At 42.0% G+C, this 72,089-nt stretch overlaps 1 protein-coding gene across 4 annotated transcripts; it reads right to left on the reverse strand.

The window, feature by feature from the left end:
• Positions 1 to 1,106: 1,106 nt before the first annotated feature.
• Positions 1,107 to 52,018, reverse strand: ptch1 (patched 1). Of its 4 annotated transcripts, none has more exons than XM_025897046.1 (24): positions 51,876 to 52,018; positions 48,582 to 48,774; positions 33,342 to 33,531; positions 32,314 to 32,383; positions 32,112 to 32,203; positions 30,629 to 30,827; positions 30,374 to 30,495; positions 28,196 to 28,343; positions 26,583 to 26,714; positions 26,310 to 26,465; positions 25,858 to 25,956; positions 24,661 to 24,786; positions 21,593 to 21,711; positions 20,393 to 21,050; positions 19,574 to 19,883; positions 17,945 to 18,087; positions 12,821 to 13,004; positions 10,883 to 11,163; positions 8,670 to 8,807; positions 8,371 to 8,513; positions 5,012 to 5,111; positions 4,547 to 4,900; positions 3,886 to 4,414; positions 1,107 to 3,771 (listed from the first exon to the last, which is right to left on the reverse strand). In XM_025897046.1, exons 1-23 carry the CDS (start codon positions 51,900 to 51,902, stop codon positions 3,887 to 3,889), a joined length of 4,512 nt encoding a protein of 1,503 aa, XP_025752831.1. In that variant the 5' UTR covers positions 51,903 to 52,018; the 3' UTR covers positions 1,107 to 3,771; position 3,886. The 4 variants fall into 4 exon arrangements, 3 of the variants coding, with proteins under 3 accessions (XP_025752831.1, XP_013127348.1, XP_025752832.1); XM_013271894.3 differs by lacking the exon at positions 51,876 to 52,018 and adding an exon at positions 50,201 to 50,782; XM_025897047.1 differs by lacking the exons at positions 48,582 to 48,774; positions 51,876 to 52,018 and adding an exon at positions 38,651 to 38,770.
• Between the last annotated feature and the right edge of the window lie 20,071 nt (positions 52,019 to 72,089).

The raw sequence follows: 72,089 nt of genomic DNA on the forward strand, positions 1-72,089 counted from the left end.
AGCTTTGGTGAAGTACTCTTCAGAATATGTGCAATTCCACCTCTGAGGGCAACTCTTAGTGTGTGCGCATACATGTGTTTGTGAAGGGGCTTAGAGGTGAGGGGGGCTAAAGGGTAAGGCAGGGCCAGAGGAGGTGGGTGTGCAGGTTTGGTGACCTGGGGTCCTCCAGCAGATGAGGGAAATGCTGGTGCGAGCGACTTTAACAACATTAGAACTCAGTGAACCATGTCACCTACAAACAACCACGATGATTTACCTTTCAGCAATTTGTTTTTCATTAATGGTTTGAATTGTGATTTTTGTGAGACTATAAGAGCTTGAAACCTATTTGACAGTTTTAAGTGCCACATCACAATCTGCATGTGCCACATTACCTCGGCTCTGAATTCTCATCAAGCAGCAAAGTAAAAAAGTCAAGTCTAGTTAGAAAAGTGCAGAACACGATACACAACAGGCTACCACCCAGTTTTCCAAGTGCACCCTGTCATTTGTAAGATGTCAGCCTGCCCCTTTGCACTGGCTGGACAGGATGCAGGAGAGTTGTGTGCCTTTATTGGCTTTAAAAGATAATGACATGCCTACTGCCCACCGTTTACTGCTGATCCAGGGTCAGCGAGTTCCTCCGCCTCCTTGAGGTCCAGGTTCAGACTGTGGCTTAGGAAAATAGCTCTTGTATTTGTGGTTAAGAACACCAGAAAGGACACTTGTATTTTGATTGAAGCACTTTCCTCCAGGGTGGCTAAAACTTTCTCTAACAACCTTCGAATATGAGAATAAATAGCTGCCACCCATGCAGTTGTCAAGGCGCTCGCACTCTTTCACCATCACTGCAGCAAGCTTAAGGCCACATGCCCTTTTTCATTACTCTGAACAGGCCAGCTGTATTGTAACTACAACCAATTTCCTTGCAGTCTATAAAGCTGTCAATCAAAATCATGCAGAATAAGGAGCGGAGTGGAGGTGGTTGGGGCTACTGGGGAAGGGCTGCAGGCCTCCAGACCAGATGTCAGAGTTTAAAACTGCAGGACGTGTCAGAGGGAGGAGAAAGGGATGGAAGAAGATCATGTTTATCTGGAGAAGAATCAACTCGCACTCAGACCAAAGCAATCGTTTTAAGTTTCCATTTATTAAAGTTATGAACAAAAAGACAAATAAGTTATATTTTTATTTGTTAGAAATCTATCAGTGTTTGAACATTAATATTTAGAGAGCTAGTACAATTTCTACTTTCATGACTAGCTTTCGACAAACCCATAGAAACAGCTGATCGGAACATAATACTGAAGGGGAGGTGTCAATGTTGTCTAACAAGACAGTTAGCAATGAAAGTGTGCACCTTAAGGCTTTTTTTCTGTTATGGTATATCATTACATATAAACTCTTTAAAAATATACTTCTGTCAAATAACTTGACAACTACTATGTACACTACAAAAATAAATTTTCATATAAATAAATTATATGGCATACATTTATCTTTGTAACTGAAAACAGCATACATCCACGCCAACCGAGACCAGAAAGACAGTCTGGAAGAACCAAATTTTTTTTCCTTTTAAAATCCTCTAAGAGCTATGATGAGACCTGTAGTGTAAAATGTTATATACTCTTTTTTTCCTATTTAACATTAGTAAGCACTTTATACAGATCAAAATCCATTAATGTAAAAACATTAAACTGTAATAGTGTTTTTTTCAATAGACATAAAAATCCCTGCATTTGTTATCCACATCACAACAATAATGAAAGAAAAAAAACACATTTTTTATATTACAAAAATATAAATATCGCAATTGACTGAAAAACAAACAAAAAACATTTAAAATGAATAAAATAGTTGCCAGCTATGATTCTCTCCGCTACTGCCAATGTGACACTGGGAGAAAACAGAACAAAAAACATAAAAAACAAAACAAAGAGAACAACCACCTATTTCATGCAAGCAGCTGATGTAACAGGACGAGAAAAACTGCAAAGATTTCTGGGAGAAGCTACAAGTGTGTAACAGGATATGAGTGTAAAGGTTTTGAGGAGGGTACTCACGGGGTGCCAAAGGGGAATGGGGAGTCGATGGGTACGCATGCAGGTATAAAATGGCCATTGGTGGTGGAGTGAGGGGCTGGCGGTGTAAACTCTGACCCCTGAGGCTCTGTGCTGTGTAATGCAGCATTTTGAGGGGAGACGTCCAATTAGTGTTGTGGCATTTAGCTGTGGATGTTTTGTGAGATGAGGACAGTGGAGACAGCTGTTGCCAAACTGGAGCCAGCTCTCTTTACTGTTACTACATTGAGCATAAGATGATGGACCCTCACACATACACGAACGATTATACACACATGCACATTGTAACACACATGGAGCGCATTGTCAGGCCATATAGGGCTTAGCCCTTAGCAGGCTGCATGGGCTTAGCTTACTGGATGGACAGAAAGAGCTACTTTCGGCAAGATATTCCTGTGAGTAAAGTTTAAATGCAGTCAAGTGCCTTGTTTAATCGGGTCATACAGTATACAGTCTGATTTTTTAGCTTATCCACTAGACACAACCACTTAGGGCGCAGAGTTAGCACCCTGTGTTAACCCTGTTCCAGAATCAGTAACATGAATGTCCCTGTAAAGGTAGAGTGAGTTTTTGAGGTGGGTTTACTGCTCATAAGTCAGTATATAAGACGGAACCTGTTTTGAGCCTGCTAGGGTTAAACAATACATAACCTCATACAGTAAAATACAACCAGCTTAACAGACAGTGATACAAAGCTGAGAGCAGAAACAGGTTCCAATGCCGAGGTGATAAAAATAAACAAAATTAAAGAAAATTTAAAAAACAGCTTTTAAAATTCTTCATATCAGCTCATATTAAATAGCACGCATAGCGTGTCAAGTTAAACAGTAAATGTTTCATAACTACCACAGGTTTGTGATAAAATTAATAGTTTTACAAACGTACCTTTATACAATACTCACACACACGCACACACACGCACATATATATATATATATATATATACCATAGCTTTGTTTGATAATTCTAACACTTTCCCTCATGTTTTAAATGAGTTTAAATGTTAGTCAGTTCTGAGGATGTATCTGATGTGTAAGCCAGAAAATGATGACGCTGTTTCACATTATACAGCCCTACACACTCCTATTACACACACACACACACACCTACACACACACACACACACACACAGACAGATAGATCACTTCTTTTGTTTAAAGAGAGATTTGCATAGAGTTATAAATGTATATCACTTAAAAAATATTCTCAGCAGCAACAGTGAATGCTGACAGATGATTTTTGCCAAAATGAAGCTTTCTAATGGCACAGATCCACAGATAGGTCGACAGTAATCAGAGATCTATCTCTCTCGTGCACACACACACACACACACACACACACACACACACACACACACACACACACACACACCAACATAAACACACATGCATGCATGTACACACCACAAAAAATATGGCAGCCCCAGTCTGTTAACATGAGGAGTTGTACAGCTCCTAAAATTATACCTACTTTATGTTCATATTTACATATGTATACATCTTTTAAATATAGATAGAAATATCTAAGACAATAGTCCACTGGGTTACAGTAAGAATGAGCACCATTACGGGAACACTGGCAAGTTTCTCGCTGCTTAGCATTGGTGGTGAGCCAGCTTGGGCTATACTGGGCTGGGTTGGGCCAGACTGGGTCAGCTGCTCAGTAATACCGAAGAGTCCATCTTTGGCCATAGTACTTCTATTCTCCAGACCTGTAAACCAAAGCAGATTATACTGTCAGTGGTTTATGATGAAACAGACATTTATAAAAAAAAAAAAGGACAGTTGTGCTAAACGTCAAGCTCCTCAACTTGATAAGATCTCACCTCAGCTAGCCCGTCTGCCATTGTTGCTCTCAGCTGCCTCAAACTCCAAATCTTGGAGCTCCATGGACTCTACTTTGACTCCCCTGGTCCCTGTGTGGGTGTAGAGAGGCACATGTGGGTCCTGGAAGGCAGGCTCTGGCCCCTCTGTCCCTGATGGGCAGTAACTGTCTGTTGCAGTGTATCCTGGGTAAGTGGAAGCAGGGCTCTGGCTGGACAAGGGGGGTGGGTGAACTGCGACGGTGACTGAGGCCGATGCTGTCACCGTGGTGATGGGTTGGCCATATGGGGTAGGGTTGAGGTGTTGGTGCGGGAGGTGATGACTAGGTTGTGGGTTGTGGGAAGAGCGGCTTCTGTGGCCTGCTGAGTGTTCTCTATGGCTATGCGAGCCATAATGGCCCCCAGCCTCAGTAGCAGTTTCAAAAGCGTCCATGCGCGGCCGGGCTGGGGGCGGGCCCTGCCAGTGCACCTGGCTCTTGGGGTCCCTGCTGCTGTTTGGAGTAGTTCCATTCTGCGTCCCAGGATCACAACCCTGAGAGGAGACAAAATGTAAAACAGCAAGAACATCAAAAAATTATCTTTCCATTTCATAATGTGACAAGCAAGAGAAAATATGCAATCAAAAGAATCATGCAGGAGACACAATATGACATATTTCTCTTACCGAGGACACAGTATAGGCTGGAGGGTCAGGCTGTCTAGCTGAGCGCCGATGTCCTGATGCTCCCCTCCTCATCTCCTCTGTCCTGGCTCTACCCCTGCTGATCTGGAGGTGGTACTGCTGCTCGTCTGCTCGAGCTTGTCCTCTGTGTGAGTGCAGGTTGTAATTTTGCAGCTCCTGGCTGATACCGGATGCTGTGGTGTTTGAGCTGTACTCTGAGTCTGATGAGTCTGAAACTGCGCCAGAGGTGGTGGTGGCCGCAGTGGTGTGGTGAGGACGGACTGAGAAGTGGACCACATGAGGAGGGGCCTCTGGAGATGGGGTTGGTAACCGGCTGCGACCATCAACTGGTGATACCTGAGTGTTGAGTAGAGAGAGTTGTCTATAGTCTGGCTTTTGAATAAAAAAAAAAGTCACTAGTCCTGGTTGGGTTAGATTTTCTTGCATTTGCATTTTGTAAGATCTTACCTCTGGATAAGGTCCAAAGTATGATAGTAATACTGGGAGCAGGACTAATCCATTCAGTACCCCAAGAACTGTTAGGATGGCTAACACTGCAAAGAAGTACCTGTATTACAAAGAAAAAGTTCACAAAGGGAAATTAACTTTAATATCAGCTATAAACACAATGAGCAGAAAAATGCATGTAAAACACAACACTTTCCTGTGGCTTCCGCATCACACAACACAATAACATTTATTAAAAATAAAAGATTTAAGCAAAGTCACTCATACCAACACAGACACACAAGAAGTGAAATGAAGCAAGCTGAAGAAACAAAGAAAATACCTGCGCAAAACCACAGAGGTTTAGACGTGGGGAGACATGTGCAAGATCAACTATTACACATGCCCAAAATAATACTTTCACAAAGACACCCGCCACTCCCAAAACATACACAAACACACATGCACATATATATATATATAAACCCCCCACAGACAGGCTGGCATGCACTGCAGTCTTGAGGAGCAAAACCTAAATGTACCTTGTGCGTTTCTATGTCCTGCCAAAGAGGGTTAGTCTTAAAGAAGCCGCGTAGAGAAAAGAAAGGGGAAACATAATTAGCCAGAGCTGGTTAATTCAAAGGCACGGGGGGAAAGGAAAAAAGACAGGGGGAGGGGGTGGGGGGGTTAATGGGGGGTGAGGGTACTCTCTCTTGGGTGTGTGTGGTGTATAAGCAAACAAGGAGAAAACAAAGCAGTGAGGAATGTGAAGGGGGAGTGGTATAGGAGAGCAAAAGTGGGGAGGGTGACATTGGGGCATGGGGGGTGGGGGGTACAAGAGGACAGGGGCCTCTCTCTCTCTCTCTCTCTCCTCTCTAGCGCACCAAAAAAAAAAAAGAAAAAGAAAAAGAAAAGCGAGAAGCAAACAAATGAAGTGAAGGGTATAGAATTTAAACAATTTAGTCTAGGAAGAAGAGAAGGGGACCCTCAGCGCCACCCCTCCCTGGCCTCTCTCCCTCTCCTTTCTTTCTCCCTCTCTTCCTCGCTTTTTTCTCTCCCTTCCTTCCAGCTAAGCCCCTGTGAAATTCCCGGCCACTCCACAAGCCACTCCGTCTAATTAAATCTCCAATGTATCAGGTAAGACTCCCCAATCTCCACTCTAAATCTCCCTCTCTCACTAACCCTGCTTCCTTCATTATGGAAGCCCACCCCACACCCCCCACAGCCACCCATTGGCTTTCCACTGGAAGCTCTCAGGTATTCAGGGACACGCCATGAAGGCTTTTTCTTGACTCTTGACTATGTTCTTTGTTTGTGTGTGCACGGGTGGGTGTAAATAGGAGCTAACAAAGGTGTAGATGTGCCATGCAGCTGGGCCTCAGATTAAGTGCACATTCATAACTAATCCTTGTGTTGTGTTTTATTGATGTGTGCGTGTAGAGAATGAAGGGACACTGTGGAAAGGACTATCCACAAGTACGGAGCAAGGGTCCCTGTCTACACAGCAGGGGTGGCCTTTCATGCACAGTTCTAGAAAACTGAATTACAGTGAAACAGTCTCACCCTTTCAATTTGGTTTACTTGGAAAGTAACAGACATGCTAAGATGGAGTAAAAAAAACAAAACAAAAAAAAAACAATGCAAAGCCACCCAAAAGATGGATGAAGTGACTTGTAGAAATTCTGATACTGCAATGATGAGGCAGTGAGGCACAATCTATAGACAAGGGGCAAGAGAATCTGGTTTATTTTTGTAGTTAACTTGAAATACAAGTTCTGTTAACCAATTGCAGCGAGTCAGGATTTAGTTGCATAGAGATAAATAGTCTATGCAGGGAGCAAAAGAAGGACTGCATTTCCTAAATCGGATAATGATCAACTATGGTCCTAGGATGATTTTTTTTTTTAATATAGCTACCTAGAGCTAAAATAATAGTTTCATAACTATGGTTAGCATTTCCATACAAAGCATCAGGAGTAAAAGCCACGTCACCTTTGAAGAAACATGTGCACACATATGTACATGTGCACGCGTGCAGCCCACATACCAGGTTGCATGCCCCCGCCAGGCTGTTTAGAGTGAAAACATTCACAGGGCTGATGGGGAAAGTCAGGGAAGCATTTCTTTCAGCGCAAGCAGAAAAATATGAGCTGGGCCTGTTGTTATTGCACCGTCTTGGGGCGCTGCTTTGTTTGCTCAGACAACAGCAGAACCTTTAAATGGAGGCCCGAGACTGAGCCAGAAACCAGAGTACACCACTGGAGGTGCGGAGAGAAGGTCTATAGGCCTCTATAGTTTGTGTGCGTATGTTTGTATGTGTTTCTCTGAGTGTGTATCTGTGTGTGCTCTCACTGGCAGGCACACCATCATTGACCCCCATGATTACAGGGTCAGGGAGCAGGTTGGTGTGTCTATACGAGGGGGGAACTGTGTAACTGTGCGGATGTGCACAGATGAACGCTTGCAGATCACATGGAGTTCAGTGCTTCTAGCTCTCAAAGAAGCAGGCCAATTAAATCATACAGCTACCTCATCTGGCAGCAACCAAGAATGTGTGTACATATGGCCATGTAAAGACATAAGGTTGTTTAAATTACACACTGAAGTCTGGGGAAACTTCTCATAATACTGTAGGAGTTGAGAACATACAGAATCATTCATACTCCTCCCTTGAACGGCAGCTGGTCGCTACCTCTCTGTCTGACGCTTAAGAGGGTGCAAACACAAAAGCAGCCACCTGCACGGAGCTCCGGCAGTGTGTCGGTTTTAATTTCCACTTCTCCTGTCTTTGTACAACTGCTCTCTTGCCCCCCACTCTGTTACTCCTTTCCCTGCTTATAAATGTCTAGTGAGGGCAGTTAAACCAGTTGAGGGAGATTACAAAAGCCAGAGGTCTTTCCTGCTCTCCCTCACTCACTCTCTTTCACTTTGCTCCCCTCTGTCACTTCCCTTACAGCCTACTCCCCCCACCTATTTTTGACCTTTAATTTTCAACCCTTTCCCTGGTTTCCCATAAAATGCCAGGCATGACAGATATTAGGAGGAAGAAGAGGTAGATAAAAGAAAAGACAAAAAGGAAAGAGATTTTTGGTGAGGTTTCCTAGAGATCATCCCCCAGAAATAGATAAAAATATTAATGATAATAGGATTGCTAGTGGTAGTGAAAAATGGACGAGATTTAAAGAAGAGAAGCAAAAGAAGAAGAGAGCAGCTGTCATGCATGATCGGGGTCTGAGGTGGATTCCTGTGTGGTATACAGGTTGAGGCATGGTCTAAGAACATTATTTAAATATATATGATAACCTCTGTATGTGCAGATATGCGTGGTTTCAAGTTCAAATTAAAGCAGTGGTTTCTTGTGAGTTTGATTTTGTACTCACCTGACAATAAAGTCAAACTCAGAGCCTGCGAGCATCAGGACGCCTAATAATGTGGAAAAGGCGCCATCGAGCACCGGTGCAAACATGTGCTCCAATGCCAGCACTGCCCGCTTGTGACGATCCCCTATGGCTGTCAGGAATGCCTACAACACACGGAAAAAAACAAAAACCAATTTATGTCTTGTTCTCAAAAGGATAACTTGCTCCACAACCATCAGAGAGACCTGAATCCATCCAGCAATAGACCTCACCATTCCAGCAAGCAGCACTTATGATTAGAAAGCAAGAAATAAACTTACCAGGGCCACGTGGACAGTGAATTCCACTCCAATGCCCACAGAGGCGATGAGAATGACAACAGGGACGGCACTCAGCTTAATTCCCATCAGTCCCATGAAGCCAAACAGCTCCACAGTCATGAGAGAAAGCACCAACACCTGAAGAGAAAGCAGGAGTTTCTGTGAGAAATGTGGGTAGTTGTTCGATTTACATGAACCTTTAGTTACACTTGTGTAGTTAATAAACTCACAATTCATACAATTCTAAAACATTTTTACACATAGAAAGTGCCAGGTGTTACAAAAAGCCTGCACGACTCAATGCTTGCAACCGTTTTATGTTATTCAATATCCATTCAAATGGTTTCTGTAGGCTTTTCAGGACACATCGCCTTTTTTTCTTCGATGTTTGATTTTAAAAGATCCAAACAATACATTTAAAAGGGATAAGAAAATGCGAGCTAATTCAGAATTATAACGCACGTTTGCTAGGTGAAAGAGGTGAAACTTGTCTGTGAGCACAGTGTGTTTAATTACCACAAATGGAGTTATTCTACTTTATGGTGTATTATTATAGAAAGAACAAATCATTATTCCCTGCTTTAACTGTGTGAACTTCCATTTGACCTTAAATTTGACTGCATACAAGACAGATGAGGCAGAGAAATAACACATGAGGGTGATATGTGTGAGTATCTCTGCCTTATAAATGTGTTAAGCAGTAATCATACATGTGGGTGAAATGTGTGTGTTTGTGGAGGCTCCGGAGCAAAGCAGTACAGGAGCTGCTTTTATCAGCTGACAGGTGTCAGGTTACACGGGGGCTCAAATCCTTTGAAGAGGGTTAAGGTGGGCAGAGGAGGTAACTGTGTGTACGTGCACCTATAGGTGACCCAGCACAGAGTATGTGCATATCCACAAAGGGTATTTGTACTGTGTGGCGTGTCTGCCACTTTATTCTGAAGTGCATTTTGGGTGATCTAATTACAAGTGTGCAGATACTGTATATTAAAATAAAATAGTTTGAGGAAAAGATGTTACTAGATTTAACACATTTTCTTGCGTTATATTTACTACAACTAAAATTCTCTGTGTGAGGTATGCACCTGTGTTTTTGTTTCTTTTAAGCAACATTTTTCCTATAAATAATATAAAACATAAATCAGGGACACAGATTGAGATTACAAAGGATTGCTCTAAATGTACTGAGACCCATTCAGATTTTAAGTGTTAAGAGGAATCAAAATCAAGTGGCTTAAAAACTAACTGTATAAATCTAAACACAAGACATGATATTTACACAAAGCCTCTGTCTACATGATCATGGTGGATTTCAGGGCTTGAAGGCTTTGGGAGTTTGATGTTGTATGGCTGTCTGTGCTTTGGGCTTTGATAGAACTCTCTTATAACTGATGTTTTTATCTTACTAGTAAGGCCTGAAGAGGATGAACATGAAGTCCCCTCCTCCCTTGTTTCAAGGTTCGGGTGGCCTGGCCACTGCCGGTTGTAAAATACAACCCACTAGAGAGAAAAACCAGAGTACTCTTTGTACGTGTTTCCGTGTGAATTATCACCTGCGAGTTTAAACATTCATACTGTATGTGTGTGCAAGTATGTACATGCACAAGAGTGCTCAAAGTGTTTTTGAGAACTGGCTTGTGTATGCGAACGCATGTTTGCCAGTATCCTTGGAAACGTCTCGTCTGAGAGGAGCAAGAGTGGATGAATGTTAGAGATGGAAATAAAATCAAACATTTTATAGGTTTAGAGTGGGAGCCAGTTGCTGGGGCAACTTTTTGTCCTCTTCCCATTTATTTCAGAATTTGTGTCTGGGAGTGTTGGACTAGACTAAACAGACTGGTCCTAACAAAACAGCACAAGATAAACACTGGTGACTGGGGCTACGATAACACACACCAGCCCCTTCTCTTTTCCGACTCTCTCCTCCTGACATGCATTCTGGACCACACGCAAAAACCAGGAAATGACATGAAGAGAGGGAAAAAAATGGACTTTTAAATAACTGAAAGCTAAGATCTCTCTCTCTCTATGTCAAGCAGCCAAAAACCTTTTTAGAATCAGCAGACACATTTGTATCTTTCTCTAAAGTTATCTCTCAGAACATCTGCTGCAATCTATGGAGCTACGAGTGTTTCTCTGGGCATTGTCATACCACATATTTGTAGTTACTGCATTTGTCTCTGTGCATGTGGTGTGTTTTCTCCAACACTTACTATAATGCCAGCGGTCCAAGGGTTGAGCAGAAAAAGGGCACAGACGAGAAAGGTGCAGGCGAGCACCACACTGATGGACAGCAGAAGCCAGTGGCGTAGACTAACATACTGTTCCCAGAACAGGAAAGGGTAGCCGTTGGGGTAGGAGGGCAAGCCTTGTCGGCTGTAGTTGCTGCAGATGGCCCGTACGCTCTCGATGGCTTCCACAAACTGCGGCGTCTCCCGGAGCCCGTTGAGGTAGAAGGGGAACTGTGCGTATTCGATGGGCTCAGCAGCAGGGACTGGATGGAGAGAAAATCAGAGGAGGTTGATTTAATTGTTAGCAAAGCTGACCCCCTGACTTAGATTTTTCATTATATGACATATGCCATGAAGCAACTGGTGAAGTATTCTCTTTGGGGCCTTGGAAGCAAAGACCACAGATGATAAAGTTTCAAGACTGTTGACACTGACGAAGCAATCGGATAAATCAACAGTGGCTTCTGCAGATCACATTTGTCTATTCGGATTAATTCTCATTATATTCTGATCATTTTGCGTATCTGCAGAAATAATTGAGACTCTACATCCAAACCACGAATACCAATGCTTTCCCTCCCTAATGCAGCTCTGTTCCAAGAGAAGCTACGTTTGCAGACGTATGTGCATGTGTGCGTGTGTGTGTTCTGTGGGGGTGGCGGAGGAGAGTGAAACAGACCTCCATTGACTCAGTCCTGGCCAGCCTGTGGCCCAGCCTGGCTAATGAGGGCCTATCAGTTCCAGACACAGCAGACTGTCAGAGCTAACGTTGATTCAAGGTAATTACAATGTCAGAATCACTGCCATTACCACACCCTAATCTTAGCACCACCACGTAAGGCACAATATAAATGCGTGATCATGTATATATCTGCCTGTCACGATGCTATGGAGGCATAGTAGGTGCTGACGAAACATTTAGAATTAGCTTTGCAGTATCACTACAGCAGACCACACATCTGTCTACTGCCTATTTTTTATTTTATAGAACATGTTGTAGTATTGTCTCATGTTGCTTTGATTGTATTCATTTCATAGTAACTGTATGGTTAGATGGAAGAGCTTGCTAACATGGTATGGCCCATTATAGTCTCAACTATAAACTTCCATTAGAACACCTGCAGCTTTTGGCACACACAGATCTGCTCCAGGGGTCTCCCGCACAGCCAAACACTTCATGCAGCTTATCCAGTCACGTCCCCCCGCTGTCAAGGACTTCCTGCTTGTTATCCAATTGTGCTTCCAACCCAAACCCTGTCTCTCTCTCTCTTAATTATCCAATCATCCCCCTTCCTTGTCCTGTAACACCTTCTTACACCAAATCACAGGGTAGAGTCAAATAACAACGTAAGTATACTTTTTATGTGTGTGCGTGTGGTAGGGAAACGAGAACAGGGTGGGTGTTGTTTTTGGGGTCACTGAGTTTTAATAATGTGTGTATGTGTAATGCTAGAGCCCCATGGTAGTCGGGATTATAGCATTTACCACAGGCACTATTAGAAGAATAACAGCAAGTTGTGTCTTGGTCCTCGGGTTTGCAGAGTGAGCTCAGTCATGCACAAATACACACATATTGCAGTGGTACAGTAAAGTCTAATACCTCACTTAGAGCTAAAAAGGACCAATAACTCAAACCACAAGAGGTGAACGTTGCTTACATGCAGCCGCTGCCTTATGGAAACTGAAAAAGTTGCAGCCGAGACTCATAAACCTCACAAAAGTTAGGCATAAAATTTCAGTAAGCAGATAATAAATGCAGTATGTTTGGCCGTACCTTGTAGTAACATTTCAAATTAATGTGGAGCTGGATTACCGAACTTGTTGGAACTAAAAGCATTATTATTTCAAATTTCTTCCACTCTGTCGAACTGCTCAGTATTCAGCGGTAAATTAATGTGAACATAGGGCATGCAGACTTACTGCTGAGGCGTGTCTCGGGCATGGAGTCGGTAGGGTCGTGGAGCCACTCGGGAGGGTGTGGACGAATGTTAGCTTGTGAGGCAGCATAGGCCACAGGATCATTGCTGACCCAAGCTGTTAGGTAGATGTAAAAAGCTCCAGGGTTGATGATCCCATCTGCATCCACAAGCCTCTGGCGAGTCAGCTACAAAACCCACAAACAAGATGAATTAATGACCGTAATATTAGACTTATAGGTTTTGGTATAGCCTCTTAAACTACAATTTTCAAACACATAATTCATCGAATGCATTATGTCATTCGTCTGTCTACTACACCCAAGCAAACCTTCGAAATTTGAACTGAAATGGAATTATTAGAAAATGGAAAAAATTAAATTGAGGGGGGAAAAAAAGTAGAAAAAAATTGAAGTGCTTGCGGCTGTTAAGTACACGCTGGAAATGAAGGTATTGTAGAAATAAGGGATGTTTAACCATAACATTCTACAGGTGAGCTGACCACAGAAATGCTTATTTATACACACGCATGAGCGCAAGAGAACGGAGCAGCTTTCAAAATATGAGTCAAATATTAGCCCCTCTCTCTTTCCAACCAAAGAAAAACCAACAAGTCAGACACTGGTTGCCTTTCTGAACATTCCCGTACTTCTGATCACAGCTTCCCAGAATTATCATGCCACATTAAAACATGGAAAATGTTGAATCAGCTTCTCCCTTTACATATAGTAGATATTGGCTGGCCAACCTCAGACCCAACGTCCTGACCACTCTGAATAAATTTCTAAAGGAAGCCTTGCAACACTCTCCTGTCAAGAAGTAGCTGTTGCTGCTGCCTGTAGAACCAAGCAATCTGAGCAAGGAAGTTTTAATCAGGCATTCTGGTTATTTTAGAGCTGTGCAGGTTGTGTCTTGAGTTTCTGGAGTTGGGCACTCTCAGGTGAACAAAAACAAAAACATAAAAGTATTTTTCTTTCTAATTGGTCTTGTTAGGAGAATAAGTGCAATGATGGCATTGTTGACTGTGGTAAGGTGGCCCACCACTTTGGTCCAGGCTGAATATCTCAGAAACATAGTCAAGGCTCATTCATTCAAATAGTGAATCTGTGTGACTTTATGATCTACTGGATCATCCATCCATCCATCCATGGGAGAAGGGAGCAGGTAGTGTGGGAGTAGCCGGAGAGAACTCACACAGACAGAGGAAGAACATGAAAGGCCGCAGATTAGATTCGGACTCAGGACATAAAAATACAAAGATTGACGTTCCCCTCAGTAGAATTTGAATAATATGTTTATGTTTTATACAATGCTATTGTCAGGTTTGAATTGCAATTTTCTTATACTTTATTACCACAATACTGAAAAGCTAATTACCTGTTTGCCTCAGCGACATAGCTATTTAGCATGTTATTATATTTTAGTATCCTGGGCTAAACATCATTGCACCATTGTATTGTACCATTTTTTGTCTGTGCATGCAGGCGAAAATGGTACAATACAAGTAAATACATCACATCAAACTGTCAAAAGGAAATCCAAGTTGAGTTGTCACTCAACTTGGATTTCTTTAGGATAAACTCTCTAAGTGACATTGTAATCTTTGTGAGCATGTGAGTCTGTGATTCTGCCTTGTTGCACTCTTATTCAGCGTCATTTGCCTTGACGGCAAAAGTCAGTAGGTAGACGCGAATGACTGTCTCACTAAGGGCTGTTAGTTTTGCCCTCCCATGTGGAAACAGGAGTGTAGTCTAGCATTGCTACCTCCTGAGAGGTAAAACCATTACTGCGCACCACTCTGCCACTCTCCCTTCTAGGAACCATAAATCCCTCTTTCACAGAGGCAGGGAGCGTTCTGGGGGTTGAAGCCGGACTCATGGGGTTAGGTACAAGAAAGGAGTAGTTTTTTTTTTGTGGTGGGGGGTTGGGAGAGAAAAATTGCTTGAGTTAGCGTAACAATAAAAAAATTGGCTGGAGTCCCTGAGCGCGTCTGTGTGCAGTTAACCTGGTTGTTAACACTGAAGGAAATGCCACCCAGCAAATGGAGTAGAGCTATAAAAATAACACAACATCTGTACAAATGTTCCTCACACTTGGTTCTCCTGACCCCTATGGGTACCCAGAATGCCTGGCGCCACAGACGGACCTGCCCTAAGAAGAAAAGAGCTCTTGATAATGTTAGCGTGGCCTTTCTTAGGACCTTTCTCGCACGTCACAGATTTATCTTTTAATTGCGATGCATATATGGAACAAATGGTCACCAGCACAGAGTAGGGACAAATCAAAAGCAGAACACCTCTGCACAGATCCACAGAGTGGCATATCAAAATAAAACATCTAGCTATGCAATTTACCAGGGATGTTGAAGATCTGGTCCTCATTTTGAGGACCAAAAAGGAAGCTACTGCTCAACAAGTACACGCACATCAGAAAAAGGAGAAGCACACATTCAAAACATACAAATGCACACACAGAGCTGTCTCAAAGAAACCACTTGTTTCCAGCTCCCTCAATGAAAGAGGACACAGCAGTGGAGCAAAAGGAAGAGAAAGGGAGGGAGGAAAAGACAGAGGGAGTGAGAGGGAGAGAGCGAGTGGTGGTGCGAGCAGGAGTTTGTAAGCAGGAGAGAGAGACAACTAGATTCCAGTGGATCTGGATCGAATTTAACAGCAGGATACTCAACAACTGTATGTCTTCAAGCTGTCACGGGAAGCCCAGGCAGCTCTGCTGGCGGCCCCCACGCCTCACGGCAAGTACACTTCCCTCACAGGCAGAGGAAGTGATGTCACGGGGCCGCACACCAGGACTGGCCGTGTTTCCTGTCAGCTAGATAACTGCTGCAATGGAGTTTATTTGGATAAACGAATAGCCATAAGAGCAAAGGGGAGAGGTGGCCAACCCTTAATAAACATCTGTAGAGCTGTATGATTGGAACACAGAGTTGCACGAATTCTAAATATAAATAAACAGGAGACACAGAAGAGCTATGCGTCAAAGTTAATCACCCTTGATGAAAATGATTTCGGTGTTGAAACGGACATGGCTTGTTTTGTGTTTGAGGTTTGCAGATATTCTGGCCAAGAATTTTGTTTTTATATTTCTCCAGTTTCTTATCTTCTGTTTTCGCGTTTTCCTGCCAAAGAATGCAGCCATGCATCCACATATGTTGTTTTTTGGAGGTGATACTAAACTAAGAAAAGCATTCAATGCCCTGTTGAAGCTGAGAACATTTACCCAGCTCCACAATTCAATCTTTCCCCTCATTTCCTCCTGTTTCTCCCCCAGACTTTCACATTATCAGGTTGGTATCTTTCCACTGACATACAAGAGACCTGATTTAATCTTCCTCAATAAGTTCCTGTCTCGACCTCCTTCCGAGACCCAAGGTGCTCAAGTCGCTACACTCGAGTCACTGCTGGACATCAAACACTCTTTCGGTGGCACGCAGGAGACAGTTTCAACAGCTCAGCTGGAGTTAACCACATGATTCAGATAATATGCTTTGTTGTATACTCACTTTATGGCTTAATTTTGCACTTCAGCTGAGGTGCAATGTCACCATCTCCACCAATGGCTGTGCAAACTTTTCAGAAGCTCTTGGAGAACTACTTCAGTACCAGAGATGAAGCTAAACAGTCATGTTCTGCACTCAAACCATAAATTATCCCCTTGCAGACTTTCAAGCCACATAAAGAAGAAGCACCCTTTGTTCCTGCAGATGTTATAAATATATCAGTTGTTTGCATGTTGGTGTGGATTATGGAATGAAGTATGTGTAAAAGGAGACATTTTTACTTTTATGTGCAGTGGATATAGCACTAGCATCTCAGACCTAAACAAATGCAACCAAAACCAGAGTCAACCTGGAAGCCGTGTGTCAGCTCATAGGGCTATCCATATAAGCAATAATGCCATTAGTTTATCACACTCTTTTTCCTTCAAGGCTTAGAATGCATTAACTGCAACAGACAAGTATTTCTATACCACACCAGTAAACCTCAACTGCTCCACTCAGAAAGTAGTTCGACGAAGTAGACGCTATTGTTTATATTAGAAAAATACCCAAATATGTTTTTAAAATTTACTTCTCAGTGAATCAGATTCAGGTTTCTACTTAGAGCCACAGAATCCAGATTAATTATTTATAGCCCCTTTGGGGTTTGCAGGCGTTTTTCTGCACCAGTTTCAGCCATCCCAGCCTCTCATACTGTAAACCGTGGCTGGAAGCACTGACGATGTGTCAAGCTGAAAGACTTGATGTTCAAGGGAAACAGCTCACTGTCGAGGCCCTGCTATACGCACATCTCATGCACACAAAAAAAACCACACGCAAACTGACAAATCGTTTAAATGAAGAGTTAATAGGTTTTTCAGAGTCAGACTGCAGCTCCAGTGAGAGCTTTAAATTCCTGAGCTCGGTAAAGTCATCACACGAACACAGACAGAGAGAAAGAAAGAAAAATATGAATAGTCAGAGATGGTTTTAAGCTGGGTGTGGCTCCCCTAGAGTCATAACAAAATGCACAGATATGCATACATATACAGCGGCACAAAAGAGCTTTGAAAGTGGTGGAAGCATCTCTCAAGTCTATTATCAAGTTGTAATCCATGTAATGCAGTCTGCATGGTCTATGCTTACATAACGTCTGCACATACTTCCTCATTTAATGCAAATCAAGCTGCTAACCTAACATGTCCACACATCTTTTGAATTGCAGTGTACCATTGAAAGTCAAATAGCCAGACAATAGACACTCAGATAGCCAGGATTTCATTCATCAGGAACCAATTGACTCGCAGGCTGGTGCTAACTTCCAGTATAAGAGCTGACAAATGAGAACAAGATTTCTCTAACGCGACAATAAAAGCTTACCGAGACGTGTTCATCCATCTAAAGCCTTTGTTTCAGATCAAAGCTTTGTTTTCTTTCAACAGTTTGCACCTGGGCATTGACCAGGAAGCTTTTTTCATGATGTCTGTGAATTTTTCTCCCCTTTCATCACCATAACAGCACATTCAATTTACATCTGATGCATTTGATAGACGGATGAGCTTTTATGTGTTGCATTAATGACAAGAGGAATCGCTTATCCACTTTTAACAAATTCAATTTAAATCCTAAACGTACCAGGTTGAAGTTGATGGGCTTGTCCCTGCGCCCTGTCTGCACCAACAGTTTATATGCTAGGACGCCATCATCAGAGCCATTCCTATAATTGTTGTGGGTGATGCGGCCAGCCTCCCAGTCCTTGTCAAAAGCCTGCTGGAGACCTGTAGGAAACCACAGCAAAACACACTGGTTAGATGTGGATGTTTAAAAAGGTTACATGCCTTGTTATCTTCATTCTCCCACTGCAACACACAACAAACAATAACCCAACACAGTAAATAACACAACACCCTAACCTAACCCTAACTCTATAATAGGCTTGATTGATTTAATATGATAACTCAGTTCCATTCTCAACCACTAAACATGACTTCAAAAACAGAAAATCTGCTGCTTTTAATTCAAAGAGATCGTTATGGGGCTTTATCAGTAACATCTGCCTTCTTTTCTATACTACTCTCTGATCCATATGTGTATCACTCCTCTTTTCTCGGCTCTCCCCCAAGGCCCATGCTGTGGTCCGTCTGTGGGAGATGTTGTTTTGGGTCTCGTTCCTTGGCCTGTCTGGCTCCAATTTGTCCCACCATTGCAGAGAGCAATATCAGACACAGTTCTCTCTCTCTCACCCACACACACTCCCTGTGTGGTTCCCAGCCGGCTCACACACACACACACAGACTCTCACGATGTGTTTTATCGTTAAGTACATTTCCTCACTGAGAATTAAGCCATTCTTAGATTGGGCTGACATATGAAAGAAAATACTGTTCACTGGTACTTTGCAATTCTGTATGAAACAATAAATCCATCCATCACTCCATTCAAAATCAATTTAAAACGTTGTGTACCGTGTTTTATGTGTCAAATATTACATTTTTATCTAGAAAAAACAAACAAAAACACTAGAGCAGGCAGTACTGGTTCAAGATGTGCCGATTTGCACTAACAACATATTTGCTGCCAAAGGTTTTTGAATATTGTACATTTCCCAAGATGAAGTTGAAAAATATTGACTCCCACTTTACTCTTCGCCATCAATCCCAGTTATGGAAGAAACAAGTGATTCTAATCAGCTACTGTCAGTGTCCATTTGTGCAGTCCCTCCTACTTCTGAACTCCTGCCTAACATCTTGTTTTCTGCAGATTCATGTCAAAACACGGAATAAAATTATGATCTCAAAATGCTTTCATGGGAAAGTAAATTATTCCCATGCCTAAACTATCCTGAATAGCAAAGTTAAATGAGGTATAAGCAAAGGCAAAATTTCAAATGAACTAACACTGGCTCTACACTATTATGCCACATCTGACCCATTTTATATTCTCAACCAGAAGGCGCTGTTTATGCCCATACCTGTCCACACTCATTTCATACCCGAAAATTCGAAAGGAATTTATGATGTGGACACAAATGATTAGTGTCACTAACTCAGTATCCAACCACATGTGAAATATGACCACAATTTCCCGTTTAGCTCCTGAGTTACAGAATTAAAAATCTTATAGATCTTACATCGAAGTTAACCTTTCCAGTCATTGGTGTGTTCAATGCTGAGCCACAAACATTTGACATATTCAGTTTTATTCATTGTTTAGGTCGGGTTGAGGTGGCATGTGTACGTCAAGCTTAAAATTACTTAGATTTACCTTGCAGCCAGTCCCTGAAGTAATGAAGCCACATGCGAGGCAGCTGTCCATTTTCCTCCTTCAGCACGTAGCGAACAGTGTGGAACCTCTGGTGGAGCTGGTGAAGCAGTGGCTGGTTTTGGGCATAATCGGCGCGCTGTGTTACCACATACATGTTGTAGAAGGAGAAGAACTTGAACTGGGCGCCTAGAAAGTCGTACTCGCTTGTCTCCCTTGGTACAATATCTGTCAGCTCCAGGCCGTCCCTCACTTGGGTGGTCCCGTATAAACTGACTCCCAGCAGGCAGAGGAACAGCACAATCACAACCACCTGGAATCAGAGGGATGAAGAGACAGCTTTATCAAAAAAAAAAAAATCTCCAATTAAACCATCTGCCTGTTTATAAGCTGTTTATAAGCTGTCAGATGCTTTTTGATACAATGTAGCAAAAGTGCTGTACTTTTTCTTTTTTCTGCAAAAAGTAAAGTGCTGGATTAATGCCTCGCAGGACTACGTAAAGCAATTTATATTTAAAAAAAAGAAACTGAGGAACATTTTGTAATGTCAAGTACAGACCACCAAAAGATTTCAGTTCTGGAAGGCTTTAAAAGGTCTGGCCACCCACTGTGTGCGTATGTGTGTGTGTCTCAGATAGGACATAACCACAATTTCCACCCCCGATTTCCTCCTTCCTTACACACTCCGGTGACTAACCCTCCCATTCAAATTATCACCACAGTGAGTCAGCTCACAAACCCACTTTTACCTCATACAGAAGCTATTCCGCCTGTTTTTTTGTCTCCCTGCTCTACAGAAACACAGAGAGCAACTGAACTCACCTTGGTGGTGGGCTGCAGAAGGAATGGCGCATAGTGCTTCTCAGCAAAAGAGGCCAGGGTCCAGCGCGAGCAGGGGGGCTCGAGGCAGCGTAGGCCCAGCGAGGCTTCTCCAATCTGGGACAACAGGTCCCGTGTGGAGCTGTTGTTCTCTGGACTCTGGCCAGTTGATGAGGCTCCATCACCCTGAGCAACTGAGCTAGCACTTGGGGTCGATGCAGCAGGAGGAGGTGCGGGATGATGATGGGAGAAGCTGGCAGAACCTCGAGATCCCCCATTATTTCGGCCCCCACTGTTGTTGTTGTTGCTGATGTTGGCGTGATTGCTGCTACTGTAATACTCGTTGTTACGGTTGGTCCTAGCTGGAGCTGGGTTGATGGGCTGCACAGAGATTTGGGATCTGGGCTCAGCTGTGGTGTAGAAGGCCTGAGTTCGGGGGTCGTACTCCGTCCTGAGCTGCACTGTGGACTGCATAGTGATTTGGGTCTGCTGAGCAAAACCATGGCTACTGTAGGAAGGAGGGGGACTGCTGTAGCTTGGGGGCGGCGTGTGATATGAGGGAGGAGGGGTACGATATGATGGAGAAGGGCTGTAGCGACTCCCGTCTGCCCCATCCAGGTATGCCTGTGGCTCCATCTGAATCACACGATTGGAACAAGGGCTGCAGACATAAATAAGATGAAACACTGTCAGGCACTGCTGTGAAACAAAATTTAAAACCAGACTTAACGGAGAAAAAAAAATTCCAGTACACACGTAAAACATCTGATTTTGTGAAACAGTTAAGTGTTGCATTACAAAAAATATTTATTAGCCCTATGTTATTGTGAATCTTCTCTCCTTTGCCAGCAGCATGAAATATAGGGCCGGTACTCAACCATGGAATTTAATAGTGTGTGTACACATCTGTACAATAACCGAGCCAACGAGCATGCCCGGGCTGGCAGGCAGACTGGCAAACTTTAATGAAGACTGGAAAAGATAAACATACAGTCAAACAACCAAGGAGTCAGACAGAAAGAGACAACTTTCGCAGTAATTAGTTTTTGACTGAGGGGGATTACGGTGAAGATATCTTTAAAGATAGCTTTGTGCGTACACGGTTCATTATCACGGAAGAGATCGGTGGAAAACATAAAAGGAAGAACAGGAAAGCAATAAGCGTCTCGTCAGATATGAAAGAGCGTCTTTGTGTGTGCACACCTGTAGAAGCAGCAGAAAATGTCAAAACGCCTGTCCTCTCGCCGATAGAGATCCATGCTGAGGATGGCGGGAAAGATGAGCAGCACCATGGCAAAGTTAAACACCACCACCACTGCAGCCTGCAAGAAAAACAGAAAGGTTATTTCAGGCGAAAAACCCCAAACAAAACTGCTTTTTATCAAGAAAAAGGATCAGATTGATTTTTTTTGTAGTTGCAAACAGTGGGGAAAAAAATACAGGTGATCATATGCGGTGTAGACAGTGAAGACGCGGAATGATATGTAAAATTTAAAAAGGGCATTTTGCTGTAAATTTAACTGCATTATCATCCATACACATGCTGCAACTTACAAAACTACTTTGAAAGTGTATTAAATGAAAGAATTACTGTTTAACAAAAACAGTGTTGCTCTGAATATAAATCAGAATAACACAAGCTGAACAGGCTCAAGTGAGGGAAAAATTGCCTTTCAACACATTTCCAGTTCCTTTCAAGGCAAAAACACTGAGTGTGCAGAGAAAAAGTGAGGCATATGTATGTGTAATAGAAGCCAGTACAATGTTGTGGTTAAGTATTTGAAGGTGGTGCACTAGAGCAGAGGGTGGGGGTTGAGGTTAGGTTGGGGCCCTGCCCAGAGTACAATCTGGATATTGCGTAGTTGCCAGACCACTACACACACACACGCACACACACACACAATCTCGTGTGTGTGCCAGACCACCCAAGGAGCCAGAGGCCCGCGGGGCCTGAGGTGATGAGCAGTCGCTGTGGCTGTACAGACAACACACACACACACACCCCTTACAGACTCACACAGAAAAATGCACATAAACACACATATCTGTCACCTTAAAAACTGTACAGCCTCCGACTTAAACCACACCGTAACACCAACCAGACACAGGCACACACACATCCTCGCCCTCCCTCATTCCTCAGCTCGCTGCTCAGTCAACGAGAGAGATATAATGTCAATGAAGGAGACGTGAAGAAAGAAAAAGCTGTGTAAGTAGAGCAGAACAATTAATTCTCAATTGGCCCACTAACATCCAGACAGATACAGTATGAGTCCACTGACACACACACACACACACAGTGACCGTGAGCTGACCCCAGAGTGGGGATATTTATCATCACATCTGTTTTCTGCACATGAATGTGTGTGTTCCTCTGTGTGTGTGTGTGTGTGTTTTGCTGCTGTTATCGGGACAAGATTCCTTTTTTATGTTTATACTGATAGAAGGAAGTGAATGAGACATAACGCAGGAGCGCGAGAGAGAGCGATGAATCCAAGGTGGAGTCGACCGTGGGAAGTGTTTAATGCTGATAAAGAGACGCACACATACACGCCAACACAAACTGCAGGCACTGACACAAGGTTGCGGTGTGTGGATGCACTCGATAATAAAAGATGAGTATCACCGTGAATGTCGACTTCGTGAAGTTTTACCGTCTAGCGGTAACAAAACCACTAGTGTAAAGTATGCATGGCATGTGTATGTGTGTGTGTTAAGCATGCGTCTTTTCCGACGTGTGTGTGTGTAGAAAACGAGGCTCCATGGATTAGACCCATGGGGTAAATGGATCATGTTTGACAGACTCTCTCTACTAAAGCCATCAATCCACACATGCTAATATTGTACTCAATGTGGCAACATCTTACCTCACACTGTGTGTGCATCCAAGTGTGTGTGAGTCTATGCATGTGCGTGAGGACTAAAGAGCAAGAAAGAGGAGGGGGAAATCACTTATTATTTTCATATAGTCCGTGATACATCACTTATGTAACTGCAAATACTTGCAAATGCGTATTACAACAAGTTTTCATAGCTTCCTTATGCAAAATATGTGTTGAAATTCTCGGCTGAATGCTTTTATTGTGTGTGCTTGATTGTGATGATTCAGTGGTAGAGTGGACTATTCTTCAGGTACTCCGGCATCCTCCCCAAAGGCCAGAGGCAAGTATGTTAACATAACTGGTTATTCCTATTCTGTCACAAAAGTATATTTGAGTCTTAATGAGTGTCTTTTTGACTTAGTGGCGGATTGGCGACCTGTTTTGGGTGAACTAACCGGCTTTTGTGATCATCCGTTTTGGCTTGCTAACCCACATAAGAGTGCCTCTGACTATAAAGATGATGTCAACAAAACCTTAGGTAAACAATAAAACAGAAACTCTTTTGGGTAAATAAACTGAACAAACCAGATTTTTGACAAAAATACGGCATGCATACCTACACTCACATTAATGGAGGGTCACCCTGTGCCATGTGATTAAAGAAGATTAAGGTGATCATCAGTCCAAAACTGATTCAACACAAAGGTGAGATGTCAAATTTGTTGTTGTAACCATCACTTTTAAAAAAATGTATGTAGTCTTTTCTTTCTCTATCCATCTGGTTAGTGCTGCAGTGACTCAACCTTCAAACCAGAGGTTTTTATCTGACCTTATCCTCTCTTTAGAGCACGTATCGCTCTGACCGACTGTTTAAATGAATTAGGAATTCATCGATTATTGGAGGCATTTTGTACTAGTTTTCGCTGTTCTGGTGATGTCTGTAATTACTGACAGATGTTAGAGAAGTCAGAGCTCCCCTCTCGTGTTCCCCCACCTTTGCGCGTGCATTCGCTCACATGCGCACATGCAAACATCTAGGCCACTGCGTTTCAAACCTCCCACACAGATACTACAACTCCCCACGCGCACACATACACATGGATGTGAGGGTATGTGAGTACACAGACGCGCACACACACTCGCAGAGGGATTCAGTTACATGGACCTCAGCCACAATCTGGACAGACACCGGGCCCACCACTAAACAGCCTCAAAGAAGGAGGAGGGGGGGATTTAACAAAACACACACTCCTCCTCATGCACACACACAAGCGCACACAGACGTACACACTTTCAATGTGATGAATGAAATCAATAAAACAACAGTCTGGAGAAATCTGGAGCCAATGAAGACGGGAACAGGACTATTAGTAAGAGAGAGGCCCCACACGACTGAACTCTCACACGCACACGCACGCATACAACCCTCACTCACTCTAGCCACTGTACCTGTAGAGAAAAGGCTCTGAGCGCTGGGATGGGGATGAGCGCTGCCATGAAGAATGCTGTGACATTGCTGATGGAGGTAAGAGCCACACTGGCCCCTGTCCTCTTCAGACACTCCCCCGTGCGATCCTTGTCGAGACAGAAAGAGAAGTTGGTGAGAGGAAAAGCAATGAAACTTCTGATCAGAGTTTAGCCAGAGGCACACGTGTAATGCTGGAGATTATGTACCATTATCATGATACTGATATGACTGACAGTGATTACGATGTTTCTTGAAGCCCTGAAGTGCTTAAATAATCCACCTGGGCCTGTCTACTTCTGTTTGAAGTAACGGAGGAAAAAGCGGAAAGAACAAAACGACTCTTGGTGAAATCACTGCTGCTGAAAACTCGTAGTATAATGCGCAGAAAGAGAACAGTGATAAGCACACAACTCTAGAAGACTTTGGCGGCAACTGTGTGAAGATCTAAAGACGTGCAGGACCACACAGAGAGCGTCTGCAGGCATGCACATCTTTGTGTGTGTCTGTGTGTGTGTGTGTGCAACAGACAGGAGAGATCAGGTTCGGCTCTGTTTAGTTTTCATCTCAGCCACACAATAGAAGCTCGGGGATGAGGGAGGCATAGAGACGAGGGCTTGAACGAGAGGGAGGCAGGGGAAAACAAAAACAAGCAAATACATGCCTGTGTTTTCCCCTCTGGAGATGAAAAGCTACCACACTCCACAAACAGACACACACACACACACAGACACACTCAGCCAGTTCTTTTTTTAATGTTATTTATTAGATTCTGTACACTTCATCAGCTAATGGATGAGAAAGCTCTTGCTCCTTGTGTAATCCACACTTCAGACCACACAGAATACTTTAAATGCATCAAATTACACCCTGAACCTTTATTTTTTTTATTAGAACCACTCACAGGTGTGTGTGTGTATGTGCATGTGTGTGTGCGTATAATCAAATAACTTATCAATCTGTGTGTAAAGCAGAAACAAGGAAGTCATAATCTAATAGAAACAGAAATAAGAAGGTCTTTAATTCGGAGCATTGCCTAGATAAGAAGGCTGGGTGTGTGGCGCATGGTTTGCTTGATGCTACATCACAGGCACAGACAGGCTTTCACACATTCCTCCGCGGAGAAGATAAAACAACAAAGGGGATGTGCAGGAATGGGTGACGGTAGATGTTTGCCTCACCTCGAATGGGATCCTCTTGTTTTGCCCGGTCTCACTGAAGGCATGGGCGAGGAGAAAGACATCATCTACTCCAACTCCCAGAGCCAAAAAGGGAAGCACCTGTGGCACACACACCCACAAACTTAATGAGCTCCTGCCTGCAAGATTTTACCTCAGAGGTGTGCTATTCTAGGGGTAGCCACAACTGCATATTATTATAGATACACACCCATGCAATATTTTTCAAATTCTGGTGCTAAGCTAAATTAAAATGAAGCATCAAAACCTGTCTCCAGTGTCCAAAAATATCTACGACATTATGTCGTGTACATTATTCTACTGGTGTTGACCCACTTCAATTAGGCAATTTAAGAAAATGATTTTAAGTCTAGCAGAGAATTCAACTCAAGTCTACTAGTAGCTGCTGTGTTGACCTTTAGTCCATTGGGTCCAGTGGCATGTGTGCGAGTTACCTGCGTAGTGGCAGCATTGAAGGAAATGCCCAGGAGGGAGCAGAGGCCCAAACCAGCTGCCACTGACAGCGTCACCAGGAGGACACCTGCCAGCCCTACAGCCCCCTGAGACTTGGCACAGTCCCATCGCAGCATGGTCAGGCATGCATAGGCCAGCTAGGCACAAACAGCAAGCAAATCATTAATCAATCACCCTTTTGTCTGTAAGTCCCTTCTCAGTTTCAAGCAAAGCAGAGAAAAATTGAATAAAATTTGCCTTTCCTCTAGTCTTACCATCAGAAGGTACCCGCTCGCCACGCGGATAACACTTATGTCAGAAAAAGACTTGAGAATATCTTCCAGAGTGGTGGTTGTGAAAGATAAGACCTTCTGAGACGAGTTTGCCGACACACTGTGCTGCACCGCCTGAAGACAAGACAATAGTAAATAAAGAGGAAGAAGAGAGGGAATAAACTCTTTAAAAAAATCTTAAAATAGGATTAAATATCCTATATATACACACTTTTATATTATATATATATATATATATATATATATATGTATATATGTATATAGATTAGAAAAAATAAAATAGGTGACTTATAAATGAACTCTTAATGCAGCACCAGTAGCTCCATCAACATTCAAATGTGGTTTACTGACCAGTAAAGCATTTACTGGACTGGAACTTTGCAACAAGATTTTCTTATCCCTTTCTCATTCTTCCCTTAGTATACCAACTAGATCTGCACCAGCTATTAAAATATAACTAAATCTGATTTTAGCAGAATAGATAATTGACCATCCTTGTTGCTACCGCATACTAAGTAGTATCTAAAATGCACATTTCTGGAAAAAGGGAATTAATTTTCAGTGATTTAGTGCAAGCTGCACATCAGATAATAGTGAAACTGTGCTGGCTGTCTCTCTTTTATGTAACATAATATTTTCCCTAGGTTTAAATTAACTAAATATTACAGGTTGTCTCTGAAAAAAAAAGCCTTGAATCAGGAGGCTCTGCAGACAGTATCATGACCTATTCCCTCTCTCGCTCTTACTATCTCAGGACAGACAGATGGCTTCGGCATTGAACTGCTGTTACTGCTCAATGGGGAGCAATGATGGCTGACACACATTAAGAAACACGCTCTAGATCACACACACACTTGCACCCACATGTAAACTTCCACATGTGTCTCACACATACCGACATACGTGCATATTCTTGCAGACACGCCTAAATGTGAATAATACAAATCAAGAACACAATTTTGGGCATATTTTTCACTTTGAAGCTCTTGATAAAAAAATAAAACTATGTATTTAAAAAATATGATCACATTTTTTTTTAAAAAAAAATCTGTGATTTCTGGGCCCAAAGATAAATGACACACACACACACATGCACACACGCACATTCATATACACAAGGTCACACCATGTGGAACAGAGGTTGGGGCCCCCAAAACAAAGACCAGATGATGTCACACATGAGCCACCAATGGGGCCACAGCTGGGAAAGCGATTGTGTGTGAAGTTGTGAGTGTGTGTTCATGTGTGATTGTGTGTAAGTTTAAGGGGGAGAGCGAGCGAGAGAGAGCAAGAAAAAGAGAGATATCCAGCACTCACTTAATGTATTCCAGACATGCTCACCCTGTTGCTCTATTGCCCCTCTCTACTCATGAGTGAGAGGAAAACTTTAGTCCTTTACCACACACCAACAGTGCTTTTAGTATCTATCAGGGGCCCCGGCTTTGGATGAGGCCTTCCCATGTTCACCTGTATCCGGTCTGTGATTTACAATGTGGCTATAGAGGACTTAGTGTAGATTTCGCTACTTTTTTCTCTTTCGTTCTCTCTTTTTCTAAATTTTTCTCGCTCTCATTTCTAAATTTTCTGGCCCTTACCTCAGAGTACCGCCTCTGCCAGGCTTCAAGTATAGCTGCAGCCTTTTCTTCATTCCAGTTGATGTGGGAAACCTCATCGTAGCCTCGAAAGTGTTCAAACATCTGCTTGGGAGTCATCAGCTGGAACATGGTCTGCAAGGCCTGGGCACTGGAAGGGAGTTTAAGGGGGAAGGTGGCAGAGAGAGAATGAGGGAGGGAAAGGGGAAGGAAAACATGGAAAGGATGAGAGAACAAAAGGAAGGAGGTCAAGACTTCAGTGAGAACATCCCATCTAGAAAGGAAGCTCACGTGGGGTGATGAGCAGGCTCTCTGGATTGTGCGAAATAATAACAAAATCAAAACTTGGATTTGCAAAGTTTTAGGCCAGCCAATCAATATCGCTCTTTGATTCACAGCGATGTCTAACACTCCATAAATAAAAAGTAAAAATAGATTAGGTGTTCATCAAAATAATGGTCCCTCAAAAGCATCAAACCAACAGGGAGATGAGAGAATAAGATGAAATCATCCCAGGAACTCCATTTTTCAGTTTAATCTCTAATCCCAGAACAAAGAATGTGTTAATTTAAGCAGTAAAAGGGAAAGAAAAATGAAACAAAACCAAAGTCACATTGCCTGGAGCACATTGGATATCAGTCATCATAAACAATGATGTGCTAAGCACATGTGCTGTCTGAGCAAATACTGTTCCATCTGATGTGACTATTGAGCCCAGATGCCCTCAGCCGTGAGACATGCGTCACTTCTTAAACCACACAAACTCCCTGTCATTACATGAGCAACTCTGAAGAACGCAAAGTGACATGTATGGCATAAAATGCCCCAAAACTCAGTGACCCAAACACAACGCCACAAACTGAATTAAAAACCTGAAAGAGACGCCAAGTCATTTTAGCTCAAATGTGCACTGTGGGCCACCAGGTAGCCAGTATAGCCACATATATATAAATACAGCCAGAAACTACTTAATATCAATATCTCAAAATAATATACAAACCCAGTTAGAGGAAATTTAGTAAGGATCATTTCCTTGTGTATTTACATATTTCCTCACATGCACCCTCTCCCTCCCACATGCAAGCTCTCCTTCAGCCCTTCTTCGTGTTGCTGATCTTGAGGACCACGACATCGAGTGTAATGAAAAATGCACACCGCTAATGGAGTGATACATTATGAAGGTAATAAAGTAATATAGCTGATTAGGTAATAATAAATGACTCTGGACCAGAGTGCAGCTTTTTAAGAGTAGTCTACTGAGTGGATTTATTTTCAAATCATAAAATTATATAAACCAAAGCAGAAGACATTTGCCTGTCTCTATGAATGTGTGCTGTGTAATATGGTGATAATCACAGTAATGGTGGCAGTTAGTAAACAAGGTGAAGAAGCTGAGTGCCAGCAGTAACAGCCCAACAGAGAGAGCAGCCATCCTACACACATTCACTCACACACAGACACACACAAGCAGGCAGGCACGCACAGACACTCTAATGACCCAACCTTGCCAGGAAAAAACACAACCGCAAAACACAAACAACGCACCCCACTGTACTCCGTGACCAGTATGTGTGTTAATGTGTGTGCGTGTGAGTTTGCCTTTGAGCATGCATGCATACATACACCAAAAGTGCATTTTAGCCTTCAAGTAGGAGGTCCACAAGCAAAAGATGTTACTGCTGCTGTAGCTGCTGTTGAAGAAACCTTCTTATTGGAAACTAAATACATTTTTGATTTCTATGCAAATTTCATGCTTTCTACTTACATAAACATTACACAAAAAGTGCCAGACTTTAATTTGTTCCCTTGTCATGCGTTGAGCTTGTATGTTGTCGGACGGCATACTACCTAATCTTTAGGCTTTTACCTGATTCTTGTGCTGGAATTAAGTCCACATATCGCTGTATATTTGGATAAACTAGCCAGGCAATACATCACTCTGTGCATACACATGTGTGTGTGAGTGGGTAGTGTCCAAGCAGAGCAGCCAGAGCTGAGCAGTAACAGCTGGAGCTCTAAGATTTCACTGGAATTTGCTAATGACTGCAAGATTTATAGCACACAGCACACACGCAAATGTGCACGTGCTGCACAAGAGAACAAAAAACACACAGTCTGTCCAGAATACGCGCTGTCACGATTACTACAGTGTTTACGAAGACGCAAGTTCGGTTATGTTACCTGAGCAGGGGTCCACTGCCGTTCTTGGTGGTCCCTCCAACAATCAGTTCCTCCTGCCAGTGCATGTACTTCCTGGCCAGACCATGGCAGCCTCCACTCAGAGCCCGTGCCACATCGAATGGCTGGAGCAATAAAAGCAATAACTGTCAACAACTAATCTCAAACTAAACACTTTACATTTGACTGAAGCATATAAATATTCCACACTTATTCAGATATTCCGAGCCAAAAGCTTGAGGCTTGATGCATGCCCACCTTAGTCGAGTTCTTATTGGGCGCGGTGCGGGGGCAGTCGGGATCGGCAGGGTTCAGGCAGGGTCGATCCATGTAGCCGTGCCCAATGTCCGCTTTTTCTAACATCTCCTCAAAGTATTCCACGGGGTAGTTTAGCTGTTGCAACTCCTCAAGGAAGTCCTTAGGGTCAAAATTGGTCCACTGCATAGGTTCTTTGCCTCTGCAAAGGTTAAAGGCAAATGTTAGTGTGCTTTTATGATGCTAGGTTTCTGTTCCTAAGAATAGCTGTATTTGGATCCCCAAAAAGGGAAATTTTATAGTCAAATGACGATAAAAATTGTTACCTAAGCCATCCACTATCCATTAGAGTTCACAGACCAACACTAGATTCAACTTCTGGCCTATCTGGATGATTACTACAGATTACCTTACACCTGTTTGAATGAAAGGTTTTGTTTTATGTTCTTAAACATCATCTGCCCAACACGTTTTATTTCTCATTCCAGGGAATAAAACCACAAAAAGATAAAAAGTTCAAGATTACATTTTAGCCGACAAAAACAGGCACAATTCTGATAACGATAACTAATCTCTTTCTTGCTAGGTAATAAGTGGCGATAATTTCCCATCATGCAATAGCTGAGTTCCTGCTCCAGCCCAGACCTCGTCCCTCTTTTCCTCACACATTCCGATCTCTCTTTTTCTCTCTGCCATTCAGACGACATTGTATGTGCTTAACCAGGCTTGGGTTATTATTCCCAGCCTCCCAACCAGAACATAGTAAAAACCTTATTTACCATCTAGATCCAGACACTCACACTCATACAGATAGACACACATTCACGCACTCTGATGATGGTGACTCAAGCTGATACACCTTTACACATCGACAGAAATGCATGTATGCACTGATGAAGACAGCGCACAATATGGGCATGCGTAAACACATGCAGAGGTAAAGGTCTGCTGAGTATTACTGTAGCAGCAGGCCATTAGCAACAGAACGGCCAGACAATGGTGTGAGGCCCAGGGCTCGAGAGAAACCTTCGCCAGCGATACGCATGCCAGCAACCACTACAATAGAGCCTTCAGAGGGGACGAGTTCAGGACACACACACACATACATACACACACTTGTTTCTCTGTGGTGTCTCTTTAGATGGGTTGAGTGTGTTAGAGCTGCCGCTTATAAAAGGGGCTAATGCAAGATCCAAAGATTCACATCTCTTGTCATCTCTTTCTCATTATCACATTGCCACTGCTAACATACTGTATACACTACCGTTATAAGCTGAGCTCAGCACTTTAGGTCTTATTGTCCCAACATCATCTGAATCAGTTTGCCAACTGGCCTCACAGTAAATAAAGCTATTATGTGAGCCCAATTAGGATTTGATCATTTGACCATAAGCTTGGAAGAGATTGGTCAATCCAATGACATGTAGTAATGATCACATCACAAATGCAGATTCTGTCTAGTCAAAAAGAGCTTTTAAGTACTTACGGGAGATAGACTGTTCCAGACTGGAGCTTGGCCCCCTCCCAGAAGCAGTCCAAAGGTGTGATGATGAGGCAGGGATGTAGCCTTTCTATGATCTAAATGGTTGAGGAAATAATAGAATTGACAAACACTGCCGAAGTAGCAACAATACAGAGATACAAAGTCAAAAACACAAATCTCTACACACCTGCTGGTTGTGTCTCACCTGATTCAGGTAATGTGTTTCTGTGACTACTTCCCCTGATTTGTAGCATAAGTCTTCTAATTTCCATTGTCTGAAAAGGAGAAAAAAAGAGTGAAAAAGTCACTTGGATGAGTGACGAAACTTTTCTCCCAATGAGAATGCTTCGTCCAGAACAGAAGTTTAACTTTTTCATCACCACTTAACACCACGAGTGCACCCAGGATCAACTGAACAAGGAATAATAAAAATATATCCTTCATCATTACGAATTTCTTTGTGTTTGTACACACATAATAATTGCTATATCTCATCATGTACAGCAATGAATTCACTCAGAGATTACCACTTGAGGTGCACTGATATTCTTAATTGATTACAGTCTTTTGTTTTTTTGTTTTTTTTACTGATTCTAGTTTTGGCTGATATGATTTTGTTTAAATAAGCACAAGAGCTGATAGCATACAGAAAAAAGTTTGCACATGTGCACCAGGTTACAGCACATTTCAGCACTCCTACTCAGACATATCTCAAAATAAATTGTTCCAGCTTGTAGGATAGAGCTTTTTTCATAAAGTGAAAGTGTATTGCAGTATATCCCACTTCATCTTGCATGTTTTAGATTTTTTCTGCCTCCAAATGCTAGTTTGCAGGAGGGTTACTCCACTGTTGGGATCAGCTTATTCATTTACTTCCAACAATGTTGAATGAGCTGAACACATCGTGTCAGTGTTGGAGCTGAGAAATGTTGACTGACACACAAGTAAGAGAATTTATACCTGGACTGGCAGAGCTCTAACAGGGCTACACTCACAGATTACTGGCCACTGTGTTAGAATAAAGAGGAAGCCAGATACAGTTATTGGACTAAATAAAATAGAATAGAATAGAATTCAACTTTATTGTCATTGCACATGTCACAGGTACAAGGCAACGAGAAATAAAGATATTAAACTTGAATTAACTTGTCCAGAATTGGAAAACATGATCCTTAAAAACAAAATGACAAGAGGCACGACTCGAACAGAGGCAGTTATGGAATAGTAGGTTACCTGTTATAAAGGTAAACATGAACTCTGCTGGCTCGGATAGCTGAATCCAGGTGCTGCAGGAGCGCCTCCACAGTTAGAACATTGGCTCCCTCCTCCCGCGGCGTCTGGATCATCAGCTGAGGGTTAAACATGGCCTCCTCGCCTATCTTCTGTCTTGTATACTTGAGTTCCTGGTTCACACGCCCGCCAACTGGACAAAGAAGAGTGAAGTTACATATTTAAGGCTTTTGTGAAAACATCCAGACCATTATTGCATTTGATTCACAAAATCCTATTTTAGTAAAGTTAAAGGTTAAGAAAAACTGCATGTAAGGGTTAGGGGCCAGAATTGTGCTGGCTTTGAATATGTGTTTAAAAAGTCTGTGTTTTTCTGACACAAAGGCACAAATATCTGCAAAATATAGACACAGTAAAGGTTAAAACACTGACTTTCCTTCTGGTTCTTCATGTAAAACAGGAGTAGAGCTGTCTAGAAAACATCACACTACTACCAGATCCATTCCAGATCATGCATACTTTTTTATTTTAATGCATTATTTTGCTCTAAACTACAAGATAATAATAATAATAATAATAATGAGCCTTTAACACAGGACATCTTGCACACACACAAACAGCACGGTGTGCTATAAAGTCTGCGACTCACACAAGTGATCCCCTGCTTGTTCTGCAAAGCAGACCCAAAGACATCACAGCCTGTCTGTGACATTATCTGACTTGTATCTTAAATAAAAGCACTCTCCTCACAGTGAGCCTGTAACACTACAATGGCAAACATCCCAAGTCCTTTGAATCCACAAAAGCAGCATCACCTCAACAAATCCACATTTCACAAACAGCTCAGTGTTTCTCCTCAAATTTGCTAACTTGTCAGCAGCGCCAAAACACGTTGTCTGCATGTGTGTGTGACACTAGTGTGTGTGTGTTTGATAGAGAAAGGCTGTCTTCCAGGCTTTGCTCCCAGTATCGTGGTGAGACTAAGCCCTGTGCGTGCGCTCTGAGCCCTGAGCTAGCCCGAGCTACAAAAGCAGCCTTTCAGACCTTTTAGCTGCCCAGCTCCACCCCAGTACATCCAAGGAAAGTCTGGCAAAGTCTCCCTCACAAACACACACGCACACACATAAACACACACATGCACGCAAACAAATGTGGGCATGCAAGGATGGGCAAAGATGGGTAAAATTACAAGGCAAATGAAATTTTAGAAAAGTACCAGAATTGGTTACGTTTTGTGTTCAGGTTTAAGATCCGTGTGTCTTCATACGCATCCCCCAGTTTGGTGCGTCTGTGTCTAATTTACAAGCTGATGATTTGAGCCGTTCAGTCATCAGTGACTAAACGCTTAGCGAAAGCTCGAGCAATTTAAACTCATCTTATTTCACTTGGTCACCGAGCCACACACATACACAAAACAAGAAAACTGTCCAGTGAGAGAGCCGACTGTGTGAAAAATCTGTAACATTTTATTATGCCTTAATCCAATTTAACAATTCTGCTCAATCCATGTAACAGTGGGCATGGATTGAATATTTTTAGTCTACTGTAATGGCATTAAAGTTGAACATAAGCATGCCTGTTCTGCTGGGCTGGACCACCCAGTCAGACCAAGGGAAAAGGGAGAGAGGGGCCATGTCTTGGGGCATTAGGAAAACACATTTGATTTCTTTTTTCTGGACTCAAACAGCATTCCTATCTGAACCTGTCTGAATGCATGTTTATAATGCTCATCATTAATAGCAGGCCTAGGCTAACTGGAGCGACATGCTTTCCGCTGCTAGGCCAGCTACAGAGGTCCGTTACACCAGCCCTCCCTTCAAAGGAAAGCGCATGGAACTGATTAAGATCTGACGCACACTGACAGCGCACTAACAAGTCGGCTTGTCTGATACACTCAACGCTCAAAGGCAATGCTAGCCTGAGGCTTGGTTTAAGTGTACTGCCAGGAGGGGACAACGGAAGCACGGGTATATGGAAAAAGGTGCATCCATCAATCAATACCCTTCTGCACGTGTGGAGATGGCGCGGGGGGGGGGTGGGAGGATCAAGTTTAGAAAGAACCCACTGTCTGTTTTGAACTCTTTCCAAGTCGTGGACTGCCACCCAAAGATCCTGAGTTTACAGCAAGCAGCGAGGAATGGGACAAGTCAAAGGAATGTACTCTCCCGCTACAGGAAACAGCACATTACAGCCTCAGGCTTCGAGAATTCCACACTTCACGAGGTTACAAAGTTTTGGGGTCAACACTCACACAGCCTTGGGGTGAAATTAACACCCCAGCTGGACCAAGAAAACATGCATGTGTCTGCACACACACTCAGCATACGTGCAAGCATGTGCACACGAGTGTGCGTGAACACACAGCTGTGTTTCTTCAATGACACATATTCCCATATTCCTTCTCCTAAGAAAACTGGTTGACCCCAGCATGTGTTGATATCTTGAAGGTGTCCCGCTCCAGGCTCAGCTGCTGAGACCAAAACAAAGTGGAAATAATTTTCAATCCCTCCCCTTACCGGCCTCGGTCTCTGACGAAAACAAAAATCATTTGTAATGTTTTAGAGTGACATGAAAAGTACACATCCAAAATAGATAATTAAGAGAGTCTGATTAAGTCGAATTGTACTATCCATCAACTGGTTTTGAGCCAAAATGCTTTCATTCCAATAAATCACACCACTTAATAAATATGTTCTGACAGAACTGGAATCAGCAAGCTGCTTTTTGGTTTTCAAAAGTCCAGTTTCTTCACCTGTGTTCATGAACTTAGGCTCCAGAAACTTGTGACAGAAATGTTTTATTATTTTCTGACTTGTAACAGATCAAACTGCTAATCAAAGTAATCAGCAGCATATGACTAGTTAGTTATTTAGCTAATCATGTTCGTATTTTTTTTTTACTGAGTTAGTGCGCACTGTTGACTGCATGGGTTTGTAGTGTACGAGTTATTAGCGATTAATGATTGACAAATGAAACCAAAAACCTTAGAAGAAGAGAAGAGAAGAGAAGAGAAGAGAAGAGAAGAGAAGAGAAGAGAAGAGAAGAGAAGAGAAGAGAAGAGAAGAGAAGAGAAGAGAAGAGAAGAGGCCTATGCTTGTCACTGTAGTGGAGCCCTCGGTGTGGGTATTCAGCATGTTGCATAACATTAACCCCTGGTCCCCCTATTCTCAAAGTAGAGGAATGGCGGGGGGTGGCGGGCACCAAAGGAGAGAAAGTAGGTTTCTAAGGAACTGACATCACCCCCTTCCTCCTTTCAGTTCTGAACGCCCCCTCCTCATTCTCATTTTCTCTCTCTCTTTGCTCTATTCAGCTCTACACTGTGATTGGCCAGATCATGATGGCAATCAGCCCGGCCCCTCTGTCAAAGCCAGACCACCCCCCATATCCTCTCGCCAACTTTCTCTCCTTTCCATGCAACACACAACAGCTTGGCCCCACCCCAGCACATCTCTTATGTCTGACAACGGAAGCAGCCCACAACTTTTGAGGAGAACACGCACCACCGGCGGCACACCACTCCTGCAACTGTGCATGATGCTGGTATAATTCCAATCCCAATTATGTTCAGTGTACACCTGAACATATTTACACATCTATTAATAAATAGTCCGAAACACCTGACCTGCTGCACTACTTAAAGATTTGTGACACAATGTATTATATGTATTTGCATGTGGCTGAACACATCTCTGTGTGTGTGGGTGTGTGTGTGTGTGTGTGTGTTTGCAGAGAACGGATTAGCTGGATTAGCCCTCCATCCCAGCAGGCACCCCCTATGGTGAAGAGGAAGCCCCCCAAAACCAGGTCATCTCACTGCTACCAAGTCTACAGCGACCTCCCAAAATCTGAACCTCCAGTACTATCAAAGGGATAAAGAGACGACCACCCTATGAAACTACAACGGCATGTACTTTAAAAGGTGCTTTAAAAGTTGTGTAAAGAAAATCAAATGTAAGTTGATTTACACTGAAAAGATCTTTTAAACTTGGGAAGTGACACCTGTTGCATGAGACAGAAAAATGATGCTTTCATACAAGAGCTTGATATTTTGGGTTTCTCTGGAGTTTAGCAATACTGGTACCTGATAAATATTTGGAAAGGTATGAAAGGTTCTTTATACCTTACTTTGGTTTTTCAGAGTGTATTCAAGTTTTCCATAAGCTGGTATTAAAGATCGATATTATTAAAGAACTATAACATAAATATCCCATTTACCTACATACTGAGAACCTTAACCTAACTTTTGTCCTAAGTGAATTAATTCAACGCACTGAGCACAGGCACACACATCTCCATAGCAGGTCTCACAGTGGATGATGTAAGCCAGAGTGAAAACCAAGAAGTGAAGTCAACAGGATTGCGAACTTGAAACATTATTGTGTTAATACTTGGATCTGAGGAAGAGGAACACTTCTGCAGAATTCTCAAATGGTGGTTTTCTTTCTACCAACAGTCTTTCTCGGTCTGACCACTTAGTCAGGGGTGAAGACTTGTTCGTGGAGATGCTCAGTCAGTGATAAGAAAACAACATCCAGACCTTCTGACACTAAGGTGATGTAGGCAGTAGAGCAGTTTGCCAAATCCTCCTGTAGGTTTAGCAGTCAGACGAGGGTTTTCATTTTCCGTTTTAGCAATCCCATGAGCAGTACTCTTGTCAAAGTTCGTTACTTGATCTCCACCGGTTCTGTATACTGCCATTTCTTATTACATTACAAACTGCAAAAAAACCAGCGACCTACAAAACCTTTGCAGTTTTCTAGCAACACTCCTATAAACGTTCAGGCAGCTGCTTAGAGGCAGCCTTGGGCTGTAGGAGTCCTAAATCCTGAGGCAAAGTTTGAGGAGTATAGAGAAAAATTACATAACTCTTTCTTTCTTTTTGTCCTCCAACATAAAATTGCACAAGAGAAAATAAAAACATTTGTCTTTTTTAAAATGATAAGAATATTTCATCTTGAACTCCATGCCTTTGGACAAGAGGTCATCTTTTTCTCATTGGTAGTTCAGTTATGTTTAAGACATAGTTTTGTAGAAATATCCCATAAATCTAATAACAGGGCTATTTAGACTATGGCTAATTTTTAAACTTTCTCATGAGGTTTGGAAAGAGAGGATATACTGATATAATAAAAATGCATCTGTTACTTGGCTATCTTGGTCATTTATTTGAACTTGCTTGGTATCTGCTCCTGGTCGTACTGCTCAGGTAGTTTCCCACAGTAGGTCTGTCCAATGACCTCTCCTACTTCCTGTTTGTCTCCCATTCAGCTGCTACTGTCAATCACCTGCTTTGATCACTAAAAGGACCCCACCTGTTTCTGTCCTCCACCATTTGTCTGCTTTCTCTTGTCCATCTGCTGCCACGGCTCTGAGTTGATCTTTTTTCTTAGATTTTCCCGCTGCTCCCATTTTCTGTAGGATATCATCGCTGCAATGTGACAGACACTCTCAATAAAAGTAGATAAACATCAACAGATCTATGCTAGAATGCATTTGTTTATCACTTTATACACCGATCTAAAATATTTAGCTGCAGCTAGGTGAAGAAAAAAAGTGCCACAGATTTCTGTCAAAGCATTGTCAAAATCTGTTAGAGAATTGTTGAACTGCAGGCGGGCACAAGATTATGATCAGCCCGCCACAGGAACAAGCAAGAAAGAAGTCCAGGCTTTAATCCAGGAGCACACAGAATATGAGGACAGGGTTTGACGAGAGGAAAAAGAGAGGCAGGAACTGGCAAAGGAGATGCCAGTGTGTAAAGAGACGCAAAAGGCACAGAACAACTTTGCGAGCAGGAGAAGGAGCGCTCGCTGCAGCAGCACGCACAGCAATCCACAGAGCATTAACAGCAGTTTCGAATGTTCGCTCTGCAATGCAGGTGTGCACACAGCCACAAATATGTGGTGAAAGGCCTTACTGGGAGCCGAGACCCTATCTGACCCGTGGTGAGTTCCCCTCACTTGTACTGCTCTCCCTCCCTTGCACTCTCTTTCCCTCCCTCCTGTCAGCTTAGAAGAGGAGGGGGCTGCCACACAGAGAGGGGAGTGTAAAACAATCGTGGTCAAGAGCGGAAAACTGTGAAATAAAAAAATGAGGAAAAAAATGAGAGAGTGACAGAACGGAGAGTGGAAGTCCTCGGACTTGCAGCTGTAGCCGAGTGTCTCCTCATGCAGCAGCTCACCCCCGAAGCACTCCGACCCCCGACACAAGTGTGACACCCCAGCTGCCAACCACTGCCCCCAGAATCCCCACCCATACCAGCAAACCTCACCCCCCAACTACTGCATTACCATATGTATAGCTCCCCTCTCCCCTGATTATGCTAATCACCTGTCCAGCCTCTGCAGCCCCTAAAATGGGTGTATTTAGCAGTCGGCTGGCTCCCAATGCAGCTTCCCCTGGGCCCGAGGTGTACATTCACACACTCCTCAATGGGCAGATTCTTCCACGTTGCTGCCTTCATTCAGGTCCCTCTCTCGCCTCTCCCACCCCCCACGAAAAAAAAAAAAATCCTATTCAGTGCCAATGGATTCAGAGAGCTGTGGAAAGAGTAGTTGGGGAAGAAAACATTGACAGAAAGTCTGTGTTTGTAGCATGTGTGCATGCAGCGGTTGTAGTTCAATTACAAGTAATGTCATAATGCAGCCAAACAGACATAGCAGATCTGAAGCCACAATCATTAAAGCTTTATAAACTCTTCAGCGATAGTACACCTCTTACTCTGATGAAGTCTAGCCAATTTTACCCATGAATTCTGTACAATTTTTAGAGAATCAAACTGAGTTATCATCTACAGTTGTCTGATTCATAAAACTGTAAATATTCTGTTTGATTTTATAGAGGGACCTGCTTGAATGCAATGCGAAAGATGCACCACACGTTACGCTCACTCACTAGCGGTGAATGCTGGTGATAATTGTGTGGTTTCACACATCTGTACAATCTGACAGCACACATACTTTGTACCAGGAAGCTGGCAGGTAAAGACCAGTCCAATTAAACTGCAGCAGATATTCTGCATTCTCAGGTGTGTGATAATGAAGAAAAAAAAAAAGACTCCAGGACACAAAAAAGCAAAAAAATCTGTTAATTAAAACTCCCCTGTATTCTCACATTCTGTATTCTTCTGCCAGTGCCTGTCAAATTTAAGCCAAGTGAGTCTCCTCCTCTTACTGCATTTACAGCCTTGTGATTGGCCCACAACCAAACCATAACAGACCGTGACATGAGCCTCAACAACCAATCTCAACTAGCTATCTCTTTGTCATTTCCTGTAAAGATGGTCAATGATTTCAGGTATCCCAAAAAGAAAACCACACATTCTTGAGTGTGCAATAAAGGACAAAGTAAGACAAAGAAAGACCAAGAGAATCTGTATTTGTTTTATGAGATTAACAGTTACCACCCTCATAATTCAACTGTTATTCCATCTTACTAATAAATCAAGGAACCTCTGAACTTGCATCTGTTCTGCACTCATCACAACAACCAGTTGCCCAGTCTGTTTTAAACATGGGCAAACTTAGTGCACTGCTGGGAATCTGACTTGCTCAGATTCCCAGCAGTGCACCCACCGAGTTTAAAACAGACAGGATGTTGAGGTTATTTGGATAAGGGGTGATCTCATTTTTGCATTCAGGGCATCTCATGGACCGTCTGTGTCTTGCTTGCTCGTGCAGCTTTCTGGGATGTATCCATCACTTTGTGCCTGACAAAGGTAAGAGTGAAATGCACCACAACTATCTATGAAAAATTAAACATTTCTCTTTTTTTGTTAATGGCAATTATCATCTACTTTATAAATTCAGCAAATGCTGGTTGTTTATACTCCATTCTGTTATGTATAGGTCTGCAAAACAAACAGAGCCAAACTTTTACAGAAGGGCGGATTATAGTTACACCAAAAACAATCTCAATCCATTGTAAAAAGCCTAGAAATACATATTAAATGATCATTCGCACACACAGTGAATGTATAGCTACCCATAGCAGCGTGACAAAAACGCAGAATTTAAGTGAAATCAGCGCTAGTATAGACACAGACTATACTAGAAAACGCCTGCAATTTGTTCTTCTTGCTGAATTAACTGCTGACAGCCAAGATAGATTTCCTGATTTCTTTTGTTTTCTTCTGGAAGAGGGTCATGCACTGGGGGTGTGTGACAAAATAGAGAATGACACATAGTGACTGATAAAACCCAGTACGACAGGAAGAGTGCAGACTGAAAGACAGCACAGTGGTGTCCAAACTTAAAAAGCATTAGAAGTATACAAAAGCTTCCCATTTCTGGGCTCCTGTGATGGACTTGAAACCTGTCCAATGTACTATAAGCAATACTTATTGCTCTGTGTTAGCTCCAGTAGGCCCTAGACCCTCTGCAACCTAAGGTGGGTGAGCAAATAATAAAATGGACAAATGCACAGGTCCAAAAACACTGGAGTAGTGCAGATGCCAGGGAACAATGAAGTAGAAAATGTTTAAGTGTAAACATGGTCTTTATAACAGCCAGTGCTCTTTATGCAGATAGGTTACAGCACAAGAGATGATTTCACTCAGTTGCATACTGATTCAATCTGGAGCTCCAAACTTTTCAATCATCTGACAGAGGAAATGTTATCTTTGTATCTTTATGTCTTGCATGTGCATGTGTGGTACTTGTGTAACTGCCGTGGTTGCCAGATTCTATGACGACGTGCTGCAGGAATTGCAATGAAATATACAGCTACGTATGTAACTGTGGTGTGCCAGAGGGGCTAAAAAAAACAAAAAAAAAACCATACACACACACACACACACACACACAGTTGGAAATGTTAGCGAGAAAATTTCTCTGCTCTGCAGCCTGAGAAGCATCAATCCACACCCCAATCTCTCTTTCCTAGTGTACGGTAGGCACTGCAGCCAAAACACAAACACACTACTGCTACTATACTCTTGCTTCTTCCCTCACTCAGTCTCCTCTCCAACACACACGCACACAGACACACGCACACACACACTCTCCCTCTGCTGTTTTGTACAGAAGGGTGTTTCTCCACCCTTCTGGCAGTCATCGCTGTGAGGGAGGGAACAGAGGAAAGGGGAAGAGGGAGGGAGAGGAGGCGAGGGGAGGGGAGGGAAGGGAAGGAGGGAGGCCAGACCACCCTGCTCTCATGGCAGGGCTGAGTGTTTACATTGCCGTGGCTCACTCTGTAATACATCTGGCATTCTGAGGCCACTCTCTCTCCAGCCAGGGACGGGGGAGTGGTGGTGGTGGTGGTGGGAGGGTGGGGGGCAGGAGGGGGAAAGGAGGCTCGGGTAAAGAGAGAGACCTTTCTGGCAGAGAGGAAAAGAGAGGAACAGAAGAGAGAGAGGGAGCGAGAGAGAGGGAGGTAGAGGGGGAGGGTAATTCTCTCCACAGTCTCCTGTGGTCGGTCATTCGCAGGGCTCTGGTTTTTGAATAAGAGCGCCTGAAAGAATGCAAAATGTAAACAGAGTGCTTGGAGGTATCTCAGGATGTTGTTTGTGAATGGGAGCATGCTTGCCTTGGGAGCACACACACACACACACACGCCCGCCCGCACACACGCGGGGAACACTCGACGAGCAAATTTTTTAATGTTATTTCACATTCACTTTTGCCAGGTAGGCCTAATATACACAAAGCTGTTTTCAAACGCCAGCTTGAGAAAACAGCGCAGCGAGTCTGTGTACAGTACCAGAGGCGCAATGTTTCCCCACACTAAATCCCTCACCAGCCAGCCTGCACTTTTCATCAACTCGTAAAGTTTAACACAACACACTGGAATGTTATTCCTTATAGAGGGGTTTAATCATGTTTGTAGTGAACTGATAAACACAAACTCAGCGGAGTGCAGTTTGGAACAAGCGCGCATGTGTAGGTGCGCTCACGTTTGAGTATTACTGTATACATTTGATGTCAGGGAGCAAAACTGATGAGGAGAGAAGAATAGATGACTCTGTGTCGTGTATGCCGCGCTAACTAGGGAGAAATATTGCTTGTGGGGGGCGTTTGTATGTTTGATCGCTTGCTGCTGCTGCTGCTGCTGCTGAAAGAAAGCTGCAGGAGGTGTAGTGTGAGAGAAAGAGTGAAAGGGAAAGAGAGAAAAAGAAAGATGACGGGAGAAAAAAAGAGATAAAGGGAAAAAAAGATACTACCAAAATAGACTGCCATGCCAACCCTGCTCAACCACCCACTCATTCACAGAACCAAAACTCCAAAGCCTCTTTCTGCGTACATGTGTGCGTGCACATGCACCCATGCATGTATCTATGCTTGTATACACATCAAAAGCTGAATAATTCAGCCATGCAAACCACAATCCTCTCAGTGGAGACACCACATTCAGGGCACTCCTCCTCCTCCACAAAAAAGGATGTCAAGGCTTCTTCTGCATGCACTTAACATTATACTGCACCCTTTTCCACTGCCATTACCAGCAAAACAACAAAACAACCACCAGCTCTGTTGACTCAGTTCTTAATCATACTAGATACAAAACAGACACGGAGGAACGGGCAAGGAATGGCTTTAGAAAAACAAACAAACAACAACAACAACAACATTTGATCCTATCAGACTGGATTTTGAAACCTTAAATCAGGCTGCACACAAACATAGCCTGGCACCACTGTAACTGTTACCATACTGATTTCAGGGACAAGCTAAAGGCGCTCCATTTTCAATTTAAAAGGAAATTAAATTGTGAAATTTCTGCAGTATGACTTTGAAATTACTCCCTCTGTGACATGTCGCTCCTCCAAGTGTATTCTGTCGTTGAAGCTGGAATGATGATGTGCGCTGTTGTAGCACTTGGATATTTATTTGACATAAAATTATTATACAGTAATTCAGAGATTAAATAAAAAATAGATTCACTGCCCTCTGCTGGAGAAGAGATTTTAAAAGTTTGATCAGAAACTCACAAAACTGAATCGTCTCACAATGAGAAAAGAGTGCAAACTCGAAACAAAACAGCTGGCACTGAGGCGCTCTATTATACAGTAGGCATACACATGCGACATGCCCGCACGTGAACATATACAAACAGTGACTGGTGACAGCTGCGACCTTTGCTGCATTTCTTCCACCCCCCCCCTCCCACTTCTGCTGTGAGTCTTCACTCTGCACCCAGGCCACAGGGTGAGTATCAGGTGAGGTTTTAAATAGTGGGGCCTCTACAAGATGACCTCAGGGTCTCAGGGGTCTACCCCCGTGGCCCCCAGCCTCTGCACTTATGCCCCCCAAGAAAGCGCTCCGGGACCGAGGCCCTCCCCTCAGTCTGCAGCCTTGAGACTACAATCCACTGCCCTATGCCCCAGTCACAGCCATAAATCTGGAGACCACAAGCTCTTTTTAAACTCGAATCATTCATATAATTGCCATACATTTGATATCAGACACAACTGTCAGGCAATTACACTCTTTTTCCTTCTTGGTAATCAGTTTCCATAGGGGAAAGAGATTCGATTTTCCCTAACCAATCATTAGGGAGCAAAGTGTCTGACTGGATGTAATATATTTCTAGGTCAACACTGATGTGTAGCCATGTCAACATGTCAGTGGTTTTAAGATTGGAGCAGAGCTAAGTTAAAATAATCTCTGACATCGGTCGATACTGCAAAAACATGCCGTTTACGTAGGAGTCGCCAGTGTTAACACGAAGCCTCCGTCTTCTCCTCCAGTTACTGCTCTTCACTTATCCTTCATCAAACCTCTTTGGTCCACAGATTCACAATTCTGGACGCTGAGGTGTGATGAGAACAAAATGCACCCACTCAATGCCTGCTTCATCCTCGCTTCAGTCTAGGCTGAATCTATAGACTAAATAAAACTCCAGCCACGATTACCGCACAGCTCCACATCGTCCTCTTCACCCCTGGCTTCAACTTCAACCCTTGCCCAGAGCTCAAGCTTCAAAAGCCCCAATTTCCAAACCGTCCACTCCCTGCGTCTCCTCTTCCCAATCAGCACAGCTCCATAATCTCCAGCCCTTGTCTCAGCAAAGAAATGGAGCAAAAGAGAGAGGGGCTGTCCTACAGGAAGGCCAATGTTTATGTGATACTGTTTTAATTAGGGGCAGGCAGCGTTCCTATTTTCTTTACAATTTGGCCTGTGTTTGCCATAACCTAGAATGCCAAGGGATGGCTCCATTTTCCATTTGCAGCCAGGAGGAACCCTAAAGGACTCTCATTCCTCGCTCGTCTATGTCTTCTCCCTGAATGTGGCTTATTGTTAATCACTGCAAGATCATCTAGATGATCTTCAGGTTTAAGCTGAGGATGCATCTGAGGTCGCAAGCCAGTGAGCATGTTTTCCAACACTAAGGAAAGCACACAGAGAGCTTCAGACCACAATTGTGTGTGGGGAGACAGTACACCACAATACTACAGCTTCCTGTTTGAACTAATCATTTCCTGTGAGTGGATATAAACACAGAGCTTGTCTGTAGTGCGGATACAATCTGCCCTAAATAGAAGCCACGGTCACTTTGATGTTTTCTAAGTGGGAAAAACAAGACTGAAAATCTTACTATCTTGCCCCGATTGTTAAGTAAAGCACAAACTTCCATGCATCCTCAGAGGTCTGACACCACTGCGTCTTTGTGCAGGCATGCATCTCGCTCCCAATTGGTCTCTGTCACTTTGTCTAATAAACAGAACTTCCTGTGTCAGAGTATTTATAAACAGTGCTGAGTGAGCACTGTGTGAGAAAAGACAATCCCTGCAAAAGCTGTGGCACGTGACCTACAAGCTAACCGCAGCAGAGACTTAACGGTGGTCTGCCGGAGACCTCAGCTGCTCTGGAGCTATCAGAAAGCAGGTGACGACTGACACGACATGGGATCGCAAACGTGAACGTTGCTCCGGTCCACACTGGAGGAGCTGAGAGATCTGATGGGAGCTGGGCTGTATTGTATGCGCGCACGCATCCACAGGCCACACAGCTTCCATGTGGGGTCGTCCATGGGTCGCCTGCGGAGGGGCAGTTCCAACCAAATGAAACATAAACAGGCACTCTGTCCTCTCCTCTTTTTCCTCTCGGACGATGGGCCAGTCCCCCAGCACGGCCCAGCACAGCGTTCCACGGTCCAGGCAGAACTAATCTATCCCTCAGCTGTGCAGTCTAATCTAAACAAACAGATCTCTCCCTACCAGCATCTGGAACCCCTCACTTATCGGGATGTAGAAAACCACAGCAGCCCTGTCTTGTAGTCAGAGCCTGTGTACGAGCAGGGGTTTGCATCTTGGTGTGAGCCAGTATGAGACCATTTTGTAGATGTCTACCAGAGGTCACTACACTACTTGTGTGTCAGCCAAGGTCAGGTTCAGTTCTGTCAACACCAAAATTTATTGGTGGAACAAAACAAAAGTGCACAGTCACTCTGGGTTTGAGTATCCTGAATTTGATGCAACACCAGCAGCGCTAAACTTGCAACAGGATCAGCTGAAACATCTGAAACTGCTGATAAATCACAAGTTACCAGACCTTGCAAAGACAAAAAGGTGCTAATAATAATGGGAAACTGAGAAAATCTACAAATTCTCAAATTTGAGAAGCTACAAGAAGACCGTTTACCTACTGAATAAATAACTCTGAAGTTATAGCTTTTAGTAATTTTAACCTCAGTACTCTGGAGAGGCTGAAATAAGTCTACAGTTTGCACTTGCAATGCATCTTGAAGCCAAAAGGCTTCATTGCTGTATTTTTGAGTATGCTTTAAATAAAAGGTTTGCCAAAATGTTGCTAAACCCAGTTCTTTGAGAAGGGCAGCAGTATGAGATGGAAGAGTAAAGCTCATAAGTTACAACAGGCCAAAGTGATGCTCTTAGTATTTTTTAGTAATTTTTGTTAAAAGCCCACACAGCGTGTAAAATTAAAGGAGCAGGCAAGCAGGTAAACAGGCAACAAAACAGTGACAGGTCCCTGCAAATGTTTGATTTATTTATTTTTTTTACATAAAATACAAGAAGTTATGAATATATTACTAATTCATTTCAGCACTTGCATGTAAGAGTAAAGGATGCACTGTGAAGTGTGCAATAATATTCAGTTCCAAAAGGTCCCGGTCACTTTAGTATACATGACCGTGGTCAGACATGTGAAAGGGTGTGAAAACAGTGCGATCCTCTGAGTATAATCAGGATTCCTATCCCAAAGAGGCTCCCCTCTGCCTAAACTGTTGCCAACTGCGCCTGCGCCGCAGATTAGAAGAACACGCTGTCTGTCAGACCCCTGCAGCTGCACGCAAGGGGAGAACAGCCAACCCCGGGCAGGAGGTGTGGTGTTTGATCTGTACAGGAATCAGTCTGCTTTAGTGCTTGATCTTGTTAACTTTTTTTTTTAAACCTGAGACAAAGTGGTTTTAAAAAAGTTAAAAAGGCAACCGCACAAGCACACGCTTAAAAAATGCATTCATTTTTATAACCAAACAGTACTCCACTTCAATTTCTCAACAAGTCTGCTCCTCCATTCATGACTCCTACAGCCAACTCTACCCATAAGCGCAGGAATGTGGATCAAAGGAAAGGAAAAAAAGCTCAGCCCCTTCCCCTTAAACCCCCCCACAAGCACCACCCATATGCACAGTTTCTTTCTTCCTTATATATTTTCACTCTTCAAAAGTTGTTTAGGAATTTCAAAAACAAGGAAAACTAACAAGTGTTCCATCCACCCCACAAACACGAGTTCCTGCCCTCACTCCGCTTTTTCCCTGCAGCCGGAGACAAATCTTTTTGGAAAGTTGAGAGCTGTCCAAAACGGGACCACACACAGTCAACTGCTGGGGGCAGGCAGGCAGACACACACTCACACACACACACACTCACACACATCTCACAAAATGGCGGCTTTCACAAAAATTTCCTCTACCCCGAAAGCCCCTTATGAACTTAATTACAACTTTTTATGAGCATAGTTACACTCAGCCCTTGCACATCTTATGTGTGCATCTAGAACGGTTTTAGAAGCTAAGTGTGTTGGGAATAGGCAAGTATTTTCAAGTTTTGCTTGGGTGCTTGCCAGCACCTATACAATAAACAGTCCCCTTACCTACTTCATTTAGTAGCACCAACAAACCTTCTTCCTCCAAACTAAACTGTGTCAAATTCTTGGAAACATGCAATATGAAGTGAAACAGTTTCAAAAGCACTGAAATAAAGAAAAGTCCTAGGAGGTCACACTTAAAAACATCATGAATTGCACAGCTTGTCAAAAAACAAAATAATCAAGAGCCTCTTACCTTCCACCCAGAGTTTCTCCACATCCGTTTCCAAATTAGCTGCCCGTAAGCCCACAGCAAAAGCTCCAAAAATCATGAGGCCAACAACCAAAAACTTTCCGCAGTTCTTTTGAATGTAACAGCCCAGCCTAAATAAAAGTCTCTGGAACTTCGCTCTCAGCCACAGAGGTGCTTTCCTCCCAGTTGCCTTCCCCTATGATAAGACAAGAGTCCCAGAGTTACTGTCAGTCAACAGACAAAGCACCGCACTTACCTGCTCAGGTGATGCTGTAGGGTTAAAGACAAAAGATTTTATGGTATTCATGCAAATAAGCTACAACAATAAATGTGTCCACTTAAAAGAACCTTTACAGTTTTAAAGTACAAGCCTCTCTTTGATCAAAGAATCCCACCTGCTCTCCTTTCAGTAAGACTGCACATTTACCTACAACCGGGGATCTAAAGTCAGAGAGCTGGGATCTTCCAACACATCCACTAAATCCCTCTGCTAACCTTTATTCACTGAAAAACCACAAATCTGCTGGGGATCCTGGGTACTGCTGAGGACTCCCCAGAGTGCGAGCTACAGGTCCTGTCAGATCAGAATCCTTAGCATAATACATGCTAAGGAAAGATACCACCATTCCCTGGCATTTCACAGCCACAATAACCAGTTATGAATACAAATAATATTTTAAAAATAGTCCAAAATAAGTACATCTGGACCTCCAGAGTAGACACAGGTAAACAGGACTGTAACTGTCAAACCACAACTAGACTAAGCAGGCTCCCTTGTGTCTTTGTTCTACTCTTTATGTAAAATGGTCATTGGAAGCACAATACTGCGGTTAGTAGCAGACTATAAGTCTTAAAAGACAGAATAAAATAAAATACTGAATGCACTGTAGACCACATGCTCCCCACTTGACAGAAACTATTACATTTTGAGGGGTAGTGTAATTGCTACTGAAGTAACCTGCACGCACACATCGCCCGGTGATATTAAATACCCTGAATCGGCGCATGTGGTAAAACCACAAATACCACCACCACGCACTCACACGCGCTCTCCCCGTCCGGCCGCTCGTGTGTTCCGGCCTGCACGGGGAAGTGAAGGAGCTATCACGGGGAGGAATCACAATATTTGTGAACGGAAGAGGGCAGCCACATGGATTCTTTTACTTTCCTCCTCTTTACACGAGTCACCCAAGTTTAGACAGTGTCACCCAAACTCTTTAAAGCTTTGGGTGCTCCGCGTAAAAGAAAGGCTGGATGTTATGAAACGGTCAATGGCAGCGTTGCCTGCGAGAGTAAAAGCTGCATGTTTTTTGCCTGGTGCGGGACCGCTCTAGGTTGGGGATGCACTGGAAACAATCGCGTGTTTGTACTGGGGAAACGGGCACCTAGAACTTGCAGCACATCCTTCATCATAAGCCGGTTGCATCGGAAGAGTCGCGTGAAATCAAACACAACTACTTTGCGCTTTTCTGCAACCTTGCCTCACCGCTGTGTACCCCGTGCCCAGCCCGTCCCGTTACCTAGCAGCGACTGGACAGTTTGGCCACTTTTTTTTCTTTTCGACGAATACAATGAAAGCAGCATCACAAAGCCTTTTCCCGTTCAAGATGAGAAATAAGCACCTCTGAAATTTGCTCCAGAGCAAAGCCCGCATCGCAGTAACTCGGCCGCTGCAAATACTCCAAATCCAGCGGTGTGTTGCGGGTATAGTCCCCCCTGTTCCTCCGCGTTATCCTCGGCCGATCGGGGTCTCTGTTTTCCTGCTCGGAGGGCGCATTACCAGCCGAGGCCATGTTGCGGGGACAGCGATATGGTTTCCCACTTTATAGTATTTCCCCGAAAGCGTGTAGCGATATCCCAAGAGAACAGAGTTTCACTCTCGGAGATCTCACACCCGTGAAGTAGGGCTTCATACTCCTGTTGGAGACGGCGAGTCAAAGTCTGCGCCTTCCATCCCAACATTTCGTGATCCGGAGGTCTCCACCGCTTTCACCGCATTCACCGTGTCTCTTAAAAAAGTAAGTTTCTCTCAAAAAGCGAGCTTCGCGAAGTGATTTCCATACACAAGTTGTCGGGTATGAAACCTCGATAGTCGTAGCATTCTGGTGACATCTATGTGGTCTTCCCCTGGGCCGCGCGTCACGGCCAACTCTGAGATTCAATAGAAATGAAGAAAAAGACCTCTCTCCATTTGGAGGCAGAGAAAGAGGAGGGGTGAGTAGAGGAAAAAAATACTCGAGATCCCGCCTCTGGGGCTGTCAGATTGCAGGAGTTTCTTGCATCTGATTGGTTCCAGAAGGGCAGAAATTACTCAGCAAACACGACTATTATTAGCTGCTTAGCAACAGCTCACTAAAGTAGAGAGACCACCCAGGCAGGCAGACCTCATGTGAGCATCTCCAACTTCAGGGGAGGCTCGCCGAGAGTCGAACCCATTTGGTGCATTCAGGTTTTCACGTAGAGCTCCGTTACAATAATGAAGCGTTTCCCTAAGAGGACCCGAAGTCAAAGACAAGGTATCCGTTTGTGCATCGGAGGGGGCTTTTTGGCATGTCAGAACTTTAACTATTTTTTTTTTTCCTCAGATGAGCCTCTAACTGGTTCAATGAGAGGGGGGGGCGGCTTGTAGGCTATAGTGTTGTTGCGATCTTTAGAGTCAAACACCGCCAAAAAACAGCTCATTAGTGTTTTGTACATATCAAAATACGCCACAGCCTCAGGACCACAGCTCTCTACAAAGCAAAACAAAAACCCTTTGATAAAACGTCTAAATGGAAAAAATATTACCTATAGAGAACTGCGATGTGTTTATGCGCAATCACGCATACAAATGCCAAATTATCTCCCCTTTAGTCTAGTGATCCCACAGGGTAATATCACAGTATTATGGTTATTTAGCTGAAAAAAAAAAAAATCACATTTCATATAGATGCAGATATACACAAGAACTATTTGTGCATTTACATCTTGCTGCACAATAAGCAAGCGGATTTTAGGATTTCATTATAATCTGATGTCCTTAAGCTCCTAACACCTGGTTGCCAAAGGAGGTAGCATTTATCCGTGAGGCAGGCATCATTTTTATAACTGACTTTATTCTGATAGAACTTTTTTCATAAAATAAAGATAAAAACAAATTCATTCAAATAAACAGACTTCGGGTCAAAATAATAAGGTTATAATAAACAAAACAATTAACTCCAGCAGCCACTCTTGGCTCGCCAGAGCATCAGGTGTATTTCACACCTAAGCCATCTAAGCTGACTCTGGGCATGTGGCTGCCAGCCGAGCACTTACCATCATCTGTCCTGGTGGGGAGAACATTCAGAACAAATCCGTGATTTCCCGCTCCTCGGAGAGCGAAACGAGTCAGTTATAATAAAGATAAAAAGGAATGATTAAGTGTTGTGAGGAGAGAAAGAGATGCATCGTAATCTGTCTTGGTCACAGTCAGAATGCTCAGAAAAAAGTTCACCCAATTATAAGACTGTGCCTTTTTTGGCCACGTTGGTGGTCTCCTTAGCTTCATAGGCAGGACCCTTTGATTGTCACGTGATTAGCCCGAAGTCGTAAACTGTGCCAATCACGCAGCAGCAGCTTCCAGTATTTCAGGCTGTGGTAATTGAAGGAAAAGAAAGAAAAAGAGCGCACAACGCACACCTGTGCACTCTGACATCAAAGAAGTGAATGCAATGCAATTTAGAGACGCACAGATACACGTATGTGCACATGTGCGTACTTAAGGAACAAGCATATAGGATCAAGCATACAGATCATTTCCATTGACGTATAAGGGATTGTTGATGCTGTATAATAAGGAAACCACAAACAGATTAATACAGTGACATGTCCTCAGCCACATAGTCTCAGATTATATTAACTTCTAAAGACTGATTCGTGTTACTATCAAAGTAAAGTCATTTTACTACCCTTAGTGTCCCCCTTGGAGCAAATTACTTTACATTTGGTCTGGACAGAAACTGTCACTGTAACATTTTACTGGAAATAACATAACATTCATATAAATGCTTATTTCTGATCTGTCTGTATCATAAACACTAACATTCTTCTTTGCAGTTAGTAGGAAGGTTGGTTGTGATGGAGAAAACCCACCTTAAATATATACAGTTTAACTGCCCTCAGATACTCCAGGTGTAGTATCTGAGTGAGGGAAAGCATCCAAGGGGGAACAAAGTTAGGCTGCGATGCCCCCTAATGCTCCTGAGAAGAACCAGGCCTGTGTCAGTGGAACAGGAGGAAGTAGGAGCCGCAACTGCTGCACAATATCTGTGCTATGCATGTTCAAGTTGTTGTCATGACAGTAACGCTGCAGGACTCCATAAAAGTGCCTCAGGTCATTGTGGAAAATAGCCCCCCCCCCCATTTGAATACTGTAGTTAAAAGTTGTAAAGATATGCCTGTAAAAATGCTCTCGGGAGATTATATTGCAAGCATCTGTGTGAACTAATGAAATACATATGCACAAACAACACTAAAACACCCTGGACCAAACATGAACATATATCCTTTTTTATTTATTGACATTAACATGGATGGGATGCACTAATTGTTGACTTTAGGAAGGGAGAAATGAATCCATCTTATTCTGATTTGTAAATGCAGGAAACAGTTTGGGTTTCAGATTTTGTAAGATCAACAAGTCCATTCAACTTGTAAGGTATGAAGCAACAAACAACAAAATAAAAGGTTTCAGTAGTCACCTTTTCATACTTGTCATCAAAATCAGATTACTCCCCTTTTTGTGACGGAATATGTTTAATAAATCTGTATCTAAACATCATTCGTTACATGGTGATCGACAGAGAAATAAGTTAAACTGCTCTTCTGCATCTGCTGTGACACACTCACTGTTCGAAACAATATCCTATTTTTTTTAAATATTTGTTAACTTTTTTTATGTATTACATTTAAAAAAAATTGTTTCAGAGTTAGTTTGCTTGTTTTACTCAAGTTGATTGTTCGAACTGTTTAATTTTAGGTTTTTATTATTAATATGTTAAGTTTTGTCAAGAAGACATACTTTTATTTTTATCTAGCCCTCGTTCACAGCCACATGGATTTCTTAATGGGGAAAGGAGATGAAGTATTCATTTAGGTGCTTGAGGTATTGGGCATTGATCCCAGAATGACTTCACCAACAAGTCACCTTTGGTGACCCCTGGCAGGGCCCCTCACACCCCTCAAGGCTGGTCGCTGGCCAGTGGCCATGAGAAAACGCTGAAAAACCTTGCTTAGTGCATGCGTTTATTTATGATTTGCAGGTGGATTACAGTTCCAAGCAGAACTGTGCCAAAACATTACTATCCCTGAGTCAAAACAATAGCGTCTTTTTAGCCAGGACCATTGTTATGCTTGATGCAGGGATAAACAAAGATTTCTAATCAATACTATGTCCATTACCTGGCGTTATGGACATACTTTTTTAACCAGTCTAACCACTGCATTTTTAGTCAACTCATTTTCTGTCACATTAGTAAACTGTAGCAGTATCCAACCAACCAACAGTTTAGAAAAAGTCTCGTAAATGCAGAAAGTTATACTCAATTTAGTTGAGTATTTATGAAGTGTTTGTTTTTTCCAGTCGTTATAAGACTACAGTAGGTGTAAGTCACTTACAATGAAGTGTATTGAAAAAAAAAAGACCAAAAGGGGCAACAACAACAGAAGAACAGAAAAAACTGCACCTGTTTATTGAAAACAAATGTTCCCAGTTAAGCAAGAACATCCTCTACTCTTGTTTTTCATGCTGCTTACAAAAAATAAAGAGAAAGAAAATCAATATGGATGCGTGGGAGTGAAGGTTTCTTGGTGCTTGAAAGCTTATGTGATATGTTCCATTCATGGGCAAAAGTGTTGTTTATACATCCAATTTAGCTTTAGCAGCATTGTACTGATTGTTAACAAAAACAAACAAAAAGAAAACAGGTATTGCAAAATGTGTAAATGCCCCTAACATGACTGCTTGTTTGCTTGTATGCCCTTGCACACATTGCTGTGACAATGGTAATCATATGTTGTTTTCTAGGTTTTGCCCCAAACTTCTAACCAAGTTGAATAGTTTGCTGTTGAACCATGGAAACTTTGCTTATAGGACAGCCAACACAGTGAACAATAAGACAATAACAGAGGTTTTATACAAAATCCTGGCTAGCCAAACCTTGAAAAAGAAAACAAAGCCTAAGATCAGAGCTTTGTTTCAACCATCTTTTGTAAACATAAATAAAGAGCAACATTCTGGTTTTGTTCTGACCAATATCGTAATGCCTAAAGGGGACCAGCTATGCCCTTTTCTATATCTACTCGACCTTAGAGCTGCTCATCAAATCATCCACCGTCCATTGTCAACCGGCTTTTTGCAAAATGCAAAAGAGCCCAGCCACCACTTTAATCGCAATCGCACGTATTTTTTTCTAACATAGCACAGAAACGGAATATTTAACAGTATTCCCAAAAACACTCTTTTTTCTGACTGTTTTCTTAATGACATTTACATTTACAACAATGATTTTCACAGCAGTGGGGAATAAATTTCATTACAGTAGATTTCTTTCTGAAAGTGCTGTAACTAAGTTTAAGGATATAATTATATATAATAGCCTTGAGGAAAACTATGGTTTTGATTTGGCGCTGTATAAATGAAATTGAATTGAACTGAAAGAGTTTTTGATCTGTGGTTGATTTTGTTAGTTTAGTTTTCCTAGTGTTTCTTAGAGTCTATCTTCCCTCTATCTCATCCATGTGTTTGTACAGCTGTCTTCCCAGTTCATTTTGGTAACTACTTTTTTACGTGTGCTTCTGTGTTTATTACACAGGCCTGTGCAGCAGGATAAAGTGCTGTGATACGATGGGCTGTATCACCGTGGTAACTTATACTGCAATGGTTAGGTTCTAGATTAGAGAGGAACACGTGCAAAGTCACCAGCTACTGACCAATAAATTCTCCAGAAAAACAGCATCATTACTCCTGTACAGATAGTAGCAGAGTCTAAAGTTTTTCAATAGCATCTCATGTCTTTGCATTTCCCTGATGAAAATTCTTAGATGCAACCTTGTTGTTTGATTTTTTTTCCTCCCAATTTTCTGCTAACAATCTTACAAAAATGTTATTGTTCTACAAGCATTAATATATGATCCTAAAACAGAGCTGCTATTTGTACTTGTGGACTTTATATCAAGTTTTAATTTAGTCTAAGCCCATTTTTGCACTCACACATTTATTCAGTGCTTTTAATACTGCTGTGGAGTGCCTTTCCTCTCAAAAACTCTGGTGCTTTTGTCTTTCGCTCTATTGTGTGTTTAATCTCTTCATATTTTTCTAATATTCTAGTGTTATCTTAGTTGGTAAAATCAGCTGTTCTGCTGCTACTTATGCATGTTTATGATTGGTCAGATGCTGCCAAAGTCCAAACTTTCATTCAGGGGAATGTTCAGGGTAAACCCTGATTAACTAAGCAAGATGACTGTGTTACCATTTATTCTGTTTGCCAATGTTAGGGTAAGTGAATAACTTTAACGGAAATATACCCTGGATATGTTGTACTCACTCTGTAGTAAATTGTGTTCCCTAACTAGTGCTCTCTATATGCAGTCCTGTGTTTCCATCCTGTGTTTTGTCTGTTGTGTTATCCTGCTTTACCTTTTTCTGCCTCTGTGTGCATTTTTGTGCTCCTTCTTTAGTGCCTCACTATTTCTTCAGTTTGCATTTTTGATCTTTCACCCTTTGTAATCTATGGACTTTGGTTTGGTTGTTTAATTCTGTATTTCTTTGTGTCTGTGTTTGGGCCCAGATTATTTTTACATTTTCTTGTACACATTTTGTTAAATTGAAACAAAATGTGAAATTCACTTTTTTAGTCTTTAATCCCACCTTTTGACTGGTATCTTCTAACTGAAATGTAGTTGTACACACTTTTATTGCATCATCATGAAGTATTTATCCTTTTTGCAACTTTTCTCACTATAACTTGGTTCCACGATGGCCATATCAAAAAATAAAATAATAATAACAAAAATAGCAAACAAACTAATTCTCCAAACTATGAAAATAGAAGACGAGTTGAATTAAACAGGAAATGTTCTTTGTGTATTTCTATCTGTAAGGCTGGACATTTTTACTCAGCGGAAAATCCCTCTGTCAGTACATCCCTACAGTATTCCCCTTTGGAAGGTCCATAAAGGTACCATTTCCAATATTTCTGCCAGGTCATAAAGCTCTCCTGTCCTCCTCCATCTGAACTGCCCCCCCACCCACCTCTGCACCACCATGGCTCCCTGTGAAGGAGTAGGGGCTGAGTGCAGAGTGAGAGCCTGCTGGGATGTTTATGTTGCAGCTCAAGATTGTCTTCAATCATACGTAGAGCTGTTTGACAGGTTGCAGCAGCAGATTTTGGCCTCTGTTTACCTCTTCCAATTTCTGTGAGGGTTTGTATGTACAATAAGAGGAGCTCTGCAAGGATACATTTAGCAGGAACATAGAGAAGTGGACCAAAACTATAAGAAGATCAAGAAAATGCTTTTTTTTTTTAAATTTGAGTGTCTTAATCATAAAACGTAAACCTGCACAGTGAGGAAAGCAGGACAGATTTTGATTCTTCTTCTTTTGTGAAATCACACTGATATGTGAAAAAATTAAAGCTTACATAAAGCAATCTGATTTGGGTGTCTTTCTAGTGATGTCTCTCAAAAGTCAGCAGGCATGATGTGAGAACAGAGATATGAGATGAGGTTTTCCTGACAAGAAGTGTGTGATTGTTAATGAGAAACTAAATTTAACATGACTGGCATTTATGATTTTTTTTAATTAAGTCAGTTTTATTGGTACTATGTGCAGCAGTTGACAGTCCGCTGTTTGGCTGACATTTACTTTGAAATCTGGGATGGACAATGTTGGAGCAAGCAGATATTTAGACAAGGCAGTGGTCTGTTCTGCAGAACTGGCCTGAGAAGCTGTAATTTTTGGAAGCGAGCTGAGCCTCCAATGTTAACAGGAAACGTGTGCTGGTCTCAATGTATACACATGGCCTCAACAAATAAGCAGTATAATACAATATCAACGCTGTGGCTCTGTAGAAAAAGGGCTTACAAAAAAAAAAGGAAGGAAAGTTATACAGTCCAAAATAGGCTGTGAGCAAGGGAGAGCAGACAGATGGAGTTAGTTTCACAAAAAATTCATTTTTATAAATTGCACAAAGAATGAAGGGAAATTTTGAGTCACGGACACACATTCACAAACAAATATATTTGTTTAAATTCAAACATCTGCACTCTGCATCTTGAGTGCACCATATTGATGGAAGATTTACTTGTATTTGAACTGAGGTAGGTCTCTGTGGGAGGGCCACTGGAAAAAGTGACACATTTAAGAGTAAGAAACTAATAAGCTGTCCAGACCTCTGTTTACTCACTCAGACCTCCTGTTCAGTTTGGTCGCAATAACAGCGGGAACTGTTACCTTTCTGGAATGTAAGCTCATAAACAAGCTGCATTAATTCTTGTTAGGAGAAATTGTTTCAGCTGCACAGAGAATGGATGCACACTTTGGTGTTTGTAAATGAATCTTTAAAACGTTTCCTCTTAAATATTGATGATGCATTTCAAATTTATAATTTAATACAACGTCCTTGTAAATGTCCGTAGTGTATCAGTTGTGGCAGTTTGAGCTTAAGAGCTGTATTAATGGGAATGAAAGGTATTTAGCAGTTCTCGGAATACCAGCGCTCTTCTCAGGTGTGCCTAATAGCGTAATAAACCTATAATTGCAGGATTTTGTGTTGGTTTGTCAGAGGAATGAAGTGCACATGTGGCGTTCTGAAACTGTAAAAATAATTAGAAATAGATTCACAATGTCTATTTTAAATCAAGCAGAAATGTCAGAGTTGTAAATAAATCCAATATATCGAGTGCAAAAAACAGCAGTTTCTTGAGTGGGAACTTGAGTCTCTACCAAAATGTCAATAGACTTCTCTATGCCGCAGCATCATGTATAGAATTAAAACTACTGAGATGTTGGATGAAGAGAGCCAGAGAAGGAAAGGAAATACGGTGGCCAAAACAGAGAAGAAAAATCTGTTTTCATGTTTACATTTATTGCCATGTGTAATTTTGCGTGCAATACTCATCTGCCATGTTTGGCTTTAATCTGCCAAGAGAATATTAAAAAAAGACTTGTGATGCTAACTTGTCCACTGTTTTGGTGAGTGTTTGCTATAGAGGTTGATGGCATTAACTGAGAAAATTATTGCTAAAAACCCAGTCACGCAGGCCTAGCAACCACTTGTTACTAGGTAAAAATGGTTGGAAAATACCTCCTTGTGATTGTTTTGGTCAACAAGTATCATGGTTTGAATGGAAATGATAGATTTCCACTCCCCATCTCCACTCTGTGGAAAGTGCAACACAAATGGGCTTTTGGGGTTTTTCAAGTTTACTTCTGCTAGGCTAATTTTTTACCAAGTATTTGCAGACAAACATAAAAAACTAGAGGAAACCCTGGCAATCTGCTCAGCAACCAAAGCAATCAATAGAAGGTTTTTAACATGGCTCCTTCCTTACAACCAATTTCATCCAGTAACATCCAGCAACCTCCAGGAACCACTGCCAACCAGTCAGGGAATATAGATTTTTCCCTAGCAACCAGTAGTTGGCCAAAACAGAGAAGAAAACATCCAATATGGCAGATAGCTCTTAAGCAATATATGTCTGACGTAATGTGAAACCTCAGTAAGTTACCAGCTTTGACATGCTAGTGTCCACTAAGTCTACAGCTCATTGGGTAGTCAGCTCCTCATTTTTCATCGCTGAGATTATCCATTATCAGCTGATTGGGCAAAGATATAGCCTTCTCCAACTTCTCAAAGTATAACTGTTTTCCATGTTGCTGCACCTTAATGAAATACAGCTTCGATGTAAGTTCAATAAGGAAAATCACTCATCTGTCCGCTTTCTGCCTTCATGCTTAGGCGTTAAGCTTCTTGGCCGTTCTTTTCATCACTACAACCTTTCTGTCAACCTCAGTACTGCCATCATTACTATAGTTCAATCACCTTCTTGCCTGCCTTCTTTGTGCGAATCAGCCTCTACTCTACGTGGTTAAAATCTGTGCTCTCCATCATTTTCTGTGCCAGACTCTCATTTGTGCAACTCACTTCCTTCCCATCTCCACCTCACAACCACTTCAGTCAGAACTCAATCCAAGCCTCAGTCTTCATCTTCCCCACCACCAGTGTCTACATTCCAGGGGGTCCTGTCCTAAATCCTGCCACTGCTGGGATTGTGTTCTGCCCTGATGGGTCGCTGGAGTCTAATCGCCAAATACATTAATTTAATTTCTGACTGAAGTTTGCTTAGTGACCAGATATTCAGACTACTGGATGGTGTCACCATGCCTATGCCCATCCTTTATGTACACAGCCTATGAGCAGGTCTAAGGCACAGAGTAAGTAAAATAGTCTTTATGTAAATTGTACTGCGTTTCCTCATTATCTTAATTAGAAAGGTTTAATAGATGTGTCACACTAACCAGGGTTCATCACAGCTGATAACCTAGCACTCCACTTTCTTGTTCAAATGTGGTCCGAAAATGTCAACACTAAAGTTAAAAAGCAGGGCTTCACAAAACAGTGGGTGACATCATAGTTACTGTGGCAATCTTTTATATACAGTCTGTGTTTTAAATTCAACTACAGCAACGTTTCACAAAGCTAGCATTATATTGTGTATTATATACGGTATAATTATACATTGTTACTCAAAAGACAAACATCAGACAACAAAGGCAAAAGCACTACAATTCTATTCAAACGCTGTCTTTCTTCACCACATTTTTGTTTGAGATGTTTTACCCTAATCTTAAACAATGACGAAAGATGAATAAAAGCACAGCTTTGCATCACACGTGCGGCAGTACACTGCGGACTGAATTAGACAGCATGCGGGTGAAAGCTCATCTATCATTAAACCCTCTCATTACAGTGATTGGGATGTTTGCAAGACTTTTAATTATGATGCTTTTTGCATCAGCTGTGCTGGAATTTGGGCTTTTTGACAAAATGTCAATATTTCTTTGGGAAAATTTACTTTGGTGCAGCCACATTGGATTCTGGATTGTTTTGACCATCAGAACACATTAAGAAAAAAGAGATAATGAGGACACACCAGGCTTGGAAATGTTTGAACATGGATCATTTTTTAAAAATTGTTGCTCCCTAGTTGAAATACAGACACAACAAGGGAATTTTCTCATTCGCTGCTCTTTTTCAAGTCACATTTCTTCCACTTTTATGGAGTGGAGGAAAAAAAGGGGGGAATGAATAAGTGGAACAGAGACAGGGAAACAAGCTGGTTACATTCATTTTAATAACACTGGTTAAACTGTGGTAAAGACCTATAGAATATGTGCTGAGACCACCTGCTGCCAAACCACTGCGTCTGACTCGGCTTTCTTCTGACTCATGAATGTGGCGTCACAGTCATCGTCTGCTTATTTTCTTCACAATACCATGAAGTCATAGCTTAAGCGGCCCAAACACGGTTAAACCCAGGACATCTACGGTGATAGCATGAGCAGAACGAAGAGGGGTATTTATGGTTGCTTCACTGGACATCTGCAAACAGAGGATTATGAAACCTGTCTAACTTACCCCCATCACGGTAACATCACACCTGCACTTCTGTGCGCTTAGCTATGTGCATTTCTGGTTTATGTCTTTGGGCATCAGGGCTGTTTTGGTTAAGTGTCTAGTGTGCTTACTGTGAGGTCTGACTTGAGCAGGGGAAAATAGCTGTCATAATTACCCAAGCCTGTATCTTGTAGCTGAAATCCAATCCCTGTTTCCTAATTACCGCCTGCAAGCAATCTTGCTAATTTATGCGTATTGGTCAAGAGATGTGGGCATTCCCTTCTGTAACTCTTTTCCAGTCCAGCCAAAATTGTTAGTGGTGAACATTCAACCATAATTTCTGCTGAAAACAGCTACACATTAAATTGAAGAATGAGGGGTCCCCCTTTTCATCAGCAAGAGAATGACACGGCAGTTTCCACGCAAGGTGTGCATGAATATGTAAATATTTCAAAGAGCTAAAACAATACATTAAAGAAGCAAAAGAAATGGTAACAGCCAGAAAGTCACTATGCCCTCTGACATTTCAGAAAGGAATGGATCAGTGTAAACACAGCTGGATGAGAGTATTTATTAGTTCGATTTAAATTATTGCTTTGCTTTTCTGTAGACTGCCAAAGGCTGTTATGTATACAAAGAATATCAATCTGAATTCACTCTCATGTTTTGCAGCAAAGGTACTTGCTCAGAAGTCTTGGAACTCGGGAGATATCCATCTGCACATTTCAAAAGCAGCATTGTTTAAGATTTTCATCATGTAGTCAAGTGTGATGCAACCAGAGCTTTGTGTGTGTCTGTTGCAATCATCTCTCAGTAAATAATGAGGGACAAAAGAAGTTAAAAGAGAAATAAGTGGGTGAAATAGTTAGGAAGTTCATAGATATAAAAGTAAGTTGATATCATGCATCATATTAACACATTGTTTGCAGGCTTTGGTCTCTAGACATCAGAGAAACACCCATTCATCTGTCCTCTCGCCACCATGGTGGTGTGCAGCACAGAAATGTCAAACAGTCCGAGACAAAGTCAACATGCGCTTGTATACAGAGGGACTCTGAAATTTGCAACGGGGGGAATGTCAGCCTGAAAGCTGCTCTTGGTTTTATCATTCGTGAGGAGCATGTTGACAAAGACTACAGACTCAAGAGATTCAAGAAATAAAGTATTGGAACTTAAGTTACTTCATCCAAAGTACAGATGTTGTACTATTCATCCGTCCTCACACCAAAACATTTTAATGGAAAACCCAGCACAACGTGGAGCCGCCCTGACCCTGACATACTATAGAGCTGAAATGAATGTGTAAACAGGTTTTGAAGACACAAAGGTGCAGAAAAAGGCACAGTTTCCTTTGAGCATCTGGACATAAAATCAGTGATATGCTCCACTTCATGAAAATCATCGACCTTTGTGGACTGAGCTGTAAACTAAATAGAAATTTGCTTGCATTACTTTCCTGAATACATGTGTGCATTTCAGGCAAATATGAAGCCTTAGAGTGGAATTATCAAATTAAAAGCATCACTGACTAAACACAGATCCAATCCTGAGTCATTTCCTTATCATAAAGATAAAGTCAAACTTTCAGTTGTTGAGTGGGGATTGATGGGATTCTAGCCAACGATCTATTCATCTTGCAGATGACTAATAGTCACATGAACCCATGTGGATAGTTTCACCGCGACTCCCCTGGCTTCACCTTGCACAAATAAATTCCTAGCAAGGTTGTGCTTGAACCCACATGCTTTTTTTTCACTCTTTTGTTTTCATGGGGTTTTTTTATGTTACAGTAGCAAAAATCTAAAATAGCCCCATAAAAGAATTGTTCAGATGGCTCATTTTGCCAGAAGGATTAATTACAATGTGGTTAAAATAACCATTTTCCTTATTTTAAAAACTCACAGAGTTTTCACTAGTAATCACCTAAGAAGGCTTACACATACATCCTAATAAGTGCGAGAAAAATGGACATCCGCTTCAAGGAGGAGGCTTTCCGGTAAGTGGCCTTACTGTCGTCGTTTCAAGCAGTCGTTTTTAAAAGAGGTCATGCGTGACTTTAAAGAAAATCCAAGGGGCCTTAAAAATAAACATATTTGGACTCACACATGGACAGTTACAGATGCTTGACATACCACAGAATTGCTCACACAAATGCATCAGTCACTCAAACTGTCCACTGCTGACAACTGATCAGAGACTGGCTTCACACACATTTCAAACACACACACTCTGACTCCCCCTGTGACTACACTGACCTTTGACCTTAGGTGAAGGAGGTTGTTGTCTGATGGTGTGGATCCATTCTCCGTGTGTGAAATCATTTCCTGCCAGTGTCACTGTGAGGGACAAAAGGGGGCGAAACTTCAAAATTGGGTGCCGGAGGTAAGGGACATAAATCGGCAGAGGAGCACCATATTTTGTAATAATGTGCAGATATGTGTTTTAGTGTTAGTACCTTGGAAGACCCTTACTTATATAAAACCAAATACTGATACACTAGGACAGCAGCATCTAAATGACTTTATTATGCAAAGTGTTACAAAGGCCAGCTTCATTTTGTTGACCATGCTTAGGTGAAATAGTGTCATCTCTATACTTTTCACCAACCTGAGCCTAACCCTATATTTGCTATAAACCATGGCGCTGAGGGCCGTCTCTAACAAACAGAACCTTTTATATGATAAAACCAAAACCCTCATTGTTTGCACTTTATGTCAGAATGGGCGTCTGTGTATATAGACCCAAGGAAGGGAAAAAGGCCAAAAAATGGAGGAATCTGCTTTGAGCAGCATTTGTAAACAACACAAACATAATCAGCGTCTTTAGAGCCACATCTGGCTCTTGTCGAATTTGGGCCTGGGTTGTGATTCAGAGACCAATGTTCAATTGTTTCCTCTGAGTTATTTTGTTGCATGCCACAGGAGGGAAAAAACAAAGTGCTTGGTATGCAAAACATTGGCATTTTCAGGAACAAATGGCTAAACCTGTCACGATGCTACTTTTAGACATTATCTGTCACAACAGTAAAGAAAAAAAGAAAGTAACAATAACCTTGATATTACTCTGGTATGTTCCATCCACCTAAGCGGAGCTGAGGACCAAGGAGACCCCCAGTGGCAACAGCACTCCCTGATGGCAGTGGTCTCCTCCAAGAGGACAATGGGCCCTCCCACACCTCAAAACCTATTCAAGGACCGCTCAAGGAATCATCCAATCATCCCCCAGATACACTTGAAAAGCGCAGCCTCACATCACTTCACATTCACTGCCACTTCCTGGTGACAGAGGTCCCGTGTTCCCGTGCTCCAACAGGTCAAAGCTGTTTGGGTGGAACGAAGGGGACTGACACAGAATTACAGAGATTATTTTAATGTTGTAGCTGGTCAGTGTATAAAGTCTAGGGTTAGATGAAGATATCTCTTCATATTGACAAGGACGGCATTGTAGTTTCCTATTTCTTGCAGATTGATATGTCACATTTATGTATTCAAAGTGTTTATTATAATTCTTTCTTCTTATACATCTGAACAGGAGTGCAGATTTTGACACCAGACTATTACGAGTACATATTTGTGGCACTGAATCACATTGGTTTATGTCAAATCAATACACAACAAGCTTGAAAAGTAAACAAACATACTTCATACTTCTTTTCATTTGCCATTACTCATTAAAGGCATTAGTAACTACTGCATGTGTTTTTCCCAGTGTTTCTGGAAGCATGGCTGCAAAAAATATGCTGTTATGCCTTTTAAAGAGAAATGAAACAGAACAGAGCTTCAGTTGAATGTCTTACAGTAAAAATCCAGTGAATATCCTATAAAGCTTCTACCTTGTATTTAGCAGACATCGTGAAGTCACAGCATATATACAGAACACTATTACAGCGCTCCAGAACTGTGTTTAAAAACCATTGTGCTGTGATGAGAGAGACCCAAACTTGCCCCGGGGGAACCTCCTCTTCTTTTTTACGAGAAAGGCCTTAATTCATAGAGACAAACCAACCCATCGTTATATTTAACAGCGTGTCGTAAACATTCCTGCATACTAGATCTAAATGGTAAGTGTCTCTGGTAAGATCGACGGGTGGGTAAACACAACATATACATAGGTCTCCCATGCAGGCACATCTGTATGAATGATAGCTATAGGTGGGAATGCACCGTGGGCTGCTTTTAATTGAACATTCATTTTCTGTGTTATGTCTGTCTTAAAGTATCACATATTATTTTTAGATTTTCCCAACCACTCGAACCTGCAATTTCAAGGCTTATGAATGAGTAAATTGAAAAATGAGTAGATCGAAACCTTTAAAAACAAGAATAACACAGTTGAATGAGTGTTCATTTAAAAGAAAAAAGATTTTTCAACCTCAGTAAACATGAAGCAATAATTCAGAGTAAAATGCAACTGAAATGTATAAAATAAGAGGTTTATTTATTCAAATACTTAATCTTTAAGGTGCTTCGTGTAAACTAAATATATATAAATCAAGCAAATTTCAGTTGACCAGATTAATACTTTACATTGTACTAATGTAACAAAATTAGTCAAAATCAAATGTATTTATATAGTACATTTAAAACAGCAACTGTTGACAGCATTTCAAATAATCAAAAGAGATAAAAATAGGAAGAAATGACAAAATTTAAGAAAAGAAGAAGAAGAAATGAGAAGATTTCAGTGAGAAATAAGACAAAAGAAGTACAAAGTCATTCTGATTTAAAAGCAAAGGAATAAAAGTGGGTTTTCAAACCGTTTTTGAAAGTGTCCTAATGTTGGGGAGGTCCTGATGTGAAGGGGCAGTTTGTGCCACAGTTTAGGAGCAGCCACAGCAAAGGTCTGATTTCCTCTGTGCTTTAATCTGGAGCTTGGGACAGCTAGCAAGATTTGATCCGCAGACCTCAATGATCTTGCAGGAGAGTACCAATTCGAAAGATCAGAAAGGTATGAGGGTGCTAACCTGTGCAATGCCTTAAAAACAAGTAATAAAATCTTTAAATCAATTCAAAAACTAACTGTCAGCCAATGTAAGGATGCTAGTATCAGAGATCTGTGATCTCGCTTGCGTGTGTTAGTTAGTTAGTAACCGTGCTGCAGCATTTTGGACCAGACAGACTGACACCTGATTAAAGACTATTGCAAACGTCGAGGAGAGATGAAATGAAGGCATGAATAGCTCTCTCAAAGTCTCTAAAACAGAGAGATGGCTTCACTTTTGCAAGTAGCTGAAGATGCAAGAAACTGGTTTTGATTACAGCATTGATCTGTTTATCAAACATTAGATTACTGTCAAAAATCACTCCTCGCAAAGGGTGTTTTATACATTTCTAAAAGGCCAGGGACCAAACACAATGACCTCTGTTTTTTGTTCATTTAAATTAAAAATTAAATTAAAATTAAGTGAGCATGTTACCTTTCAGTATCAGGATATTTGCCATTTGCCATTAAAGCAAAGACCTCACTTACCCATCCAACTCATTTAAGATTGTGGTAGGAAATAGGAAATAGATAGACTCCTAAGATCTAAATAATATAATTTGACTTTCCCCTTTGCTCCAACTTTAATTCAGTTTGATGGCAAAATACCAAACCATGTAATAAAAAAGAAATAAATCTGCCCCTCCTATAACGTAGAAGCATTACAACACACCTTGTTTTGCATCTGCGATCTACTGTGCAATATAAAGCGCCATGAGGCGACTGCTGTTGTGATTTGGCGCTATATAAATAAAATTGAATTGAATTGAATTGAATCAAATTTGATAAAAACGTATCTGGCATATAGGATTCGTTCCAGTGTTAAACCATTACCAGGTAGCACTTAGCTGTTGCCTAGACTGGGTGATCAACAGTGCCTATACAGAAACACCACTGACCCATCACAAACCCTTTACATCTCCAGGGGCTACCACAGTAAAGATGAGGCTATGAATGACCCCACCAAGGACCACAGGATATGTCTCTGAATGTGTATAAAAGTGACAAGTGGATTTAACAAGTGCATGTAACAGCCTCACAGCCACGGCCATGCCTTTTATGGCCTTCTAACCATTATACTCTTCTTCTTCTACAAAACACAGCTGATCAAAAGCATATCTTGTAAATTATCATTAATCTACAACCAGTTTGCTCACAACGTCAGGTGGCGCAATGCCATTGTAAAGTCTGGAAATATAGAAATAATGTGTTATCTGTACGCTTGCCCGCTTGCAGGAATCTGTAGACGAAAGCAGGGCTGAAGATGTGACAAAGACACCAGACCCAAGCCATACCGGGGTCTAGTGTCTTTGTGAGCAGTGTGCACTGTGTATTTGTGTCTTTGTGTCTTTGTGCGTTGCTAAGGTAGAGTGACTAATGACTGATTATTTCTAGCTGTCAGACAGGACATCCTGTTTGCACTGGGATCCATGTGGGGCTGTGGCAAATGACCTCAACACATGCTGTAATTCTGAGAAACAGTCCTGACTTAATAAACACTCCATCCATACATCAGTGTTTGCCTGCAGATAACCTCATCCTAACTGATTCTGCATGCATGTCAAATTAATGTGTTTGTTTCCCCCGCTGTTGAAATAGGTGCTGTAGAGAATACTAACACTATGTAAATACTCATGTGTTTTCCAAATGTTCCAGTACTTTGTCTGATGATGAAAATGACCCACTGGAAATACCCTAATTTGTTAACTATCAGATGCTATGGGGAAAAAGAAGATAGTAATACTTTGGATATGACCCTGAACCAGATGCTACATAACAAATAACATCATTCATAAAATATAAATCACTGTTTTGTTTTTGGAGGTTTTTTTGGATTCTGCCCAAAATATATTTTTGCGGAAGCACAGATAAACCATAACACAACCCATAAACACTGTTTGTTGTCAGTAAACAGGAATATCATACTTGATATTGCGCTTTAAGTATAGATCCCATCTATTTTCACTGATAAACCCCTAACCTGCAGAGATGCAGACTTTTGAACTGAGTTCTGGCAACAAGTTGGATGTCTCCTCTTTAGTCTGGAGGAGATGACATGTATGTTTTCCAAAAATAATGATCAAATTTACATTCATCTGAGCACAGAACAGTTTTCAACTTTGTCTCTGTACATTTCTGTCTCTGCACATTTTCATTGATTTTTGGCCCAGAGAAGACGGTGGGGTTTCTGGATCATGTTTACACATGACTGCTTCTTTGTGTGGTAGCGCTGCATTTGTGGATGGCACGGTGAACTATGTTCACAGACAATTCAATTCATTTTTATTTATATAGCACTAAATCACAACAACAGTCTCCTCAAGGCACTTTATATTGTAAGGCAAAGACCCCAACAATCAAACAACCCTCTTCAAACAGACACTAGGTGACAGTGGGAAGGAAAAACTTCCTTTTAACAGGAAGATACCGCAACAGAATCAGGCTCAGGAAAGGGCAGCCATCTGCCATGGCCAGTTTAGGGTGGTGGGAGGAAGACAGGATAAAACACAATGATTTCTGAATGTGTTACTGGGCCCATAGAGTGATTTCTATGACAGAATCATGCCTGTTTTAAGGCAGTGCTGCCTGAGGGCTTTAAGATCATCCAATACAGATTTTCAGCCTTGTCCCCAGCACATGGAGATTTCTCCGGTTTCTCAGAATGATGATGATATTATGTCTTTGCAATTTTATAGGAGGAGCATCATTCTGAAAATATTCCACAATTTGTAGATGCAGTTTTTTTTCTTTTGCAGATTGGTGAACCTCTGCCCATCGTTACTTGTGAGAATCTCTGCCTCTCAAAGATGCTCTTCTTATATTTAATCATGTTACTGATTACTGGCTAATGAATCTAATTAGTTGCAAAACGTTCCCCCAGCTGTTTCTTTTTAGTACCACTTACTTTTCCAGCCCTTTGTTGCACCCGTTCCAACTTTTTAAGACATGTTTCTGCCATCAATTTCAAAACGAGCCAATGTTTTTCACTAAATTGTAAGATGTCTCATTTTAAACATTTGATATGTTTTCTCTGTTCTATTGTGAATGAAACCTGGGTTTATAAGATTTTCAAATCATTTAATTCTGTTTTTATTTACATTAAACAGAATTACGGTTGCATTAAGGTCCCATATATGGCCTCAGGATGTTGTCTGTGCATGTGAATGTGTGTGTGTCTGTGTGCCTGTGCATAAGTGTGTTTATCTGTCAACATCTGTTCTCCTCCAGCTTGAAGGTGAAAAAACCCTGTGGTTCAGTGCTAACAGATGACTGATGGAGTCTAATCAGAGTCTTTATTTGAAGAAGGGTATTCAGTTCTCTGTATTTGGGGCACACAGCAGTGGACTCATATGTAACCCTGTCTGTTCAGCGCCAGACCTCCTCACTCCGAGCCTTTACAGTCCCCTCGACTGAGGCACAACCTACATTTCACTGGAGAGACACAAAATGTCTCTGGAAATGATTTCAGGGTTTGAGGCCTCAGTTAGTGTTGATTTTAATTGAACACAAGTATGTGTGTGTTTGATGTATGTGGGCGTGTGTTGTGTTTGGGTTTGTGAGCTTGTGTGCGTGTACTATATGCATGCATTTATATAATTATGCTCACACAGCTATTGGGTTGTCCAGGGAACCACTGCTTACATATTGTGTATGCATGTGCACGTTTCTGTGACTTTTATACATGACACACACAGACATGCACACACATTTGAAGTATTTGTGCATGTGCAGTGATATTTGCTGTTTTCCATGACTGTGTTTAAATTTAAGTGAGTTAATTTAACATCTTTAAATTGGCTACTTTTGCAACGAATTTTGAATATTTTTGACAGCCCTAAATGGAGATAAGCACATGCTTTACAGCAATCCAATGCACAGCAGCTCGCCTATAATGCACTTATTTTACTAGCTTGAAAACCAACATGTAATATAAGGATATCTAATATGTTTTGGCTATTTGGAAAATTCATCTAGTCAAGTTCATCCACCAAAATCCACACAGGTGCACAAGTGTTTCGAAAAACTACTATGTGTCACAGAGTGAGGCTCCATTCTTCCTGGGTGAATGCCCGGTGAAAAGAGCTCTGTTTGGCAGGCTAGCTGATATATTTGCAAATAACACAGTAATCTCCCCATGGCGGGCCAAACATGCCAGTGTTTGCTTGCTTATTCCACATAAAAGAAAAGTTTACTCATTCGTGCTCTTACACAAGCAAAGGCAAACATTCCCTTTTATTGTGCAGGCGTCTTCTGCTTCTTTTTTTTGGCCCCTTCTTCTCTGAGCCCAGGAAGGACACAGTCAGCCCGGAACAAGCTTGGAGGTCTTCAGACCACACACAGAGCAAGCAAAGATCTCTCCATGACTCTCTTTCTTTTTCTCCTTCCTCTCCTCCCTTCTTACCGTCTAACTTGTTCCCACTGTTTTAAATGGTCACCCGTTCAGTATCGCTCCTTCTTCATTATAGCTCTCTCACACTGTTCCCACATTTCATCTTCTCTCAGGCCAGCCTGACCCAGGCAGAGCAGAGGTTGCATGCCCACTGTTGCATATCTCAATTGCCATTCTAGCAGTGGGTTCTGCCCCAGTGTTTGTTTGAAAAGGCTGATGTGAACTGTAGAGAGGATGGTCACTTAGTATGATATTTGTGCCTGTGAGACCACCCAGCCAGTCAGGCCAAAACTCAGGAATTAAGGCTTTATTTTTCAACGCCTCCACTGTTCCCAGGGCCTCAGAGCTGAATGAGATTAATCCCTTCTCTGTCACCACCATCTGTGTCTAATGCCATAGCTTGCATAGTAGTCACTTTTGGAACATCCAGGTAAAAGAGAGGATGTGCAAAACAGGCAAAAAGAAAGAAATGGTCGAGTCATATGAAGAAGGATTTTTCTAGTGGATAAAAAGTAAATTAGGAAACAACACAAATGCTCCTTTAGGTATTCGTACACCGGAGGGACACATAATTTAAAATAAATTCCATATAAAATATAACATTTATGAACACTTCTGCTGATCTTTAGTGTACTGACAATGACTGACTGAGAGGAACAAATAGATAACAAGTAAGTTATCTTACATGACTGTGAGAGTATTCATCCATCAGGAAAATTTTAAAAACTGTATTAACATAGCTAACTTTTCCACAAGGAAAGATAAGTTAGAGTTTTTTGCATATCAGAGTGTACAGATACAGTTTGTTTATATATGTAGAAAGAGATCATTAAGTCTTCTTTGAGAAAGTTTGAAAGGCATAAATGACCTTGACTTGGTTGGGCTGATACTGTGGATAAGGAGGCCTAAACGTCGCATTGGGTGGCACCATGCATGAGCTGGGGATTTACAATGTCTCTAGACCGCACACAGACAAATCAGAAGAGTGAGGGATGGATGAAAGGAGAGCGGAGATATGGAAAAGTAGCAACAACAAAAAAAGAAGATTAAATGTGCCCTGTTTTAATGTTACAGAATTATATATTTTAAGCTGTTCTGGGGGCAGAAAATGACTTATCGTGATAATAATATCAAATCACTGAACTGCAGGCACTCATTAAATTAAATAACATCTTTGGATTACAAACTTAAGTGCATTCCAACCAAAGACCATCACATAGTGAACCCAAAATTACCAAAAATGATTTTCTTTAGACAGTCTGCACACTTCTGACATCAAATAAGGCTATACGCTCATCTGTTGTTAAAATATAAATTAATCACAGCAAGTACCCACAGCACCCTGTTTAGTGGAATCGAAACAGCGTATCAGCACAAATACCTGATACTAACGGTCGAGCATGGTGGTGGAGGGGTAACGATTTGAGCTTGTTTTGCAACCTTGGCACTTTTCAATGAGTCAACCATAAACTCTGTATACTGTAAAGTACTCTAGAGTCAGAT

Source organism: Oreochromis niloticus, linkage group LG12 (genome assembly GCF_001858045.2).
Source record: "Oreochromis niloticus isolate F11D_XX linkage group LG12, O_niloticus_UMD_NMBU, whole genome shotgun sequence".
Lineage (NCBI taxonomy): Eukaryota > Metazoa > Chordata > Actinopteri > Cichliformes > Cichlidae > Oreochromis > Oreochromis niloticus.

Excerpts from the sequence above, each read along its gene's own strand:
- ptch1 (XM_013271894.3), bottom strand. The coding sequence starts at position 50,371 with ATGGCCTCGGCTGGTAATGCGCCCTCCGAGCAGGAAAACAGAGACCCC. Across the intron at positions 26,715-28,195 it reads GGCAGAGGCGGTACTCTGAG|GCGGTGCAGCACAGTGTGTC; the intron begins GTAAGGGCCAGA and ends TCTTGTCTTCAG. Across the intron at positions 5,112-8,370 it reads GAGTTTGACTTTATTGTCAG|GTACTTCTTTGCAGTGTTAG; the intron begins GTGAGTACAAAA and ends TTTGTAATACAG.